Source organism: Chelmon rostratus, chromosome 6, assembly GCF_017976325.1.
Source record: "Chelmon rostratus isolate fCheRos1 chromosome 6, fCheRos1.pri, whole genome shotgun sequence".
Classification (NCBI taxonomy): domain Eukaryota; kingdom Metazoa; phylum Chordata; class Actinopteri; order Chaetodontiformes; family Chaetodontidae; genus Chelmon; species Chelmon rostratus.
Genome location: NC_055663.1, coordinates 22,333,899 through 22,405,987, shown reverse-complemented (window position 1 = coordinate 22,405,987; position 72,089 = coordinate 22,333,899). Strand labels below are relative to the sequence as shown.

The 72,089-nt window shown below is 42.3% G+C and overlaps 1 protein-coding gene across 1 annotated transcript; it reads right to left on the bottom strand.

Moving 5' to 3' along the window:
• Nucleotides 1-42,617: 42,617 nt before the first annotated feature.
• On the bottom strand, nt 42,618-70,726 carry wnt7bb (wingless-type MMTV integration site family, member 7Bb). The gene is made up of 4 exons (XM_041938317.1): nt 70,597-70,726; nt 65,796-66,022; nt 48,887-49,158; nt 42,618-44,302 (listed from the first exon to the last, which is right to left on the bottom strand). The coding sequence occupies exons 1-4, from the start codon at nt 70,677-70,679 to the stop codon at nt 43,823-43,825; spliced, it is 1,062 nt and encodes a 353-aa protein (XP_041794251.1). The 5' UTR covers nt 70,680-70,726; the 3' UTR covers nt 42,618-43,822.
• Between the last annotated feature and the right edge of the window lie 1,363 nt (nt 70,727-72,089).

Below are 72,089 nucleotides of genomic sequence, written 5' to 3'. Positions count from 1 at the left end.
GCCCTTTCAGCATCAGTCAAGTTTTTGTATCTCTGCACATTTTTCGTCTCCTAATGCCAGCTCAAATTGTAGTCCTTAAAGACGGTGATCTGCTCACAGCCGCACCTCACTGCCTTCAGCTTTAGTCCAAGCATGAGGTAAAATCAGCAAAAACGCTTATTTTGTAATTTCCAGTTAACCTTACACGGGCCGGTCAGAGTCAACCAAAGGGCCGTATGTGGTACAATGTCGTACAATGCCCAGGTCTGATCTAAATTAACTGACACCAGCGCTGAGCTGTGAGATGCCAGCGTAAAAGTGTCAGTGCAGGATTATGCGGAGCCTGAGGAGGAGGAACTCATCAGCGTTCACGCAAGGTCTGCATTCTTAGGTACCGCCAACTGGTGGCACACTTACGTGATGTTCTGTTAGCTAATATAGCTGAAAAGCTTAGTGTTAATACATTGTGCTGTGGCACAATCAGCAAGAGTAAAAAGTGTTTGGGTGCATTGGAGGCCACATTTCTTCCACATGATCAACACAACTTGAGAAGTTTTCTCTTTAAACTAGCAAAGCGATGTTGTCACGGAACTGTATTCATAAGCATGAAGTCAGTCTGATGTGTTACTTACACCTCAAGAAATCAGAGGAATCACATTATAGCTCAAGTTTTATGAAACAAAGCAGAGGCCTTAAATGATATAGACACTCCTCTAATTTTATGTCATGAGGAGTACCACTCAGCCTGTGAAAACAGATATGTAATGACTCTGGAAGAGACTGTTGATGTCAGCATGGGTTATCTTAGAGCATCCAGCACTTTCGGCTCTTGACCATACAAGGGACTAAAGTATATTTCGGCCCCTGCATCACTCAGTGCCTTTTGTAAGTGTGAAAGTGACCCAGAGACTCAGAGGTAGGTGCATGGTTTAGCCAGCGTTCTGTGGTGATGCAGCAAGGTGTACGATGTCTGCTGAGGAGGAAGGTGAATTCTCCGTAGTCATGGCCACGAGGAAATGAACCCACATAAACACTGTTTGTTTTTGAAACACACACACACACACACACACACACACACACACACACACACTTCAGGTAATGGCTAATCTCTTATCTGAAGAATCACAAGCATGTGTTCCAAGTTTAAAAAGAACGTGGGGATCCATGTGGAGTTGGGTGCCTATATGGAGTTGCATGCTTTGCGCGTCATAGAGGAAATTACAAGATTATGCCTTAGGCCTGGCCAGTAGTAATTACTGAAGAAGTGGCCTATAATCTGTGGTTGTTCTGTGATGTGTGTGAGTACTACTGTGATTGTGTGGAGGCCGGGACGGCATTGTTGCACATATTTTTGTACTCTTCTATAAAGGTAGTTTGTGGCCAGTCACATACGCGTGATATGCACTTCACACCTCACCTTTAAGATAAAAACTGTTTGGATGCATGATATGATTTCAGGTGCAATATGAAAAAAGAGAGCTACCCTCATAATGTTGCTGATTGTGAAATAAAGTTATGTGCTGATAAAGTATAACGCAGTAACTTTTAAAGACCTGATAATGTTTGTTTTGTTTTCAAAGACGGAACCTGATCATTGCAGGAATAACATACATTTTGACTGTCATCCATCGTCTAATGGAAGGGAAATGGCACATCAACTTTTGAACTACACAGACCAGCAATTAGAAATTTATACAAAAATAAAGTCAAGCTGCCCATAAGTAGCCTGAGGACAATAAAAGCCCCCTTTTTTAAAGTCTCACCTTTGATCTCACAAGATCACTGGCATATGTTTAATTAATCACCAGTTTTTCTTGGCTCTTTCTTTTTCTTGCTTTCGTCGCCTTTCCTCCTGGCACTCGTTACCACATCAGGATGAAAGTTTCTCTGAAATCATTAATGAATATAGAGTTATATTTACCAGCCAATCATAATCTTTGTGTCATTAAGGCTTGATAAAAGCCCCGGTTTGGAGGAGAGCACCTGCTCTACCTGCCATCAGCTCCTCATGTGCTGCGTGCAGCTGCTGCCTTGGCTGGCCCGTCGCTGGTTCAGTTCCAGGCCCCGAAGCCCTTCACCATCAACACTCACTCAGAGCTACCACATTAAGGTTGGTGACAAATGACCCCTGAGGTCTTAGCTCATCACAACACCACATCATAACACCTTGCAGCAGCTCGTGACAGCTCACGGTAGCTTAAAACATCTCGTTCCAGGCAGGGCTTTGATGCATGCCAGCCTTATTAACCGCAAATGGCGGCTGAGTGTTGGATGCATCTGCTGGTGGCGCAATTAGGGATTTCCCAGGCAGAGAGGTGAGGTCATTAGGTCAAAATAATTCTGAAATTACAGAGAGAGATGAATGGATATACTTTTTGAGGCTGACACCTGCAACCCCAAGCATCACCTTGTCCAAAATAAACAGCGTCAGAAGATGCTGCATACGTATTTCAGGTAACAGAAGCCCTTTGTGGCAAACACAGATCCAAGCCTGCCCAGCTGGGTTCAGGTCCTCTTTCACGCACCTCAGAAACGCATTAATAATCAGCAGCAGTCAGCAGCGTCTGATGTGGTAAGTTCATTGTTAATTTTCAATAAGCCGAGCAGGTTCCAGGAACCAGAAACAGAAACAAACTTTCAACTCCTCTTAATGTGGAGCTTCAATTGAACTACATTTCCATCAATATTCGCCTTTGGTCTGTCAAGACATTATTGGTTCACTTTCGGTGCTTTCCACTGCACTCTGACATTTATTGGTGTGTACCTTCCTCAATGACATGCCAGTGGACACCAAACACACTTCTGCGCGAGTAGGTTCCAGACACTATTGTGTTCGAAGGTACTCTCAATATCAAACGGCTCTCATTCTGTCATTCTGTTACCGTTATGTTGTGCAGTTCACCTTTAAAAAAACATAGTAACAAGAATATATTGAAAATATGTAATAACAATTAATATTTACTAATTATTCACGAATATATACAGATTGAACATAGGTTAAATATTTCCCACAGTTTATTGTGTCAACACACGGAGGTAATCTTGCACAGCAATTATAACAGGCATAAAACACATCACCTCATGTGTTGATTATTTTAAGCTCATTTTATGCTCAATGACAACTGAAAAATCAAACTTGAAGCATTCCTGACATGGAAACGCCTTTAGATTTGTCACTTGCTCAGAACAAATCATGATGTGAAAATCTTCAAATGGCCATAAAGCAAAGACTCTTAAACCTCACTTGCGGTTTCATCTCAAATCCCATGTGCTGGAGGACAAAAATAATTACAAGTACTAAGTTACTCTGATCAGGACTTGTTGGTTACTTTCCTCAAGGCTTAAAACTAGAGACTGTTCATTGGTGCCTGTAGCTCCTAAAATTAACTCAGTAAGGCTGTCGCTTTTTCAAAGTTTGAACAAATTCAGACCAGCACATAATTAATTTGAATGCTCAGCATGTACCCTAATCCTAAACTACATTGTGGAATTAATGTTCTGTTTATTTGTTATGCTACCTCTGCCTCGGTGATGCGACTAGGTACTGTTACTGTAAGGCATTTGCATTTTACAGGGACAGCAAACAGCCTTACCTCTATCCACGATTTGCATACATGACTTGGTCTCATGGTAATTTGTTCTGCACAGCTATTAAGTTTTCTTATTTTGTGTTAGCTACAAGAACGATAGCCTAGTTTTCCAATAGGGCCCACCCTTGCTGGAGTACACTCATACAGTGACCAAATCTTAACCCCTTAACGCAGATTGTCGCAAATTCGCATCAAACCTCTTAATCCACATCGCAGCCGAATCGCGCATGCATTCCTCTAATGCCAGTTTGTGCATATTCAACACACACCTAGGAGCCTTTTACAAGCACTGGTTTCTCGTCGGACCGGTCAAAGTGAAAGAACCCCTGTTCTAATTGTTGTTACAATGTAATGATTGTAAGCCAATTTTGTGGCTGTTTTGATGAAATAAATGAATTTTGAATACACAAAAAATATGTTTTTACTGCATTTAAGCATTGAAAAAAGTGGACATATACTGTTTGTTTGAACCCTATTCTAGTTGGTGAGCCTACCTAAATTTATATCTATTGTATGTGCTACAGGAAAATGAACAAACTCCTCTTAATTTAGGATCAATTTGATAGCAGAAACACAAAGAATTATTTTTTTCATATAATTCTAATTAAATTCAGGCATCAAGGGGTTAACTTGTTTCTGTGCTTGTGTGGTAATTTAAATTTTGAATGAACAGTAACAGCCTCTCACTCTCTTTGGGCCTGTGATCTGTAGACACTGTGGACACCTTTAAACAGCAACTCAAGACCCACTGGTTTACTTTTATTATTTATTTTTCTGCATATGATCTGTCTGAATTTTGTGGTTGTTTGCTTTTATTGTAAAGCACTTTGTGACATCTGCCTCACAGAGGCACATTATAAATAAACTTTACTTACTTACTGTTCATATAATGGAAGACAACTGGCGAGCATTAACTGGTGTTACTTTTACCTATAAATATTCCCAGTTTGTATGTATCTGCTTGCCTCCTCCAGCTTCATGGTCCCTGTTTGACTACTTATTGTTGCACGTGGAAACAGGATGGCTGCAGTGTTTGCACTATGGAATGGAGAGAAGAGGACTGGACAGATACAAGAGGAGAGAGGAGAGTTTCTTTATTTGAGAAACGCTCGTACTTTCAAAGACCTTCTCTGTCTGTCTGTAGCCTGTCCTGTGAGCCCCTTCCCTTGGTGCTGATTTATAGGCTTGTCTGTTGCTAGGACACAGACACGCACAGTGGTTCTTCATCACTATGAGTGGACGAGATACGCTTCCAGAACCTGGTCTCGACTCAGAGCCAAACACTAATGCAAGCACACAATGACCTGCAGTAACTAAATTGCCTGCCAGTCTAAGAAAACACACGGAGTAGCCAGTGTGCGTGCAGCATTACAAAGTCAGCACACATAAGATCAATAAACTCATCACATAACAATCAACAGCCAGTGGACAATTGTTGAGTGACCCTAATTCACATCTCCAGCAGTAGACCACTACTACTGCTCTCTTGCTATGCTACCTATCCGCTAAAACGCAGGCTAATTACCGCATAATGACTTAATGAGAGCTGCGGGTTTGACTCAGCAGGAAACAACTGTTCTGTTTTACATCCAGTAGCATGCTCCTGCAGCATGACTCACCCGTGCTCGCCCAGTCCTTGGCTCCATTCATTCAGGGAGACAGTGCACAGGCCTGCCTGGCTGTCTGACTGGCTGTCTGACTGACTGACACAGAGAGGGATGAAAGGGTGGGGGGGGTGTGGTTTAAGAGGAAAGGTGGAATTAAGGGTGACATAAAGTACAATTGTTGTTATTGAGATCTGAGGGGGAACGGGGGCTTTAGGCAGGAGGCAGGAAACTGTAAGGTTACTTTAATATGCGTTTTAAATCTTCCTGGAGGTATATTCACTTTCTTACACCAATATTCTCCTCAGGTTTTGAGAACTAAATGTGCACTTTGCACACTTTCACTTAATTTTTATGTGAATACTATGATAAGAGCAAACTCTGGCTCACAGTATTTGAAATATTTTGATTACATCATACAATATCTAGTGAAGTGTGACACAAAGCAAAGCAACTTCAAAGGTTTTTCTCACATTTCTTCTGCTTCACTTTTTCTCTCATTTTTTAATGTTACATTAAACAAACATTAAACACAATAAACGTAAAACTGCAGACAATTTGTGGTGCACCCACAAGATGTTTAATATTTTTTACTTAATGTTTATGAAGTTATTCTCAGAATCAGACAAAAAGAAAAAACTAATATTCCACAGTTACAGAATGGTGCTATTTTATGCTCTAAGGTCGAATTGTTTAAGTCAGCATTGTTTCATTGATATAATTACTTTGGTGATTTTTGAAAGTGTCTGGAATTAACGCTGTTCACTGCAAAAAAGGAAATATCCTACTGGTCCACCTCCTGGCAGAAAAAAGACCGGGTCAGGCAATGTTTAACCTCTGAGATTCTATAATCCTTCCTTAATGCTGGCTCACTCTTCCACTTAAATGGTCTGCAAGTCTGAAGCTAAGCTGACAAGATGGAGGTATTGACATGAATCCGGCAATAAAAGGCTGCCGGCTCCAGTTTGTAATTCCCTCTGAGGCCAGTTGGCTTATGCAAATAGTAGACCACCCGTTACCACTGAAGAAGGATTAGAAACCCACTGTAATGAGCCTGCAGTCATTTTGAATGACAGGTTTGGTAGAGTGGAAGTGTGAATAAAAATCATTTTCATTGTCAAGTACAACAACTGGTCCAGTACATCTTCCTAGTATTTATAAATATAAGACAACATGCTCCATGTTTGATATCCTGTTAATGTCATAGTCCTGTTTATTTTCTTTTTTATTTCCTTGTCTGAGTTGGTCCGATGCCCATTCAGAGCCATGACAGATTGTGAGTGGTTTTAAGGATCCAACATGTAAGGTTTAGGTGGTATGTTGGCAGAAATGGAATATAATAATCATAATATTATTTCAAATAGTGTAGAATCACATGAAAATAAGAATGGTTGTGTAATTACCTTAGAATGATTTGGTTCTCTTCTCTATTGAGGGAGAGGGTGCTCTTCAATTGAGTCCACCATGTTGCGCTGCCATGGCTCTACAGTAGCCCAGAACGGACAAACCAAACACTTGCTCTAGTTTGCGCCTTTTGCATTTCTATGTTCATATTACATTCTCTTTCACGCTTGAAAGGGGCAGGTGAGGCAAGGGGTATTCAATAGGTTGGAGTCTGCAACTTCACCACTAGATGCCACTAAATCCTACACACTGGTTCTTTAAAGAGCTGATAGGAATTAACTTTACATTTTAAAAGTTATGATCAACAGGTGAAAAAGGAGAGTAATGATTTGCAACTAAAATCACATATAGATTCATTTTACTATTTTTTAGCACAAAAAAAATCATCATATGCATCAACCATTCTACACTGTAGAAATGCAATTCTGTCACTAACAGAGTATAATTTCACCCTATGGTAAACTGACCTACAGCACTAACTCACTTGCTTGTAAGCTAGAAGAGGAAGCTATACTGTAATAATATAGATCCATCAACAGATTGTGGAAATGACGGATGAGAGCTTCAGTGTGTGTCGCAGGCAGGAGTGTTGTTGGAATGGACGGCAGTCAGGCGCATCCATTCTCACTGGATGAGAAGGAGGCACACCTGCAGTCGCGCCATATTTCTCTCTCATCACATGCACTGAGTGTCACTCACAAGGGCAAACACACTCTTCTTACACACTATGCTAGATGTGTGTGTATGTTCATGTATGCACATGTAGCCACAGGTTTAGCACAAACATGATTCTCCTCTGGCGTTCTGCTCTCGCGAGTTTGCCTCACAGGCGCAAACGTACAGTCAGAAATAATTTGCCATAATGAACATTTTTTAAGTTTAAAAGAGAGTTTGCCGCTGAAACTGTTTCCCACAGTCACTTATTTTGTTTTCTTGTGACAAGTTGGTCCCTGTTTTATTATTTTTACCTGTACCATTTTGCCACTGGCTACAAATTGTAAATCCAGAGTGGGGAACTTCTATTCAGTTCATAAATACATCAAAGCAGTTTTTCAGCCATGAAGAAATAACCCAAAACAGGAAAGTTTTTTTTCCGAGCGGTCCCTGAACGCAACTTCCACGTTACGGTTGATATCGCGTGAGTGGATCATAGTGACGTTTAGCAAAACGGAAGTTGATGCTGAGCGTTGCGCTTTCCAGGAGAAACAGACCAACAGTGTTTTTAGTCGAAGTAAAAGATAAGCCAGTGTGTTTAAGTTAGTTTCTGGTGACGCATTGACAGTGATGAAAAAGGCTAATTATCAGTGTCCTTACAGCCACAAACATGCTAACCTGGGTTAGCCACAAGGACACATGGTTCTGATCAAGCTAACACTCTTCTGCGGAGTTTGCATAGCCAGCAAGCAGCTTTCACAAGACCACATTCTGACAGAGACAGTGTTTGCAGGCAAGTTTTGTAGCGAGCAAGCTAATAGCTAAGCAGGAGAGCCTTGTTGCTGCTTGAGCTGCTAGCACCAGACAAAGTAAGATTGTTCCAAAGTGTCAGTTTGTCTGGAATAATTCATAGAGATGAAGCTAAACCACGACATAGAAACTCAGTGATAGCAAGCGTCTGTGTGATTTGGCCTCATTAAGTACCACTCAGAGCAGCTCTTATCAAATGTTACTCTTTCAAAGACTCAGTTCTGCTAAAGACTGACTGACCCAAACCTAGACAACCAGCTGGAAGCAGCAGCATCATCATCGTCATCACTACCATCCCACATCAGATGCCTCGCCAGAGAGAAGCAGTTCCAGCCATCACAAAGGTGAGTGTGATATATGTGTCAAATAATTTAATATTACCAAGCTTTGCCAAGGGTGGGCCTGGCGAGTGATAGGAAAAAGGTTCCCCACCCCTGTTGTAAATGATATATTAAACCCCTGTGCGTTGGATCACATTGTGACATCCGGCTCTCTGCCGGCTGTTAACAAATATAGAAAAACACATTTCTGAAAAAGCAAAGATGGTGTCACTCCATCCATTCAATCTGCATTAATAGACTGTTGAAGCATGCAACGCTTTAAAGAGTAATTTACATAAATATAGGCTCTCTGGATAGGTGTAATGCTGTATTGTCACCCTAAAGTAACTGCTTTTTGTTTGAGTTTTTTGTTTTTTAAGTGTGTTGTAACAGCTTATACACAGTACTATGCAGTCTAAAAATTGGCTGCATGACCAATTACAAAGATACACCCCTTTAGCTATCATCATTCATCACCTTACCTGATAGAGGTTGTTTATACGTCGAAAATTGCATATATGGCCCTGCACAGTTTCTGTGGAAAAAAAGAGCTCAGTTTGAGGTCTCAGACATGAAAGCATTGGACCACACAGTCCTCTCTGACCTGAGTCTACCTGCTTTGATTAATAACTCTGGAACATTAGGACACTGTGACAAATAGGCAGATCTAAAAGGTTTTGGACGTTTAAGTGTATACTTAGTGGCATGGTTAATGAGATATGTACTGTAGGTTCGGAGGTGGTTAAGTGTGTGTGTGCGTGTGTGCGTGTGTGTGTGTGTGTGTGTGTGAAATCAGTTTGGCTCCGCGGATATGTGGTAATCAATTAGGAGACATTAGGCTGCAAAGTGAACTGATGCCAACAGAGTATTTCATTCCAGCTCGTTCACTTAGAGCTAAATGTGTTGAACTCTGAGTTGGGCCAGACAGATGCGAGAGGTGTCTTTGTAATTTTGCTCTTTAATGTTTCGATTTGGCAGCCTCTATGAGGATGTTTTTATACTGGGTTCATTCACAGAGCATTGGGCTGTGCCTCCCTCCAAACAGGGGGGAAAAAGACTTGCACGCCATTTTATTTGTGTTTGCTTTTGCCTTGGCTTCTTGTGAGGCGCATTTTATGATGTTGGGTGAATTAATGTATTTGTCATGCCTGCGGTCGAGCCTGTGAGCTCAACATGCACTCTGTATTTTGTTTTGAACATATGATTAGCAAATAAGCAAATGTTATGCTCTTGGCAAACTAAAAAGCAATATTTTGCTTTCTGAGAGGGCAGATTTATTTCAAGAAAAAAATATGGTGAAGTTTGAATTTCAGGAAATACGAAGACAAAAGACAACCTAACCACCTGCTCTTAATTTTACTGGAATATGATCAAAACATGGTTAGCTAATCAGGGACAGATGATCTTAATGTGCAATCTGTATTTTGTTAAAAAGGGGAACTTTAAATGGACTTATGCACTTCTTAAGAGACCAGCGAAGCCTTTCAACTGTAACAACTAAACATGTTGTGAATTAGTGCCCGAATGCCAAATTGAACCACAAGCCGGTCCAGTGTTGACCTTTGAACTTGACTGTACCCACCGGCTTGATGTTGGCACTCCCTTTTCTTCTGTGCGGTGTGTTTTATGCGTGTGTGTACGTGTGTGTGCACTCTGGTGAGTGTTCATTCATCTTCCTGTGGTTTCTGTGAGGATATTGGAGGCCTTCATGCAGACATGCATGGGAAAGGTTTGCCGTGGCCTTGCGCATTTTGGCAACGCAGGGTTAGGCTGTTTTTATTTGGGTTTGCAAAGGACAGAGTTCATGGACATGAAGCCAGCATTTAATTGGTAAACACAATCATGTTTTCAAAAACACATTTTATGGCTGTCGCTGGGGCTGTAAGGAAAAAGAGATGGAAAGATGTATTTATTCGCACATTAGCTGTCACGGCATATTTTGCACTCGCAATAAATGTGCCAGCGGTTGTAAAGGAACTCATAAATGGTATTAACTATGTATAAACAATTTTGATTAGTTACTCATGCTTTAAATGAGCTTTTATTTGGATTTGTACTCTTTGATTGTTGCTTTAAATCAAGATGGTTTTGGAACCTCCAACTTAGTTCCACACACACACACACGTACACACAAGCACACACACACACACACACACACACACTCACATTGATATGTCTATGGAAATGTCCAAGCTTAAGAACACATACAACTTTGCTCCACTCCTGCCAGGTGTTTGAAGCTCCTTCACTGCTCTTGTAATGTTTAACTAGCTGTTGTGACTCGTTTAGATGCGAGGGTGGTCATGGGGGGAGGGGGCAAATTCATGATCTGAGATACACACACACACACACACGCTGACATAGCCACATGCATGCTGGATGATACTCACACTCATATAACATGCACACACACTCCTTACTCTAACAGCCCTGAGGGATTAGTAATGGTTTCTTGGCAATGAGCCTGGTTTCTAGCACCACTCATCGTTGGGACCCCATATCGAGGGGATTTTCACTTCACCTCACAGTGTTTTTCTTGCGCTGAGCTCGTATGTTTTCATCTTGACAGCACATGTTAAAAGAGGGGTGATCACTGTAATCACGGCAAAACATACGAAGGGTTCAAGAGGGGACCACATGTTTGTCTAGTTGTGGTTATAAATGGTGTGTTCTGTATTTCCGATGCGTGCGTCCATGCTGCTTTCACAACAAATCCACTAATGGTTTTATAGCCGCCAGTCGCCATGGCAGCGCTGGAAGCCAAAAGAAGTGCACCCTGGGAGGACAAAATGAGTGTGTTGAGTGTCTTCAGGATTAGGACCACAGGGCTATTTTTCATTTCACTTTTGGGCCACCGAACAAGGGAGTAATGGGGAGCATTGCCTCTCCCAGCATCTAATCTCCCTTCAGCACTTGAGGCCAAGCAGCACAGTGGGAGGATAGTGTGTGTGGGTCTGCGTGTGAGTGTGTATTTCTATGAGAGTGAGTAAGGACCAGATGATGCATGCTAACAAGTGCAGCCACGGAATATTAATCACAGAGTCCTTAGTCTCACCAGTGCTTTGGCTGAGGAGTGTATCAGCATTCATGACATGTCTACACTTGAACAGCAACACACAACCAGCTACTTTAACCCGTTTCATTAGTTCGTATGTTTTCAAGCTGAGAAATACAATCCCAAAAATATTCCAGTGGATCTATTTTCATGAAGGGAAATTCCAGTATTTCTCAACCTGGATCTTATTCTCATAATTTTGTCCATTATGACTATTGGTCATACTCTCCACCTCTTTTGTACAGATTTGGGAAACATGGACTCTGGTTAGAATTACATTGAATGGGGCAAGAAACATAAGCCCCCCAGCAATCCCTCTGCAGATCATAGTGGATCCAAATTTAGGTCAATTTGCCAGCTGATTTATCTACCATATTCATATTTACATATTTACATGGCTGGTAGCTAATATTAAAAAATGGTTCATGTCAATGAACAAAGAGGCTCACCATGTAGTTTTCATCCACTGCCATTGTACAAAAGGGAGACACCGGTTTTAGGTAACTGGTCTTAAAAATCAGTTTTCTACATTGGTTATAGGAATTTTTCATACTTTTGGATGTAAAGACGCCTGCATTTCTTGATGTGGTCTTGCCAGAGTCTCTGCATCAGCGGTTGTTGAAATGTTATAATGTCCAACAGTCAAAATGGGCAAAAAGAGAAAAACTGATAAATCTTCCATCATGGATATAACTCTTCTTACCTGTCATAAAGCCTAATAACATGAATGGCATGTTGTTTGCAGCTTCTGTACATAGTCTTTCCCATCTTATTAGGATTTCATCAACTTTCTCATTAACACTGTTGCATAAAACCACTAAAGAAACATCTATGATGGACAAGGCTGTTGTGTCACAGCCGATATGGATGTAACTGCTGACGTCTTCAGGTATACAGTACTGAACAAACTCCCCCCCAAGGGAGGAAGACTCATGAGGTTCAGCCACCAATTTCTAATGTGTTGTACCTCCAGCCAGGCAGACTGAGTGGTTACCTGGTAGAGAGAAGAACAGAGCACACAAACACATACAAATACACCTGCACGCATGCACACACACACACACGCGTGCGCGCGCGCGCACACACACACACACACACGTTCATACACAAACACTATCATGCTCATCATGTTTAATGGTTTCTATGGAAAGCTGCCAAATTCACTGAAGATCTTTCTTTTCTTCTCCTCCTCCTTATTCCCTCCATCCCTCCCACTTTGTAGTCTCTTTCCCCTCTCATACCATCTCTTCGTCCAACCCTCTTTCTCTCTTTCGAACAGCATATGCTCTTAAACAAACCCCCCCCCAACAATTTACCACTACCATCCTTATGAAAGAAACAACCCAACAGAGAGAAAAGAGAGACATGAGATGTCTGTGAAGTAACGATCTGTCATGATACACAGTGTGCCACACACAGAACAGGCCTGGAGACACACTACCATCATTTTCCCCATTGCTAAAAGCACTTTAAGAAGACCTCCATTTTATCCCTTGGAAAAAATGATTTAAACACAGAGGTCGTGACTAAGGTTATTGCAACAGGCTTGCACAGAAAGCAATGGGGGAGCTGGTCAGGAATGTGTGGGAGCATCCTCAAATTGATAAAAGTTTGTCTTAGGCCATTCTACCCACGCGTCGGATGGTTTGTACTTTACTGTGCTACATTCTCTTTTCTGCAAAGTGATGTTTTAAGATGCAGAAGATAACGTACAGAGATGTGGTGGGTGGGTGAGACTGATGTCATCGCGATGCCTTTAATGGGATGTTTCAACACACTGATAATGGCCTCCAGTGGTGCAAATAAGTGCATAAAGCATTAGTATATGCAGTATCATATCAGCATTTGCATGAGAATTAGTATCAGTGTGTACAGGTTTACTCCTGTAATGCCTTGGTCAGTGATGTAACACTGTATTGCAAATTAGATGTAGACCAGAAGCAATTTCACAAGATTTTATCTTGATTCATTATCTTTATCCGTGATTTGCTGGATCATGGAACAGGCCCATGATGCAGTAGTGAGAATAGCTGGTCAAATGTAATAGTGTGTTAATTGAATCAGCACAATTATTGTGGCAAGAAATCATCACCTTTTCCAAAAAGTAGTAGTGGTGGTGGGTGTGCAGCAAGTCCTAATTGTAAATGATGTTTGCCTTTTTATTAACTGTAACCACAATCTTTCCTTAACTTTAAGTGTTTTAGTAACCTAATCGTTACAATACCTTAACCTTACCTTTCCATAACCTTAAAAGTATCGTAGCTGCCAAGAGCAGATGTTGTAGAAAGCAAATATAAAACACTGGTATTAAACATAAGAATAAAAATGGCTGAAAACGTCAACTTTCTGCTGTGAAGTCACACATTTGGATCTCTGATTGGACCTTGAACAAATTAGCTTTGCTCTGAGGCTCAACCTCATCAGTCACCTCTGATTACATTAAAAAAATGTGTTTGCACTTCCCCTGGTCTACATTCATATTGCACATGAAAGCATGATGAGTGGATCACAACAATTCTTCTTCCATCTAGTCCTCTCCTTGATGCCTATTCAGTTTTCCCTGTTTGCAACAGCCAGGAAGCATTTCAGTCGACACTGATTTTTTGTTTTTGTTTTTTAGTCGCAACGGTCACTCGTTTGATGCATTGGACAAGATGTAGCTCATTGACGAAAGTAATGCTAGCAAAAGTTCAGTGCTACATTCGTGACTGAGAGCAGCAGTGCTTCAGATGACAGATGTTAGCTTGTTTGTCACTTAAAGATTTTTCCATCCTTGGTGTGCACTTGCAAACACCCGATCCCTAACAATCAACGCTTGTGTTTCATGATTTGCACTACAGTCAAGAATGTGAAGTCCTTGACATGCAGCAGGCTTTTTTTTCGTGGAGATCAATGAAGTGAATGGCTGTGGATGACGCAGGATAAACTGAATCAGATGTATGTGGTTTTGATCAGGAAGCTCAAGGAGAGCGACATGGAATACTTCCTCTCCCCATTGTAATACATGGATCTCGCCTTTCACAATACATTATGCCCAGACACAACGGAAAAACAGGCCATATAATAGATCCTTTGATAGCATTATTAAGAAAAAATGGCATTGTTGTTTCACTGCAACACATCTGTCTACTTCCCTTCTCCTCCAGATGTTTCTTGTTTTAGACTGCATGGAGTTTCTACATCAGTCAACATTTTTGACCATAAAAATGACTTTTTGATCTTGAGACTTTGGTCTCACATCATGCGATGCCTGATAATGAATTTCATATTACACCATACCAGTTGTCCAGATTGAGGCTTGTATTGTAAATACCTTTCACTTGAATAAGTATCACAATTTGTCAATCAGCAGCAGTGTTAACTTTGACACCCATATTTGGATTTTGCCTGGACTTTTGCCACAGTGTGACTTCTGGTCCTTTTTTAGTTGGTGTTTGGTGGTATAATTCAGTCATTATGTTAATAACACATTCTCATATTCTTAAAACCTTAGAGGACAATAGGCTCTTCCAGTTCTACCTTTTAGCCATCATATCGAACAGCATACACTAAATTCAATCAGGCAGGATCAGATGCTCAAGAATGAATCAGATGCTTAGATTGATTAATTACTCATCACCTAAAGAACCAACCAGGAATAACATTGTTGAATACGCAATCATTTTATGACATTATGAACATAAAAAATATTTTACAGTGAATGTTCAAAGATGCTGCAGAGCCAATGGAAAAACATCCTAGATAATCACTATTTACTTTCTGTCATAATATGACCACACAAACCTCTGGTGTTCTACCTCTGAGCATCTTTCAAAAGTATGAGTTTTCAACAGCAAATTAATATCACAAATGTCTCTAATCACTTTCTAAGTATTCGTTCAGCACAGTCCTAGTCCATCATAGCTCCTTGTATGCCTGGTACTTCCCATCTGCACATGAATTACTGACAAATTTTGACCTTGGGAAATGTGACGATGTAGTCACTGAAACTATTTTCAGTTCGCTTTGTTGCAGTCAAATTTGGTCATGTTTTTTTTTTGTTGTTGTTGTTTTTGTTGTTTATGATGGCCATTTTTGTTCCAGCTGAGGCAGAGTGTTTCTGTGCTGCGGTTCTAAGCACTCAGGAGGCAAACAGCAGGCTCGGTAAAAGCTGGGGAATGTGTCCTTGGCCAGGTCATGGGTTTCCCCGCCCTCATCAACCTGTCTGGAGAGGACACTTCTTCACCTCCGCCCCCCTGCTTCACAGAGCCCCGGGGCTCCCAACAACACATAGGATTAATCCATATAATAAAGCGGGTGGCTGAATGGGTTTTGTAGAGAGCAGAAAGGAGGTAATGCTCTGTGTTTTCTAAATGGGGGAGCAGAGGGCCTTTCAGAGGGAAAACATGCTGATTACTGTATTGTAAAATGGCTTTTGATTCTCTCTGCCTGCTTTAATCCCCGGGACACAACAGTGGCCCTGTCTCCCAGCAATGGCAATTGAGCCTCTAAGGAGACTTGTATTACCAGCGAGCGGGGTTTAATTGTGAACTCGATCAGTTATTAAAGAAGCCAGGGCCGGCTGAATTGGAGACTGGTGGGCCAGTCCTCCACCGCTTTTGACCGTTGTGCCTCTTTCTTCCTAGACTGTGGTTCGCAGTTTGTTGTTTGCAATGCATAGGCCTGGGATGAATACAGACTATCCACTATAGAGTTCTTTCTTTTCCCTCCTCCCTCAAAGTTTTTCCTCCTCTTCTCCTACTGGCTTCCAGGGAACGTAATTAAAGTGGGGAATTTTATGGGAGGATGGAGCAGTGGTGGGGAGTGGAGGGGGAGTAGGCCAGCGAGGCTATTATCCGTCCCGTAGGGTTGAATGGCTGGCCCCCCTCAGCGAACACAAAAGGAGTGGTCACAGCCGAACTGGAGAGTGGCCCCAACTGAAGAATGGTGGCCATCAGCAGTGGCTGGTCCCTGCTGGCTTTATGTCTAAGGATGTTCACACTGCAAAAGCTTTTGGTCTCAATAATGACATATCTCTTTATCCTCAGAAACATATGAAAAGACTTATTAGAAAGGTCAGTTGAGTTTTTGCTGATGGGATCACCAGATTTGATTATCACTATTCTAGGACAGTTGACAAATGTCTGATAATCAGTTAATCATTTAAGTCAATTATCAAGCTTTTATCTGTTTTATATCTTGAACAGTTGATGGGACAAAACAGGCATATTGTTGTCATTTTTCACTATTTTTCACATCGCTATAGACTTAAACAGTTATTCTTAAGTGGGGGTCAGGACTCTCCAAAGTTGATTCATGGAATATGAAAGTAGAAAATAAACATTTAGGTTGCACAAAAAAAATGTGATTTTTGCATTTTTTATCTTTTAAACTATTGTATGATAATTTCAGCTGTTCATGCCCATAAAAATCCTTAAAATTAAACAATATATGAAAAAACAAACCTATACTCATGACCACACACTAAGACCATTGTATGTGAAAAGGGGTCATACACATATACAGTTTTAATTCATTTTAAAGGGTCACAGGCCAAAAAGTTTGGAAACCAAAATTATAAGAAAAGACATTAATCCATTATAAAAGGAGAGTTGCAGTACAATTGTAATAGAAGCTTCAGCCATAGCAGAATTGTAAATGATGTTAAGAGTAAAACTTTCAGCAAGTTGTGATCAAAATAGTGGGAAAAACAACGCCAGAAAAACAACAACACCGGTCATATGTTTGAATGCCTAAAATGAACTGTTTACTGTACTCTTTGTGGTCATGTGAAATATGACTGTTGTCTGAAAAGGCTGAAGTATTGTGATGTGACATTCTTAAAAAACTGCAAAGCATCTTGTGGAGGTGGTCAGGGTGGATGGTTGGGTCACCATAGCCTATGACTTTGACATGGGAAACTCTTGTTTGCTTCCTGTTTCCTACCAACAGTCAGTGTTGTTTTTTTAAAACTATGACCATTATTATCCCCTAACCATAATCAAGTGTCACGGGTGTGTAGTGTAACTTTAAAGAAAAATCCAGTTATTTCTACTGGAGAGTTGTGCTGACCCAAAACGGCATGCTGAGAGAAATTGAGGTTGAAAACAAATTCATTTATTTAAACTAAAACACAAAAACAGATTTAAAGCACAGGTTAAAAGTTTAAGTCTCTTAGAAGAAATAATGAAGGAAATAATGTCTTAGTGTTAAAAGAGTCCAGTGTCCAATCCAGCTAAAAGCAGTCCTGTTTTAGCCTTGACTGCTGCAAGCGGGTGGTCTCCAGTCCCATGGCGTCTCCAACTGGTGAATGCAGAGCTTGGAAATAAATCAACAGACTTGCCTGTCTCAGTCTTCTACTGCATGAAGAGTTCATATAATGTAAGGTGGAATGGTCCAGCTATATTAACTAATGGGAATGAGCCAAATAATTTGTTAACTAAGTACGCTGCAACCTAAACAAATCCAATATCCATGAGAAGTCTTTTTCCTATTCAGTATATAGCTTGTTGTGTCTTTGGAGTTATTGTTCGACAGTTCAAAAGCAAATACAAAAGTGGTTCTAACTGATGGAGGTGAGAAGTGCACATTAAAACCCTTCTTTTCCACTAAGCATCTCCCTCTTTCCTGCTGCAGCCTGAAGGTGCAGTGTGCTACATGTACTGAACTCCTTATGCTTCCCTCTGCCTCACTCGTGGCTCCTGTGAGATGGGATGGCATCTTCCCTTCGTTCTTAGGTTATGTTCCATGCTTCATTGCGCCGTTATGACATTTGTGAGCTCTGCTGCTCTCCTGGCCAGCACACTGCACACCTGCCATGCACCTGGCAGGAGACACATGGAAAACGCACCAACAGAGCCCAGGGGACAATCACAGCGCACTGAAACCAAGTATCTTTCCAAATCGATATGAAACTCAGTTATACCCAAAACAACTCCACCACCAGGACCAGCCATCATATACATCTTCTCACACCATCACCCTGTGACACTCCCCCTACTCAAAGTGTCCAGACCCCTAGAATTACCTACTACCTACTCATTCCCTATACCTTAGAGGCTTACCCCTGTTTGCCCTTAGGGAAAATCTTAATTCAGGAACCTGGGCTTCTCCAGAAGTGTCTCCAGAATTGAAGCAGAGTGCAGAACTCCAAATCGGCACCCCTCATTGGCTTTACTGGCCCCACATTCTGGGGTCTGAGCTCCTCTTGGGGGTAGACAGGGCCCTAGACAAGGAGAATAAATTATTGTTATAGAGGACACATGCTGGGCCATATTTGCCATCAGGTCTGAGTTTGTACACCAAGTGGTCAGACTGGGCTACCACGACGTGGGGCTGGTTTTCCCACCTATCGCTCAATTTTCCTAGGACTTGGTCTGAATGGAGAATCTCTGGACAACTGAAGACCAATATGACATGAGTCCAAAATGCAGGACCTGCAACTGAGGCTGTTCCGTCTGGGGTACGGATTCTCCATGCATAATTAGTAAACAGATCAGTTATCACGTGAATGTTCTGGTATCTGTCTGTTGTGGAACAGAACGTCAGAAAATCATGGCTACAATATACACTGGCACTTTGTGAGTCAGGGCGACTAGCATTAGTTTCAGCATTTTGCAGTACACAGCAAGGGCAATTTTGTATGTGAACCCTGACAACCTCCATCCTTCATTCTGTCCCTGGATGTCCTGCCTGTTTCATGGTACACTTCTAGTATGGCCTGGGCTTTGGATTCAGAGACTACTACCTGCTTCTAAGTCTTAAAAGTCAATGAATCTTCAAGCTCCAGTTGTCTCCACTGGTTTAAAATTCTCTTTATTGTTGCTTGTGTCTCTGAGTGGTATCAGGTAACCCACTTTGCTCCAAGTATACCAGAATTTGGCAGAGCACAAGGCTTTCCCCTTCCACCAGTCTCAGACAGTCATGGTCCCATCTACAGCTGGCGAACCAGTTCCTATCAATCCTGCTTATTTCATAGCCAGAAGTCTCTTTCTTGATGAACCATCTGTAATAGCCTACAAACCCTAAAAAGGATCTCACTTGCTTGACTGTGGTTTGAGTGTCCCAGCTTTGAGCTGCTATTACTTTCTCTGAGTCAGGTGGAACTCCTTTGCTGCTGCCTTTGTGTCCCAGGAACTTCACTTTGTTCTGGAACTGCCTTCACTTTTCAAGGCAAAGCAAAGCTGAGACTGTAATGACCAAAGACCTCTAACACCTTCTCAGTGGAGTTTCAGATGGGTTGAAAAGTCTTCAGAAAACACAATTTCATCATCTAGGTATAATAGTAAACTCAGCTTGTCAAAGGCTGGTTCCAGAGTCGTCATAACAGGGAAGGGAGAAAGCATCTTTTTGTGTGATGTTTGAAAAATTACCAAGCTCAACACTCTTTCTGGACTATCAACCTACAGCAACAACCCCTTCCTCCAGCAGACCTTGCAGTAAGCTGTGGATCTCCTCAGAAAGGCTAGGGGGTACAGGCCTATGCCTCTCTTTCATAGGTTCTGCACAACCTGTCTTAAGCCCCCCTCCATTTAATGTGCTCTAGGGAGACAACACAGACTTTAGCCACTTTCTGGAACCAGTTAAAGACCATGAGGAAGGGGTTGGTGTTCCTCACGCTAATAGAGAGTCTGCTGCAAATGGTCCTTGTGAAAGCAGCTTGGATGCATTAGCTTTCAGTAAAACATTATCCCACTCATTCCAAGAGGTGAGTTTCTTGAATTGGGAGAATTTAGCCTCCATCTATTAAAAAGTTTCTCCCAACAGTCCTAAATCACATTCAGGCCAAGAGTTATCTTTTTGTCACCAATAAAATCATCCTTAACTACTATTACTACACTGTGGGCTGAAACCTACACCACCCAGACCTGAAGATCAGCTGTATAAGGAATGCGTAGCTCATGCTTAGCTGCTCTGAGCCTAAGCCAGGACAACACTCCACCCAGTTCCTTACTCTGAAAGATTTCATTACATCATGAAGACTCGCACTAAAGAGGGTGACCTGGGATGCAGTTCAAAGTAAACATTGTACATCTATATCATCTACTTTTACAGTCACTTGGCGACAGGTTCCAGTGATTTTTATGTTGAAATGGGAGCTACTAGGGTTAGTTATGGCCCAACAAACTAAAAATCATGAGTGGCTGATCTGGAGGGGCAGCTATGGCTAAAATGTCCAGCTTCAGTACAAGAATTACAAATTGGGAGAGTCCCTTTGTATATTTGGTAGGACCACCTACAGCTGTAGCTCTGTCTTCTATTACCTGTTTCTGCTGCAGTTGTTTGAATGTGCCCTTGGACGTGGGATTTGTGTGTCATGCTGCCATTGCCTCTCAGCTCTGATTAAAATTGTCTTTGTCACATCAGTCATCTGTTCCTTTATCTGATAATTTCATTGCTGACCTCTTCTTTCCAATCCATTACACTGGGTTGACAGCAGGGTGTCTGCTTATCCACTGCCAAGCTGGTAGAAGGTGCCCATTGTTTGTCTTGTTCCTTCTGCAGCACTCACATTTTGACCTCACTGAAGGACAGTGTACAGGTCATCCTCACTTGGGGCTGAAGGTCTTAGTGGATGGGGCCCTCGCTCAGTCACGTGATCAACTGGTCCCACAGCCAGACATCACTCTCACAGCCAGGAAAAGAGTTTTAACAAACACAGAGAAAAGGACTGAAGACATTGCTGTGGTTCTTGCTTACAGTTAATAGGAGGTTGGGGACATTACTGTTATCACCATACAGTACAAGCAGTGCATCAAGTATTTTCTTGTGGGTATGCCTGCTTTCCCTCACCAAAATCAAAATCTCTCTCTTGGCTTCCCCCCTAACAAGCCTAACACAAAATCTGCCTTCTGGGAATTCACTGAGTGGCTGAAGCTCAACATAGTCTCTATCTGAAGTTTCCATTCTCCCAACTTGGCTTCTGAACCCCAGCCGCTAAATTTTTGCATCCATGGGCCCACCATAACAAATGGCATCATCATTACTGATGGCCCTGTGGCCTGTGGGTGCAGTGTGCTGTGTGTGCTGAGCTCCGTCTCCTTCCCTCTGCCTCGCTTGTGGCTCCTGTGAGATGTCGGCTGCTCTCTCAGTTTTTACACTCTCCTTATTCATGACCAGGCAGTAGGCTGGCGTTTTCCCTTTATTCTTAGGTTGCCTTCTACACTGCTCCCTCACGGCGTCCTTGAGCTCTGCTTCTCTCCTGGCCAACCTCATACATGCCCTGCACCTGTTAATTAGCTGTCAGGAGATAGATGGGAAACACCAATCACAACATACTTAACTCAAGTGTTTTTCCAGGTCAATGTAAAACCCCCAGTGTCTCCACCAGGACAAGCCATCATATACACCCCCTCTCACACACACACATCACCCTGTTCTACGAGTATGCCTAAATGTAACCAAAGTTTTAGTGGTGGCAGGTCAGAAATCAGTGATGTGAACCGATTTCGGCACTCATATGCATTATTGTGGAAGGCACAGACAAATTACCTATTTTGTCATTTAGTGTGGAGGACTTGTTGAAAATAGCACAAAGGGAATATATCATGCTCACCCTTTATGTACTAAAGGGTAGTAATGCCACCACAAATGTACAGGAACAGAGCGAGTGGGTGTAACACCTCTCATGCATGTCAGTAAACCTAACAAGCCATCAGCTTTTTCAACACAGATATGTTTAGACACCCCCTACAACAGAGCAGTGAAAGTGGGCCACAATTCAACCTTCTACCACATTTCAGACCCGTCCAGTAGTCCATTTTACCTCAGCATTCCTTGCCATCCATCCGCCTATTTTCCATCACCAGACAATGGTGAATTGAGGACACCCTAGGCTGGCCAGCCTCTGTGGGGCCTGTGAGCTGTGTGCCAGTATGGGTAAATAGAGGCTCTTTAATATCCGCCAGGGGGCCGAAGGGTGGGAGTGGGGTCAGGGTAGGGAGCTCACTGAACTGGCAGCCATGCAGACCATTGTTGCTGTTTGTTAACAGGTGTGTGTGTTTAAATGGGAGTCTTTCAGTGGAGCTGCTACACGAGCCCATGGGGCCCAAGCACCTCTCACCCCCTCACAGTGTTCTCATCAATGACAGCTTTTCAGCAGCCTGGGGAGGAGGAGGAGGAGGTAAAGAGGACGATGAGGCTGCCTGAGAGATTAGAAGTGAGAGGACAGACTGCACTACAGTACACTGTATGAGCAGGTACATTGCAGTCAGGGAGACTAAATTTCAAGTTCTATAGGAGAAATGGAAATAAACATATGAATACAGCACAATTGTACAAATCTAGTTGCATGCAAACACTCATTGAAGCAATGGTGCAACATTTTGGGAAATACAGTTATATGCTTTCTTTTAGGTAGTAAGATGAGAAGATCAAGGTCAGCCTTGCACTTGGGTTGTAAGTACCGAGCTGGAGTCATGTGGCTTAGGCTAGCTTAGCATAAAAACTGGTGACGGGGAAGCAGCTAGCCTGGCATTGTCCAAGGTTAAAACATAAACCTACCATCACCAGTAAAGTTCAATAATTAACATATTATGTTCATGTTTTTGTTTCCTATAAATAAACAAAAATGAAAAACAATTTGTGGTTTTAGGTAGACTTACAAGTCTTGTTGGGACATTGAGGCCAGGTAACTTTATCGTAAATTTCCCAGTGTGAAGCAGGCAGCCTCAGAGTACTAGTTATTAAAATGACAGATTGATTCCCCTATGGTTGTTGAGTGTTGGATGGTGTTAGGAATACTCTGGAAAGTGCCACCCTTACTCCCTCTCATTTCAAACTGCAAAGATTTTCTACTAATCACCAAGTAAACCAAATAATTTACAGTAATTTCAACTGAAGCAGCATTTCCAAGTAACTTAATATTGTTTTTAGTGCGTAGCAAGCATGCACCATAAAGCACCAGTGCACCCACTTTTCATCTCCCATTTGAACTGAACGGGAATAGAACAGGGGCCAGCTGGGCCTGTAGTTAGTGGGCTGCATGCTTACTCATAGCACTGGAGCTGCATCCAGGTAACTACTATTTGTATTTTTTACATGCTACGCCCTCTAATGTAAGGAGGTGAACCACCAGATGTGATTGCTGTTAGGGATGTGATGTACTCCAGGCTGAGTGAGCCTTGAATTTAACGCCAGATCCAAATAGGACCAAATACACTCAGGAATAGTGTTAAATGTAACTCTCATAATGCTTTAACATTGCAAAACGTAGTATGTGGCTTTATGCAGGGGCTAAGCACATCCTGCCTCCAGCTGCATATCTATTGTGTAACATGAGATTAGTTATGTTTTCATGAAATTGTTACACAAGGTTAAGGTTTAGGTTTTTATCTATGGCAATAGAGTCAGAGGTGACATGCAACCTTATTATACAACTCTTATTATTGATATTTGGGTTTCATGATTACCCAAGCCAGTGTGAGTGGAGGCATGTAACAGTGAGGGGCACCATGACATGAATGTTCTTATTTGAGCAGAAGAAGCAGAGTCAGGTACAAGAACATCAAGGTCAATTTAAAAAATATATACATTTTCACCAGTGTTTATCAATACTTCTATTGTCTAATGTGCCATTTCTTTTTTATTTTTTTTTCTGGCATTTTATGCATACATTTAAAATGCACATAAAAATTGGTTGTTGGAAGTGCATCTCACTCTCACAAAGAAATGGTAGAACTATTCCTCTAAACTCTAAGATGCCTGTTCACAAAGTATTTCGTCTTTACATCCTTACGTTACTTTCCTGTTGACACTTCCTAAAACTGTTTTGCAGTCAGCCAGCCATCACATTTTCCTTCCCATGTCACCCCTGCCTGTGACACACCGAGGCCCATGAAAAAAAGGTCAAGTCTTACGCATTTTCACCACGCGCGTATCAGGAAAAATCGTTACCCTGCGGCTGTGGAGGTTTAAAAACAGAGGGCAATGAGTCTCCCCCGCTATATTGGGCTGCGTGTTGAGGATTACTGTACTGAGAGAGGGAGCGAAGGAAAGGGAGAGGGAAAGCTGTGTGAACGATAACCTCGCCACACTGCGCTACTTCCATGGAACCCTGCCCTGTTAATAGTTTCCACCATGGGCGAGTGAGGAGGAGACCGAGAGAAAAGGGGGGGAAGGAGGGGGAGAGGAGGGTGAGGGGAGCCGTGGAAGATGCTTCCTGTGTGGCTGGATGGGTGCTGGCCACACCACGAAGAAGGAAGCAGCCTTGGGCACTGTGGAAGAAGTGATGAAAGATGCACTTTCCTCCTCATGCAAATAAAAGCTAGTTTATTGTCTTGTCAACATGCTGTTTCTTTAAGTTTCTTTAAGTTTCTTAAAGAAAGCATGTTGCATAAACATGTAAATGAAACTTTTTTTTGCAAAGGGAAGAAAGAAATTTTCTTTCTTCTTTGATTGGATCAAGCTGGGTGTACATTGGCTTGGTTTGGCTTGGCCTGGCCTGGTCTGACCTTACCTGACCAGACCTAATTGGTTTCCAGGCTCTGTTTCTCACCACATGTCAAGAAACGATTAGTCTTTCAGCATAGCCTAGCAAGAATCCAATTCTGACTTAAAGTAGACTTCATTTGAGTAAATAAGTCCACAAATACATGTTAGATTCTCAGATGTCTCAACAGATTAGAAATAGAAGACAGATTATATTGTTGAGTCTCAATATTAAGCTTTTGTTTCCAGTTATGAGTTTTGTGTTTGACTAAATTGTTCTTTGTGTGTGTTCTCTCATGTTTGAATGTTATGACTTTAACATCTGCTTGCTTTCTTTGTTTCTCTTAAAATTTATTTGATGTATATGATTGGCCTGTTTTTGCTTTGACTATACTGTATATGCAGTAAACTGCACAAGTGCATTAGATTAAGTCAGAATAAATTGATTTTAAGATTATGCTTGAAGCTCAACACATCTGCCTGTGACACAATACATGTTAAACAAAGAACCTAAATACAAAAGTACTGCAGTGTATATAATCCAAAGTGGAGTGATCCACCCTCTTTCCTCATCTCTCCCACCGCACACTAGTGAATCATGGAGCCAGGCGCTCTTGTCCTCAGGTGGTGAGATATGATTTTGGAGCCCACGAGACAAAAACAAACTTCTGAGGCCTACACCGCCCAAGCCACCACAGGCCTTGGCACTGTCAGGCCTCAGTGGTAGAACAGTAGTACGTAGTAAAAGGCAGCTGTGCATTACAGATTATACGTGTTGGGATGGCCCTGCTGATACGGCGGGTTGAGAAAGTCGTCCGCTCGTTCCCTCTGGGAGCTCCTGACCCCAGGCAAAAATGAAGCGTAGCGGTGTTTTCCTCTATAGGGGAGAGCAGCCGTGACATGTTAAGCGCTTCAACCAAAATAGAGAAGAGTATATTTAGGGTGAGTCAACATCTCCAGAAAACAGTCCCCCATGCTTGAGTTAGCAAGCCACAAGGGTCTTTAACATCTGTATTGTAAACTATGTAGAAGAGGTCTAATTCTGGAAAATCCTAGAGGAAACAAAGATGGGGAAATGTGCATTACACAGTACTGTACACAGTGCTGTGCTTTATAGAGATGAGTGATTGCAGGCATTCAAAGTGTCTAACAATTTTACATATGTGTGACATACTCAACTCTATATGGCATATTTTATAAAAAGCAGCACTTTGACTGGCATCGCTCTTCATTAAGTACAGGTAAGCCTCCTCCCATTTGGTGAGATAATGGCACAAACTTTTAGACTTTTTGGCAGTTACTCTATCTCTCACGTCCATCTGTTTTCTTCTTCGTGTTTTATTGGCGGATGCTTTTAGAGTGAATGACTTCTGGTTAAGAAAGCTTGTAAGTGAACCTTGTTTAGAATATGTAATCACACATTGAAATGTCATTGTCATGTGTCATATTGCCCTGCAAAGTAGGCTGTTATAAAGGCTGGAGGTCATCATTAAATGCAAGTGTCAGTGTATGAAGCTGAACATTAATCTGTATCAGTGTCAGTCACTTTTAATTCCACACAGCATGTTCATTCAACTTCCAACTGTAGGAAATCTCAAGATTCCATTTATCAGGGAAGACAAGTTGCATTATTATAGAATTAGTCACACATCATTTGTCAGTGAGCAGATCATTTGAAACAATAATCTTATGACAGAGATTGGTTGAATGGATAGCCACATAGAGTGGGGACAGAGTGACCTTAAACTGATCCCCATGACTGCTCTGCATCTGGATCGCGAGCCTTCATCTGGGGAAAACGTGTGTAACTATTGTGATGCTGAAAAACACGTCTTTGAACTTCCTTTTGCTCCGAAGTGCATGCTGAAAACAAGAGGGCTTCCAAAAAAGACGTGCATTAGAGGAGTAGCGGGAACGCAGATTGACAGCCTTTGGTTTGGTGTGTGTTTTTCTAGAGCATCTGTCTTCCTGCTCCGTCTCGGAGAGACAAGCCGGAGGAAGCGTTTTGCTCCTCTCCAAGGCCTTGAGGAGAGGAAATCATCCGCACATTGCGTGAGACCCGACCGTTGTTCGCTGGTGTCTGTGACAGCACTCATCAGCACGGCATTAATTAAGGATAAATACAAAGCATAAACAATAAACACGTGACCACAAAAGCCACAACTACCTCCCAAACCAATTCAGAGCTTCGCCAAAGAAAGTAAATACAATAATCCTTTCAAGATTTGTTTCCCCCCATCCAGCCAGAGAGCCCCCCTATATGAGGACTTAAGTGAAATGCATTATTCAACAGATAGGAGCGTAAGGATGTCATTCATTGGAATCAAGCAGACCAGTATTAGATCGTATTTCACATGGCAGCTTGGCAGGATCTGACTGCAGATGTGCAACTTGGCATATCATGTCATTTCTAAAATAACCTGTTTTTGAGAGCTGTGGGTCTGGGTCCATGTCTGAGTTTTGCTGGAGCACCCGTTGGAACTGATTTGTACGTGTTTATGGAGAACTGTGTTTAAATGGTTCTGCCTGTGTGTGTGTGTGGTTGAATGGGAGTAAGTGAGTGCGTGCAGAGGGGGGATGGTTGAGGGGACAGCTGTAACGGAATCACTTCATAAGTGAAATACCACTCCCTGTACAATAGCCAGCCACAAACCAGAGCTGTGGTGCAAATGTTTTTCCAACATGGCATGGATCTATCCCTGCATACTGAGATTAAAAAATGCATTTTTCACTTCCTTCAGACGAGAAACCAAAGAAGGTTATGACTGGTACACTCACGGTTTGGGGTCTCAGATGCACTTCATGCAAACATTTTTTGAACAATGTTGGCTGTTTTTGTGAACTTTAAAATCTTGGGATCTGTGTTTCCAGTGAACGAGTATCATTTGCATTGCTAGAGCTTGAGCTGATGATCACATATGTCTTCCCTGCTGTTTCGCCGTTTCATTTTGGAGACAAGTTTAGCAAGACAGGCTTCAGAATGCCTGTGTCCATGAAGACGGTCTATTGAGGAGCAGATAAAGGGTGCTAAAATGCATTCGTTCTACATAGTTTCACATGCTGAGAGCTATTTTGCATCCTCCTGAAGAGTTAAGATTCAATAGCCTCTGACCCTGAATTTGTAGAATGGCCTCATTGAGGAGGCCGAGGGGATGAACTACATTCCAGAGGCCTGCTGGGAGAAAACAAGATGGCCGTGTGTGACATGTGGCTTTGTTGGCGGGCGAGGGATGTCTCTCATGGCCATCAGGGTGTCAGAACTAGTTACCTCTAATCGCGCCTGATAGGCGGAGAGGGCCTGGGCACAACCGCAGGGCCTCGTGATTCAAATCACAACCGCTTACAAAAACGCACCATGACCACACATTGACAGATTAACATTCCGCATGTTTAACTCATATCTCTGGAGCTGTGCACAAGCGGTGGCAAACTCCCTCCCAGATTCCAGATCACATTGTTCGACCTTTTTTCCCTCGCGCCCTCCATGATGTGAACCTGAGGGAACAGCGGCGTTGGAATGTCCGTGATGGAATTCCTCTGAATGGCCATTTGACCTGACTCACCACTTAGTGTCAGCACAAGGAACACACTCAATCATTAGCAACTGGACCATGGTGACCGGTGACTAGAATGCCTGTTGTGACCCAGGCCTCATGACTGGCACGGCCACTTACGTACATAGGCAGGAAAATCCTAAGGCCCTGATTCCGCCATTAGCCATGACCTTCCTATTTACAATGATGGAAAGGAAGCTTGGGAGGTATTTTGTTTGAGTTGTCAGCTGCAACTGAATTCATGAGTTATCACCATGGTAATGATCTTTTGGAGTTTGGTGTGAGGACTAAGTAGTGTTTGTTACGGGAGAAACAGCTGTATAATTTGCAAGTCTGGTGTAACCGTCCAACAAAAACATTTGTTTATTGCACATTATTGCACACAGTACAGTTCTTTGTTTATCACAAATGCACTAAAAGTGAACCAGAAGTCTCTGACTGAATTAATGTAACTGATAGCAGAAATTAACCTGACGGAGGACAATGCTGAAAATTGTCTGAAAAAGGGCAGGCACTGTGATTGGATGAACCATCTGTTTATCACCTTCTAACATGGGCTAACTTCAATCAATCAGATCAATGAACCATATGATGCAGTATCTCTTGAGCGAAAATATCTTTTCCATGGAGAAAAGCCATTGGTGCTGTGCTTTGCTCTTTTTTCTACGCTTCTGATATAACTGATGCTATACTAACATCTTTGCTAAACTCTTTAGGAGCTGCCATTGTTGTATTCAAAGGAAAACAACGGCTGTAGCTGACAGTAATTTGTCATAGGATGCTGATTGGTCCAAACCACTGTGGTTGGGCCACAAGCACGTAACTTGAAGCCTGGCAAGTTGAATTCTCAGATCGCGTGATCTTGTGTAATCTTGTGATCTCGCAAATTCAGCTCACTCACAAGGTAAAGCAAAAATAGTAGTAACTACTAGAAATAATTGATACTGGTCCGTGGGATTGGATTGTTGCATTCTGCGTGTAACCCGTCTACAAATCAATGGGTACCTGGTCCTTTTGCTCTCTGTTTCCAGTCCCTGGCCAGTTTGAGTTTATGTCAACTTAAATAGATATCAATACTGACCACTTTTCACTATGGAAAAAACATCCATACCATTTTTTTTTAGTCTAGTCATGTTTTCACCAAAAATATGGCTAAATACACAACTCCCAAACCTTTTCTTCTATAATGTTACAGCTCATTCCCCACTGTGATTAAAAACATTTGTTAGTCACAAAATATTAAGATTACTGATCATACTGGAGGCCATACCAGAACCCTCATTCACAAAACACAGCTCGACACAAAATCAACAACAAAGCAATGAAAATATGAAAAATGCGGGAAAAACTGCTGAACAGCTTTGATAACTGAAATCCTTGTAACAAATTCCATGTGTTTATGCGGCGACTAATTATAGCGACCACTTAAAGCATTCCATAACCCACGAGCAGTGTCAAAATATAAAATGCACGGCAACTTGACAATCTTCTAATGAATAGTTAAGCTGTTAAATTTGTAATACTGGTTTAGCCAGTACAGAAGGCCTGTGTTGACTTATAAATTCAGTTCTCTGTCTCACACATGATTGTTGCGACTTTTGACATTATTATGAGAAATCTAAAACAAATTAGAGTTGAATTAATGTAAAAACAAACCTTATTTATACTGTGCGCTGAAACTATATCGCAGTCTGGTTAGAATGTAAGCAGGCAGACCTTGCATCAAACAAATGACAATGGAAGCAGCATCTGGTGGAGCATAGCACACGTGGCTGCCAACACTGTGAGGCCTCCCTTCACCACTTTGACCACACGTGGCTCCCCGACTGTATAGTTCTGTTGGCACAGAAGCATAGCAGTATGCCATATCGCTTTTTCACGTGATATATCCACCACTGTCCTCTTGTGCAATCCACAAGGTCTTTATGTGGATTGGGAGTGATAGTGGGTTAGTTCTAGACATAAGACTCTTTCCATGAGGGTCGCGGTGGTGCACCTGTTTATCCAAAGCCCAGAAAATGTCAGACCAACTGTGGTAGATGATGCCTTGTCTTTTCGAGTCAGAGCGAGTGTCAGTGAGTGTCGGAGACATCTCATTGCTTCGCCAAAATTGCAGAGCAGAGTTTTGCTCTCCACACGAAAACATGCCCCGTTGGTTTCATTTGATATCTGATCACAGATTATGTTCCCCAGTCATAATTAGAAAATATCTCTTTCAAACGTTTTGTGCCAGCAACATTATATTATGGTTAAAGGAAACCATTCCTGCAATGTCGAAACGGCAGCGCTGAAAAAAATACGTCACTTTTGAAAAATGTGCTCAAGTGTTCACTCGCATTGGAAGCTTGTGTTTTTTTCTATGAGCACCCAATTAGTTTAACCAGCACTTGTCAACAGCCAAACCATCAAATAACTTACATGCAACATATTTGAAACCAAATGTGAGCGAGCTACCACAACAACCCTAACAAAACCAAACTCTTCACAGGCAGGGGGCCGTAAATGAGTCCAAATAATGACACAACGCCACCCAGAAACAGCTGTTGGGGAATGATGGGAAAGGAAAGTGGACTGACAGGGAAGTGGGGACGCATGTGGGGTCCTTTTCAGGGCTGGGGAGGAGGAACCTGTGAAAGGGCCTGCCACAGGGGAGAAAGGAGCCTCTCATGGCCCATTGTGCATGAATGCTCCAACCTCTAGACCTGTCTCTCCATCTCCAGCCATCAGCCTCCCTCCTGACCCGTTCTCATTACCCAGGCTCGCCTGCTCTCACCCAGTAGGAATGTTTGTGTTTGTTTGTGTACCTCTTTCACTTACTTTCGTCTCTGTTGTGACTCATTTGACACTTCGCAGACATGAGACCTGCAAACCTTTCCATTTAACCACACGCTGCTTTATATTGAGAAAGGAGGAAAACTTCTTCATATCCAAACACGCACACACACAAATTGAAAGGACGGGTCTTATTTTCATGGTTTTGCCCATTGGTAATAATAGCATTGTACTAACCAAGGTAAAAACTGAAATGAAACTGCATTTTTTTTGTCCTCAACCGCATACATTTCTGCCCTATACATCACATGTCCTGACACATTTAATCATTAAAATTGTCAACATTTGCTTCTGGGGTCTGTACCCCCCTAGTTGTACCTAGTTTTCTCTATTCACTCGCATCCCTGAATGTCAGATTACAGGCAAAGCAGGTAATTATCTTCTCAGAAGCAGCACATTAAACTGCATGTAAACATACCTGCACATGTCGCTTTGATCTGGGTAGATGCTGGCGTGGTCCTTAAACTTCAATACCTCTAACAACACTCTGTTGTCTCTGACATGTTTGTTTACGATGTCTCTCATTCACTACGGTGTAACACCAGCACTCTGGCGATCTGCCAACCGCTGTCAATCAAACAGCCAGCGTTTCCTGAGGCAGAAAGGAGTAATTGCGATATTTTTGTCACTGTGTTTCGCGATCTCAGCAGTTACATTCCAGGCTGCAGTGTTATCATAGCTGACAGAAATGATGGCCAAAACGATCATGATAACAACCAAGTTGTCATAGACCGTAGTTGTCCTTTAAGGTTTTTCAGTGTGTGGCTGCTATGGTCAACGCAGCTTTGTAAGCCATTTTTCGCACTGGCTATTATAAGCTTCACTTATCATTTGTAAAGTAGAGCTGCATGTCAATCTTGTGTTCCTTTGCCATTTTATCCGCAGCTTAAATTAAAATGCAAAATACTTTGGTTTGAGGTCGCACAATATACATATGGCAGTATTTCAATATAACATGAAAAACATGGAATGAAGTGCACTGGTTCTTTCGCTGCATATAGCCACCCCCTACCTATAGTATGAATCTCCCACATCTCCCATGCCATGTCTTGACATTGTGGCTATCCAGCTCTTTCACCACAGGGCCTCCAAAGTACCAAGTGTTGAGCTTGCAGATTGTTTTACTTATGCATCCAGCCTCTAATCTGCAAGATTTATACCCCATCCCACCCCTGTAATTAACAGACTTCCTAATAACTCACATCATACATTTATAACATTTATTATCCCTACATATCAGCATATAACTGGACCTATTGAGATGTCAGCTTCAAACTGAAAACATGAGGAGGTTGCCATAGTGACAGTCATCACTCATATTCCTCTCAAACCAACCCTGCTTCAAGCTGTCTTCGCTATTTATCCTTCTGCCAGATCTAAAGATCTCTCTGAAGGAACTTCAAGTAGTATATTTAAGGAAAGAGAAAAGAAGGGATATGACCCAAGAACAGGATGACTGTGGGTCGCAAATCACAGTTTGTTTAGCTGTGAAGTTACTGTCATAGTGGCCAATGCTGATGCGACCAAGCACACCCAGGAAGTCCAGGTCATCCACACCATTGAGTTTCATCCATGCTGTCATGGCCCCCGACAACCACAGCACGTCAACCAGTAGTCTGAGGCAGGCTTTGGGGTCAACTCTCTGCCTGTGGCTCAGCGCAGCAGCACAAGTGTCTGGTCAGACCCGCTGGTCAGGCACCACGCCCTGCCAACAACCACCGTCTGACAGCTGCTGTTGCCTCACCAACCTGTGCTCATGGGAAAAGTCCACCGAAAGCCAAGCAGACAGTTGGGACATGACAGGACAGGAGTGTCTGCGTGCCCCACCACTTTGACTCCACGTGGAGAAGGCAGTATTCTTAAATGGCCTGAGTGATGAGAGGTGTAACTGCAGGTCGCAGGCCAACAAACTGGCAGGAGTTAAAAATGGATTTTACTGCTGCTCCTAGACAGACCTAATAGCACTTCCCAATGAGGTCTAATGCGTTTATGTATTTGTGGATTACATTTTATTGCAATTCAGCTCAATAAAACAGAGAAATGTAAGGGTAGAAGTTTTCTTTGGAAGGATGATATACAGGTCCATATGTAGAAACCATGATACTCAGAATTAGAAACATATTAATTTTTCCCCTGCCTTCTGCCCAAGCCCGCTAATTGATAGAACATATCCGAATACTGGTAAGTTGATCCTAAAATGAACATACTGGGCAACTATTCTTTCAAACCACATTTCAGTTCATATGTCGTGAATAGCTAATGAAAATCATCACTGAGCAAATTCAAAGTAAAGTTATTTTTCAATTCTTTCAAAACATAAAACTACAAAGACTTTGTTTTGCTAATGTGAGAACCTGAATTTGATTATTTGTGTTTACAGAACTCAAAGCGACAGATCTGATTAACACCATATAATGAACCATTTCTCTCTTATGAGATTTACAACACATATGGCACTTCATAGCCGCTTATAATCTCCCACCCGCAGAAGTTAATTGGTTAAAAAAGCAAGTTATTCACAGAATGGCTTGAAAATGTAATTCAGATGACCTATAAATAATTCTAAACACCAAGTTCTGGTTTTAAGCAAAACCTGTACCCTGTTTCTTAGAAGCAACATTGAATTGAATTACTTTGTGGTAGCACACAGCTTTCTGCATGTTGTTTTGGTGCCAGTGTGGTTCCTGCTCAACAAGTTGACACTTGCACTGCAAATAAAATTATTACTCACTTTGCTGACAGAAACTGACTAATGGGCCATGCTTCAAATGTATCTTTCCAATGCACTGATTATGCATTGCTCAAGCATTATTAGGTATTTAGGTGTGTATAACAATTGTAAAAGCTTTTTTAAAATGTGAAAGTTAATTCCAAATGATTGGAAGTAATTCAAACAATCTGAGAAATGCCGTTTAAAAGCCCTTTGCAGGACAAAAATGACAAGTATCCTCTTTGTTAAATGTATAAATAGCTATTGCAGTATACTTACTCACTTTACTGTTGCATTCTTCTTGTTAGATGAGATGATCAGTGTGCATATTAGCCAATAGGAAGTAGCTGGTTAGCTTATCTTAGCACAAACACTGGACACAGTGGGAAACAGCTAGCCTGGCTATTTCAAAAGGTAACAATATCTGCCTATCAGCACCTTTAAAGTTCACTAATTATTTCTCATTTGTTTAATCAGTAAAATTAAGTCCAAGAAATTGTTCCTGTACAAATAAAATTCAAGTGTAAAACAACTTCTCATTTTTTACATTTTTTTGTATTTTACAGATTAAACAAAAGGGATATCATGTGTTAGTGAGCTTTTGAGTGCGAGATGTTGATCAGACCGAACTTGGCTAGCAGTTTCCCATTGTTTCCAGTCTTTATGCTAAGCTAAGTGGCTGCAGGCTGTAACCCTATTTATATGGACATATATGTCAGCAGTATCAATCTTTTCACCTAACTGTCAACAAGAAAGCACTTTCTTTTGAGAAAGTGTTTTCCAAAATGTGAGTTGACTGAATAACGAGACATTTGTAAAAAAAAAAAAAAAAAGCACCCAAACCTGCAGGTTTTCTCATCTACTAGAGGCTGGATCTCCTCTCTAGACCTTCTTCCTGGTTACTCTGGTAGGGTATTAAGGGAAGGAGAAGAGCTTGGAAGAGGACTGTCAGTGCCAGAGCTTTGCCTTAAACAAAGACATGTGTTACCAAATGGATGTCAGCCTGCCCGCTCCCCAGCACTGTGTAACTCAATCTCCCCACATTCTCATCCACTGAGGGGGTTCTTAGGAAGAAAGGGTTAAGTATGTTGATCAAAGGCTCAATGATGGACCAAAGGACTTCTCTAGATCATCAGTGTGACCTCGGTGCATCCATCAGCCATTAGAACGTCAGGACTGCGGCGAGGCAAGGCCCAGTTGGTGTGGAGGCAGTAGAGGGGGGGGGGGGGGGCGGCAGGGGCGCTGAAGGTCTGTTGGAGCTGGGGTGCTGACGGGCCTGTGTGGTAGATGGGGAGCTGGTGGGGGAAACGGGACCCACAGAGACAAGAAAAAGAGGGGAAAAACTGGGAGGAGGGTTGGCGGATTAAAGCCCCAACCAGCCTTTAACTTCTCCCAAACCACATGGAGCTGGTGTCCAATGCCCTACATATTCAAAGGCATGTACACTAGCCCACTTCCAGCCAGTGACACAGATGGAGACAGAAATATACAAGCGCCGGGCAACCAGTTTCTCTGATGTTGCTTTCCATGCGGTGCGCTCTGCTGACAGACTGAGTTAGCCATCAACTCTCTGAGCAGGAGATGGACAAGTTCACTTGTGTTAAGCAAACTTTGTCACCAAGCTGCTCATCATTACCTGCCACAAACTCTTAAAATCTGACGTGGCCGTAAAAGCCATTAAAAGTGGCCCAGTGTTTCTTGCTGCTACATGTGGAGTTGGAACTGTTTGTGTGTTGTTCCGGTGACCTTCCATCCCCATGGAAAAGCAAAGGATTCAGCAGAACTTTCCATGTGTGTGACCCACATCATGGAACCTCTTCACCTCCACCACTGTGCTTTCCACAAGCTAGACAGAGAAGAATGATACACTGGAATTGAATCTCACTGGCACTGGCTGTGTTCCTAGACTATTCTCTGGACCCGACTCTAAAGTGTTGCTCTTAAGTGGAGAAAAAGAGTAATCGACTTGTTGCATTCCTGCAACTTGTTGATTTACAGTAGCAAACCAACTCTGCTCAAACAAGAGACCTCTTAGTAAAGTAACATGAAGTTGCTTGGGGTGAGAAAATTATTTCAAGACCAATTTTTTTTTTTTTTTACTTGTTGTCCACATTTGCGTGCTGTGTAAGTTAACCAAAACATTGAAAATGCCAATATTTTCCAAATGGCAGCTGTGGAGTGTCGAGTTCTGTGGTCTCAGCTGTGTAGCATATTGATGTTTTATCAGAACAGATCATTTAGAGTACAGCACTTGGAGCTTTCTGAGTTTCCATGGTTTGGACAGACTTAATTCTTCGCATTTTTAGTAACTTCAGTTTATTTTCTGCAGCATTAAAATGAAATGCTAAATTCAATTTGCTAAAAAGATGAATCATGGTTTAGAAAAATGAATTGCTGAGCAATTAGCAGTAAAACTTCTTGCTGTGGCCCTGGAAATGCTGTACTTCAGAAGATGTTAAAAGCAACAGGCCATGGAAAATATATTTTTTCATGTGATCATGAAAATTGTTCTTTGCTGCATCCAGAACGTTTGTCTTCTGCTTTGTCTCACAGAGGGTGAAGGGTGAAGTGTTAAGAACAGGGCCCTTATTAAGGGTCTTGTAGTTTTTCCCTAGGTAGAGTCTGCTTTTAGAACCCCGACCTCACTTCGTGAAAACAAAACGTGAGGAGAAAAATAACCTCAAGGAGAAGCCGTGGCCTAGCCAACCACTGGACACTGAGCAGCACAAAAGCGCGTGTGGGCTGTCCTCGAACTCCCTCCACCAAATGTCTCCACGTAGAAACCCACTTCCCATAGAGATGTGTCTGTCTCACACACGTACAGGCGGACGCACGCACACACACACACACACAGAAGAACAAACAAAAAGAGGCGGCATCCAGACAGAAACATGAGGTGAGGTGAGCAGGCAAATTTTCTTTAAATCTACAGAATGAGCTCTGCGCACACATGAACACAGACACAAATACAGCAGTGCCTGGGGTTAGACCCATCCCATCATCTCAGACTGCTGATGCTGTCCTTACTGTAGCTGTGAGGCCTGAGGGCGTCACCGCATAAGTATTAACCTCGCTCATATTTTACAAGCACCGCTTACTGCCCCAGTCCAACATAAACAGGTGTGTATGCCAAATTGGGCGTCATTGCTCCCCAGGCTAATGTCTTGTCTGCTTATATATATAGTCAGAACTTTCACTTTGCTATCTGTGAATCTTAAGTTATTTACAGTGTCTGTAACAGACATTTTTGAACCTGTTCAGTCAGAGCCGTGTGCAGGAGAGAAGTTGCTTTTGAGCTTATGCAGTTGTTAGTTTGGTGATTCACATCGAAACTCTTCATTTAAAACTTTGCTGCATCTTGCCTCTTTTCTTTCTTTCCGTTTAATCATCATGTGCAGCCCTCGCTGTTAACTTTGACAGTTCATTTCAGTTGAGTTTCATGTGCTCTGCGTGTTATTTTGATTTGACGCTGAAGATATTCTGAAAAAGGGCCTCTCAGTTCTGCAGAAAACCCCAAGCACGCACCAGAAACAGAGACACACGCTGGCACATTATTGGGACAATACAGTCGCAGATGCATGGAGGCAGTCAGGTAGCGTTCAGAGTCCTCAGTCTGGGGTCTTGACGATCCCCACTTTGCCTTGTGGTCTATGATGTCACACAGGGCTTTGCCTTTGAATGGCCATGTGTTCTTCACCACTAATATCAAACAGATGATGAGAAACCTCCAAATGATGGTCTTTCACTAAGACAAGCAGTCAAAACAAAGTTAGAGGAACACAGAAAAACACCGAGCGATCGCATGAAAAAAAAAAAGACTATACGTTCTTAATTGCTGCAGGCTGTGTTGCGGGCAGCGTTAAGCTGTATTGTGTGCTCCTCTGCTTTGTTGAGAATTTCAACATTTTGAACCTGCATTATCGTCGCACAAAGACTGACTGCATTTCCATGTCTGTGAGGGCTGCTAGAGATGTTTGCAGGAGAGAGGTACTTCCATGTTAGTGTTACCTTAACCAAAGCCTTCACATCCTGGAATAACAAAATAACAAACAAGACTTAAAGGATTGCCCCAGAACAATCCATCATCCATTGAACTGTTAAATAGCCCTTTCCCCAAATGAGGAGAAGTCTGTAATTGAAGTGCGATGTCTGGAAGACAACAATCCTTTTCTTCTCACTTGGTATCTGGCTAATCTCAGGCATCAGCTCTGAAGACCTCTGACTCCTCCGTTTTTAATTTCATCCCTTCATTTGGGTAATTTATTTTTTTGCCACCCTTGCCTCTCTTCCCCCACTCTTGCAGATGTGTCTTATCTCTGGGAGGCCAAGCTTCTGATCTGAACGTTCCTGTCTCACTTTGCCAAAGTTACAAATTACAAGAGGAGGCAGAATGCTGGAGCTAATTCAAAGGAATTTGGGAGGGCTTTTGTCTTTCCCAAAACAGGGAAGAAAATTAGAAAAAAAATGACTTGGCATAAAGCAATGTTGTGAGTACCAAAAAAACCCAGCTAAAAGATGTTTTATATGCCGTTGGCTAAGATCCATTCAATTACCTTGACAGCCATTATAAATTATCTTTACAGCAAATAGTAAAAGCTTTTGTCAGCCAAGTAAGTAAATCACCTTGGGGGATCGACCTGTTCTGAGCTACTTTATTGGTTCAAATCATTTTAAGTTTTCAGGACACAAGGAAATCAATGACCACCACGTGTATACACAAACTCCTCCGTTTTTCTGTCTGTCCTGTTCTCTTCAGTCTGTGTGAATGAAAACTGGCAGTCTCGTGACTCTCTCACATCCCCTTTGGAGTCATTTGAAGCTACCCTGGTTTCCCAAAGCTCTGCAGACCCTGATATGTCTTGCCAGTGAACTCTGAATAGCGGGACCATATGTTGAATTTGCATAAAGTTAATGCATGGCCTTGGCAGTCTTATGCTGCATCCTTTCCAGTGATGTTAGTGGTCATGTTACCTCACTGTCTTTTCTCCCAACTGGTCCCTGAATTGGAAAAGTGGGTGCGTCTCTCCCAGTGTGAATTAGCCCAGAAGCATTAGCTTGCAGAATATATCCCAATGAACTAATGATCCTGACACCCAAACAATGGCTGCTTTAGAAGAAGGCACACACAGCAGACTTTGTTTTTCTATCTCATATTTTTAATGACAAAATGTTTGTCAGAAACAAATGGATTTATTTTTCTCAATCCAGGCCATAGTATGGGGAGCTTATGCGGTTCCGGTCCCCAGGGCTTCAGACAACTAACAAAACACATCTTACTTCTGCTCTGCTGCCTGCCTACAATGCTTTTCACATACAGGAGGACGAGTGGGAGCGTCCAGCAAATGAATGAAATAGCATGGCTCTCTTTCACAGGGCCACTTCATAGAAAGAGCTGGATGGACCCACTGACAGTCATCATGTCCAAAATGGCAGTTTTATGAATGATAAAAATGATTTTAGGTATTGCATTTTAAGCTCTCTCACTGCTGCAGAAAATGCAGACATCTATCAGCTTCTACACCTTTTCATTTTCTGTGATGAGCAACATTAGCAATGAAAATCAAAGAGAAATTTGGAAGTACCACAGAATACATCACTTTACACGCTAGAAAGAGTGAAAATGATGAATTAACTATCATATAATTATTGCTAAACTGAAAACCGCTCTGCCCTATCCTCTACCATGCTTTGCAATTAGTGCCTAACTTGGTTCGACAGCTGCTCCTACTTATATAGTGTCCCCACTCTTTCTCCAAACCACTCTCAATTAGCTCCTCTCCTAAATAACCACTCTTTTCACTTGCAGTTTCCGGCTACACATGCACCTCCTTGTTTCATCAAGCCATCCCATCCATCTCAAAAACACCCTCACAAAAGAGGTACACTCTTGTTTGTGTGTCTAAAAAACAAGAGGCACACTGAGCCACTTCCTATTCACATCAGGTCATTTGCATGACGGTCCTCTTCCCATTTAGTGACTCCGAACGGCTCTGCCAACACAGAAAGCATGAGCAGAGGCTCGAGTGTTGAGCCCGTTGTTCTGTCGTCCCGCGTCTTAAATCCTCATTAAGTTTATCCTGAGTGTCGTGGATTGTACCACACCGTGCTCTGAGAATACACTGCTAATATCATCTGCCGTTCCAACCACAACAGATAATAAACATGCAAAGTGATGAGTTGAAGAGTTACTGCGGGTGTCACAGGTGGCTGTGACCACCCAAGTAAGACAGCCCCAATTACCCTGAAGAAACATCGTGGGTGCTTTTCATTCTCAAACAAAACCGATTCCAACTTGATGAATAATCACATTTTGCATGGTTACTGGGGATTTATTTTGTGTGTGTGTGTGTGGGGGGGGGGCATTGCTTTTTCATTTTTTAGTGGAAAAAACTGTTTTCCATAATCCTTGTAACTTCTTGCTTTTTTTCCCTCCTCTTTGTGTGTTTCTGATCACATTTCTGCTTGACACAGACATGGAGAAGACGTTCCTTTCCATGCTGGGAGACATAATTGACTTCTGTTCCATGCGTGCCACAATCAAGACAGAAGACCACAGCATATTACGATAATGTGCTGTGTACAAAATAACGTCAAAGTCAGCACACTGCTTGATTTATTTATTTTTGATTTTTAATGATTTATGCTTCCTAATGCATTTGCCAGTTACTATATTAAGCGTGGTTGGAATGTTTGAATAACAGACTTCTACATAAAGTTTGGCTTCAAACCTGGACACACACAATGACCAGATTTAATGTGTGTGTTTTTCTTCAAAGGGGGAGAATTTATGAAAATAATAGCTTTGGATATTTGTTGGAACAGTCAATATGGGCAACTGAACACTGAACGGGAACATTCTTGTACCAACATGCATTGAGCAATAAAGAGAAGAATGTGGATTCCTTACTCAGGGTTCAAGGATAGGCTTTCTTGTATGTTTCATAATACAATTCATCATTAAATTAAAGACACATCAGCTTTTTATGCGTGGAAATGTATTTGCATCCTTGTCAAAGGAAACATGATTTTTTAAAATGCCTCCAGTTAATCTATTTCAGACGAAAATATAAATGTCAGAATGAGGCTATATGCTAGATATGTTATATTAATAAGTTACTTTAAATGAGTAAATATGCAAATCTATTTACATGACAAGTAGCACCTCTACTGAAATAAAATAAGTTAAACACTGATGCACATACAACATATTAAACTGCACTAACTTGCATGATTAATCATGCAAAGTGCAAGACTAAGCTACATCAGTCTCTATGTAATGTATGGTTATTATTAATGTGCAAAAGTTATAATACATTCTAAACCTAAACCAAAAGATAAACTGGCCTGTATAGTCTGTAAACCTCACATGCCCTTGAAAAATATGATAGGCTATTACAGATTAAAGCTGAATAGGCAGCAACAACATGAATATGCCAACAAAAAGTGGTTATAACATTAAGTGCAGCAAAGCACTGCAGAGTCTCAGTCCAAAGCCAAGTGTTAGTGCACGGTTCATTTAGCCTCTTTCTCATTGTATGAATTAAAGGAATAATTTGACATTTGGGGAAATCTGCTTATTCACTTTCCTGCCGACAGTTCGATGAGAAGCTACCCCTCTCATGTCTCTGCATCAAGTTTGGAGCTGGAGCCAGCAGGCAGTTAGCTTAGCAGCGTGAAACGGCTAGCTCGACTCTCTCCAAAGTTCAAAAATACACCAAGAAACACGAGCTTGCTAGTGAACACAGCGTATCTTGTTTGTCAAATTCATGCACAGACACGTATAAGGGATCATTTCTGTGTTTTGGGGGAGTTAAATGCCGTAACAGTTTCTTTGAGAACAACATCAGGGAGCACTGACTTTCTGGGATCTCCTCACCAGCAACCAGCGAATGTGCTGCACAGGGGCACTGTTGTTCGTCAAGAAACAGCTACGCCACCAACTCATTTTTAGAGTTCTGGCCGTCGTTCCGATCAATTATGATAACATTGTTCTTACCAAGTTAATAAAACTGATCTGGGAATGTTGAGATGCAGCTTAAGAGGAGGTTAGATGCAGTTATTTGGAAGAGAAAACAAAGGCGGATGGTGAAATTATGTCCCAAACTGTTCATCACAGACCATCCATCACAGCTGACACACTGGCTCAACTTTGACCAGTTGTACTTGCTTATGCTCTCACTTTAAGCTACATTTTACTGTTGTCTTTCCCAGCGTGGTTTAGTTAAGACATTGATTTGTTTTACAACCTTTCTCAACTTTTTAATTACCTGGATTCTTGTGTTTTTCCCTGTCAGAATTCATTTTATCACTGCGTTCCCAGATCTCAACAATCACTCTGGTGAGTGCAATGTTATAATAACTGACAGAAATCCTGTTCAAAACTTCTAAAATGACATCAGAGTTGTTAAACTGGAATTCCTTTAACATTTGGGCTGAGCACACCTCGTATTAGCTTGGAGCAAAATTCCCTTCGCACCAAATGAGAACAAACAAGTATAAATCACATAACACCATAACAATAATCTCTTCTATAGGTTTTGTTACCTGTGTTATTATAGCCGTAGGTGTGTAGTTGTAACTAATCGTCACACCACTGAGCAGCTTTATAAATATGTCCAAATAGATAAGTAGTATCTCTCTAAAAACTAAAGGCAGACTGCAGGTTCAACTTCAGCTGATATTTTAGCAATGAAGTGCCAAACTGAGTCAAATGGGAGTTTATTTAGTTCTCATGAGTCGTATCTGAATAGAAAATATCAGTGCAGCACTCGACAACACATCCAGCAATGTATCAGTTTCATGTTTAATGAGTTGAGGAAGGATCTCTGCAGTTAAATGGTCTTTCTTGCTACTGTCTATTAACTGAAATTGCAAAAGCATCCAAATAGATGTTACTGCTTCGGGGAAAATGACTGCAAACAAACTATGCTACAGTAAAATAGAACCAAGGTGTCTGAATGTGAAACACACTGTAATGATGTTATTTGTCGTCAACACACCAGTAGCAATGAAACCTTTTTTTCTTTTTAAGAAAAGGAGGCGTTTTAGGGATTGGGGGGGTCATTTTCTAATAGACACACATCTTCAGTCAGAGTTTCTAAAAAGTAATTTTCTTTACACTTAGTACAAAAAAGACATCTCTACCCGTTAGTGCTTCGTTTTAAGATACTATAACATAAATAAACAATTTATTTTCAGTGTTCAGAACAGACAGTTCCAGTGTGACTGGAAAACTAACATACTCCACCATATTCCAGTTGGCAGCAGAGGGTTTAACAGAGTTCTCCACTCAGATTTTGGCGCACCCCAACGCACCATACTTACAAAATGTTCTTCATTTCTACAAAAACCTCCAACATAAGCCCCAGCCAATTTGGGGGGGTCATTCATGTCAAGATTCACTTTTGCTCCCCTTTGAAAATACGACAAAACCCTTAAAAGTTTTCAATCAAAGACTTGACAAATCTCTCCCAGTCACAACCTCATCAGCTGCTGTCATTTTGATCAACTCCCAGGTTACTGTGATTCCTCTCCATGCACGAGTCTCTTGTGAATTTAACAATTACAAATCCCAGAGTGCAAAGCACAGTTCCCAACGTGGGCCTCATTCATTACCTGTAGTCCCAACTTCACTGTGGATACATCAGTACATGAGCACAATCTCTATGTGACAGTAAAGTTCTGGGGTATTACCTACTGATATTTAGCATTTACTTTCTGAAAAGAAATTAGATAGATTCTGCTGTGCAAAACGATGCCATGAAGAGCTGATAGTGTAAATTCCATTCCTTTATTTCAAAATCTTTCGCTGCTCCGCGTCACACTTTCATCTCGCTCGCTTGAGTCTTCCTCATTCAGCTAGTCCTTGGCGCCTCACTTCCTGGCACTGAGTTCCTCACGTCCTTATTTGCAGGTAAACACCTCCGTCCTCTCACTGCACGTGTTGCACTTGACGAAGCAGCACCATTGGAACTTACAATTGCACTGCCAAACTTTGGTGTACTGGTGTGTATTGTAGCCCCGGCCGCAGCACATAAGGTCGCAGCCGTCTGTATGTGGCGAGGTGCGGTTGCACAGGCGTCCCTGGGTGCCTACGCTCCCCGTGGCTGCGTCCTCCTCGCAGTAGTTGGGCGACCTCTCGATGTAGACGAGGTCTGTCTCCATGGGCTTGCGGTAGCCCTGAGTCTGCTTCACCTTGAGGTGGGTGGGCTGGCGGAGTCGGCTAGCCCGGACTACCTCCACGTGCACGGCTTCGTTGTACTTGTCCTTGAGTACGTAGCCAATCTCGCGGAACTTGGGAAGCGTTGTCCAACAGGTCTTGGTGGTGCAGGAGCCTGAGACGCCGTGGCACTTGCACTCTAGCTTCATCCTTTCTTCTAGTACCTGAAGAGTAATAGAGAAAACAAAACAGTTGTAGAACTGCTCCAAATATAGACATAAAATTAGACTCCCAGCATGAAATTAATAAAAGGACAGAGAACAAATCCCCAAAACCCCTTTCTCGGTAGTATGCAGCCATGGAGATAGTTTACGTTTCCAGGTTTTTACACGCCCATACGATGGGGGTAAACTTAATTTTGTGAAAGTGACGTCACGTCTTTACAGAAACTCTTCATAATCTATAAAACATGACACCAACAACGACTATCTGCCTGTCTATATGCCGCTATAGAGATAGGAGAAAAAAAATGTCTTTTGTAATTTGGTTGAGCCAGAGCTATTTCAGTTTATTGACATGCACACAGCTATACGACAGGGATCTCTGAATGGCTACGAACACAGTTTATATCTTATCACTGCAAATGCAAAACCAACATAACAGTACTTGTCAAAATGACACAGCAACTGTACTCGCACCATGCACCAAGCCACTGACATTTTCCTAAATGAATTACATGTTAACATCACTCCATGTAGCTATATTGCTGTAGGAACTGTTGACGGCTGGCTGTTTTTTATTTCATAAAGATACATTACGTTGACGGTTAAATTGTTTGAGCGAAGATGACACTAAACATTGGGTTTATTCTGGAAACAACCAAAGTTTTACCCAGATGCTGGCTGAATGCTAGATTGCCGTGCCACTATGTAAGTGGAAACAAATGCGAAACATGTCAGATCAACCAGACACCAAGAAGTTTATTGAATATTTGTGTAAAAACTGTGATGGCAATGGGGCTTTTCTTATCAGCATTGGTAAGTGCTGACTGTGGGGTTGTTTTTATTGTAAATTCAGTGCATTTATGCCACAGGTACTTCTGTACAGAGTGACTGATCTCTGTGAAGAAGACAAATCCAAGCTGAATTTTCAGTCATGGATGACATGCAGTTGCATGTCCTGAAAATTGCACTTACTGGTAATATTCCATCCTGTAATTTTGTCTACCTTCCCTAAACCACATCAGTGACAGAGAAAAAAAATGCAGCTATCAGTCATCTGGGATAATTTGAATCCAGATTATTGTGTCATGAAATGTGTTGCACATGCAGTCTAAAGCGAAGACAAACTCAATTAATTGTTTACAGCTGAACATGAAACTTGAGGCTTATTTGACTGCTTAAACAATACTGTGATAAACAGAAGAAAGCAATGTTGCCACATGCCTGAAAGTGCATCACGGTCATTTTAAATACAATAATGTAGAATCTTTATGTTATGCCCGTAGTCTTGGACTGAATTTCTCTTTGAGGTTATCTCCAACATATGGTGCACAGGGCAGAATGTTTTCTCTTTGCTGCCTAATCCTGGGGCATATGGGAAATATTGTGTGCTGTCGTCAGTATTTAAGTGTCAATCCTTTGCCCCATGGGACTAAGAAACTAAAAAAACCTCAGAATAAAAACTGTGCCCTCTTTATTTTCGTCTGAATTGTTCTCAAAGGCAAAGGAACAGAGGAAGGAGGAGGTGTTTGGAGGAGTTTGAATGGGTCATATTAACACGTCTGTAACAGTCCTGACATGACTCCCTTTAACCAAATTAGGAACCCTTGACTTGCTTGAACAAAGCATGTGTCATTGTTGTATAAGAAGTGAGTTTGGTTGGCAGGGCATTTTTCCAGCACAGCTTTTTCCTGGCCCCTCGCCTCGCCAGCAGCACAAGTCATCGTTTCTATCAGACACTTACGAAACGTACACAAGAGTTGTTCAATATCTCTGTCTGTCTTGTCCGCGGAGTCATGTGGTCACAGTTTCCCGATTTGAGGACATTTGATTGAAAAAACATGAGCTCCCCCGACTTCATAAAATCCGGGGGTCAGCTAACAATGTGGCCTCAGATGTTGACTCAGAATGAGGATTTCCAAAAATGTATAGCACAAAAACCACAAGGAATGCCTGGCATAAGGAGTCTGACAGATGCATGGAAACATTTACTTAAACTGTGTCCGTCAAAGGCTCTGATCTGTTACTAATTAGTCCAATATGACCAGATTCCCATCTAAAGATCACCCGTCAAACACATAGCCCCGAGGCAAGATGAAAGAGATCTGTTGATTCACTGGGTGTTCTTTTACACTCAGTTCAGTCACGAAATCTGTTGTAATTATAGTTTTCTGTTCAAGTGATGCTTCTTATCTCTCATTAGAAAACAAAATCACAGCTGGATCCCATTGGAGGCACCACTTCCTCCCTCATCAGAATCAGGATCATTTCTATCAGCTCATTTGTCTTGAATATACTGGTGCCGACACTCTTTATTTATATATATATATGTATATATATATACGTGTATATATATGTGTATATATATGTATATACATATATATACATATATGTATATATATATATACATATATATGTGTATATATAAATACGTATATATGTATATATATATGTACGTATATACATATATATGTACGTATATATGTATATATGTACATATATATATATACATGCATACATACAAAGCTCCACTGCACTAATGGAACATGATACAGCCTGCAGTAGACAGGGAAAACAAACAAGATCTATAAAACACAAACTATTTCTTCACAATTCTGAAATCCCAGCAGGAAGGGGAAGATGATAATCTGTATAAAAGTCTGCATAAAAACAGGAGTGTTCTCATTAAATAACAGGCCCCATTTACACTTGTCATTTCTTTAAGTCTCACAATAACATGCACTCTAGCAGTTAAGTTCTAACAATTAACAGTTAGCAATAATGGCAAGATAGCTAAGAACGATCCATAAACTAACACTAAATTGTGGATGAATCCATTAATTAATTAATGGACTATAAGTGACACTACAGTTTTATCACCAGAGTTGTTTGGAACAATCAGATTTCAATCCGCCTTGAAAGCTTCTTGGATTTCACACTAGTTTATTGATATCCGATAGCTATCCACCCAAGACTTATGAAGTGACTGTGTGCAAATGGAGTCAAACAAATGGGTGTAAACCCAGTGAATGCTCAGGCCTCTCTATCCTCAATAACCTCTTCCAGTCTGAGAAAAATTTTGGCTTCCTACTGTCTCAGCAAAGAGGAAATCTGACTGTTGCTCGTCCTCCTGCAGTCCGATTTTCCGAGCCCCAGAGTGAGACCAGCAACAGTGCCAACTCCAACTCCTGACAGTCCAACATGCCAGCACCCTGGCATGCAGCACAGACCCTATCAGTCTGCTGTGTTAACACCGGCATTGTCGGCCTGCTTTCACACCCTGAATAGACGCAGTCAAATGGCAGTGACATGTTTTGGTATTGTGCAGAGAACTGCAATAATATCCTGTTCCTGACTTTACACTTCATAATTCCATGAAAGGAACTGGAAAGGGGGGATGGCAGTCCTCCATCTGGCAACCATTGGCCAGGCGCCATTTTCCCAGTGGACACGATAAAGCCCAAGTTATTAATTAGATCCATTTGTCAACATAACATCATTTCTTCTCTTTTATTTACCTCTCACACTCGTTCTCTCTTTTTCTGTCCTCTGTGACTGTTCTGGGATGACTAATAGCAAACAAACATGTCCATAATGAAGTTTGCCAACACACTCTCTTGGAAATAAAAGACGCCCTCTTAGAAAGGAAAGAAATGTCAATAATTGGCTGAAGCAAAACAAGCTGCTGAAAGGAAAACTGGGTTATCAATCAATCAGCAACTTGGTCAATCACAGTCCTTTGTCACATGACTGGGATTTTTAGCTCTTTATCTGGGACTGTTTGCTTTTCTGCAAAGGAACACATTAACACACGCATCTGTGCATCCATGCTTGAACACATGCATGTTTGGCAAGGACAGAGTCATGTTATGTTTTGTGTCTTTAGAATAAGATCATTTCATGTCAGCTATTTTCAAGGACTCACTTAAAGGATAGCTGCACTTTATTACAACTTGAGTCTGATTTCTATCATTTTGGCCATCGTTTCTATTACTTAGGATAACATTGTACTCACGAAAGTAATTGCAGAGATCTGGGAGTCGAGAAACATGAGCAGTAAAACTATCTGCCAAGTTGTAAACAAACTTAAACAGTTTAGCCAGATTACCAAAGCCACTATGTTTAGAGATGGAAACAAAGTGAGTGCACCCAAAATGTTAGCAATAATCTTTCATTGCACAGGAAAATACATGGCGACTGTGATAGGTCAAAGTTAAACCAGAGTCACTCTGTGAACTGCGCTGGATGTTTATAACCAACAGCTTCCAAATAAGTTTGGCAATGCATTTTGCCCCATCTGACTTCTTTTTAGCAATATCACCACAGTCCTATATCTCAGCAGTTAACTTGGTGAGGACAATGTTATTATTACTGACAGGAATGATGGCAAGGAAATATTGTTGCAATAAATCAGAATTATGCTTTAAAATCAGGTCATTATTTCTTGAAAGATTAAATTAGTTGCATAACTTCATAATATTGTCCATTTGTTCAAAAAGATTTTGAGGTTTTGCTGTTGCTCTCTCTGGATTTCTTCTGGAAAAACACTTGTGGCAAAGCATCTGAGATTACGAAAGCCGTCTTTACCTTTCTCCCTGCCTCATTGTTATGTAAGTTCATCAGGCGGCGCGGGGTCTTTTTAATCTCGCGGGCATCCACGAAGCGGCGAGAGAACTCGATTCCGTACTTGATGTCAGCTGAGCAGCCTCCCCACTTCCAGCCTTCCTCCTGATTGTAATACCCCTGCTTCTCGCGGTCGCAGCCGCACTGGCTCAGGTTGCCCTGGCTGCATGCCGCTGTGATAGCGTGGGCCACCCCTGCCGCTGTGATGGCGTAGGTGAACGCTGCTTCCCGACTGCCTGAAGGAGGGAAAAGAGGTCTTTGTTAAGAAATACTGGAATGAGATGAGATACTAGCACTTTGTAGATGATCTCAGACAACTGACACTTTGAAATTGTTGTTTTTCTTTCACTTTAGCTTTGAAAAAAAAAATTACAACGCAGCATATGTGTAGCACCGGTCCCAAGCATTAAAGACACATGTAGACATATGTCAAAAGACAGATTGGACAGCAGTTACCCATCCTGCCTCTGTTTTGTGAACCTTTAACCCAAATATCTAACTTGAAAAAGCTCCCAAAGTCTCCATAGCAAACTTTAAACGCACCAGTCCAGTTATATTAGGAGACGCAGCAGAGATGTTGACCTTGATAAACAGCACAGACATTCCAAGTCTGCTACGTCGTCTTGATAAGCCACCAATTTTTCCTTCCCTCTCCTAAACAGCTTCCCTCCTGCACCTTGGTAGAAATGTGGTCACATTTCCGACCGCGAAGTCCTTGGGCCTGGCCTGCCAGAGTGCAGTGTTGGAATTCCAGTGTGGGGAGAGCTGGTCTAGGTGCTGTCCAAAGTGCTGAATTCCTCTACAGGAGCACCTTGTACTGCTGCCCACACTGCAAACAGCTGGGGTCTGCAGGTCTGGCTGCCTCACTTACACTGCTCACTAACACTCTGGGGAGCAAGAGCCAGAAGGTACTAAGACCGTACATAATAAGACTGGCAGCTAAACGCAGACAGGGAATATTTTTACCTGTGCTGTGTGTCATACTGAAGCACTGCAGTGCGAAAATCTTCTAAATCTAATTTACGTACAACGTGCTTTTATTTGTCACATGTGACCCGTCAAACTTAAGGATTACATTACATGATTCACTCTGAGCTGAGTAAACTCTTTCACTGCTTGGGCTTGTGCCATTGGATAAAATGCAAAATGCACCGTCATAGAGTAAAAATAAGACAGTTTCAGGGTTCTGAAAAAGTGGATATTTTACACTTAGTATTAAATGATCAATAAAGAACATTTGAGTAATTTAGTGTTCTGGAAACTTTTTTTTTTAAAGGCTACTTTGATTGTTTATTAACATATTGATACATTTTTCAATTAACTTACTAATTGTTTAGTTTATAAAATGTCAGAAATAGTTTAGTCCCAAACATATTCAATACAGAATGGTATAAAAGGAAGAAAACCTGGCCTAAATGATTAATTGATTGATCAAAATTGCTGTTGATTGATTTTTTTTTTGTCTCTTGACAAATTGTTTCAACACTAAAACAAGTCAAGTTTATATGATAGAATCATGTTATCATTGAAGATGAAAAGCAGCCAATGGCCTATGGTGCATATTTAGCCAAAAGGTCGATGACAACAGCCATGCCATACTGTTTCTTTATCCTTCCAAATATCTCAGAATCCTCTGCTACTCTCCTAATGGCTACAGAGAGCTGGCTTAAAAGGCCTCCTCTGGTCTAAAACAGACTGTGGGCTATTACAACCCCGGTCTCCCTTCAACTGGCAGTAATCTGGAAGGGGCAGAGCTGCAGAAACAAGGCTAACCGCAGAGCAGGGGGGAATGTTTTGTAAGTCTTTTGATGTATGTTGTGTAATGTACTCAGTTGCAATTATTTGAATCTCTCTAGGTAAAATGCATTTTTTTTCTGCACTTCAGAGAGCCAAAAGCTCCTTGATGGTTGATCATTTCCTCAGTGACTTTAAGAGAAACAGCCAAGAAACTTCACAGATCAGTTTGGCAACAAACTTCAATGTATTACTTAACATCTGAACAGTAACTCCAGTGTGGGCCTGGTGAAGATTTGAGTGTGAAGAGAAACAATATATCAAATCCTCTGAGGCTTGTTGATTTGTAAGTTAAGTCTCGTACCATCTAGTAAGAAGAACTGTAATCATTTTTGTTGCATTATGAATTATTAGTGAATATTAACCAGTTAAATGGTAGAGCACTGTGTTGGGCTGCAATTTGCCTCAAAAATGTCAGATGTGACAGATTTGCAATGTTTTCAATGTAATTACAGTTTTGAATCTGCTGAAACACCAAGTGAAGTTTGGGACTTTATAAATATTCAGTACCCACAATAAATAAACTGTCAGATATTGCAGACATACCTACAGTCTCGTCCACCAAAAACAGAAATAATATTCTAAAATGAGCAAATGGAGGATATGTTTACATCTGCAGCAGCAAAGTACAACAATAAAGTGGAAATTATGAGGAAACAAAACACGCCTCAGAGACATGAAAGAAGAAAATACACAATGGACTGTGTCATTTTGCCTGAGCAAATAAACTTTTAACAATTTTAAAAGTTACTAGACGTAAAATCTTTGCTTATTTTACCTTATTTAATGGGCCCAGACAGTGCGGTCAGATAGAGCCAAGGCTGCTAGCGTTAGCTGGAGTCTAGCCGAGGCATGATTGCTTTGCATAAAGCAGAATAGTAAAATGTGCTTGTGCTGGGGTTTATATTTGTCTATTGCCTAATTTTATGGAGCTTTTTCAGCATTTAAAAAGTAATTTGCTTTAAGTACTTAAATACTTATACTTACTACTTATAAATAAACTGCTCATATGCAGTTATTTGCAGCTGTTTTTTTATTTCATTTCCTCTTCTCTCTACAGAGGATTGTTGCACCTCTTATTCTTGTCTCATGGCGCATTTTCTTCTGAACTCTCGAAGACGTTTTCACCCAAAGCCACTGTTAATTTCCTATCTTGGCAAGTGGTGCTGCCGCGCTAATACCATGGCCACAGGTTTGCCCGGTGGGGACTGACTCACAACCACTTGCTTCCTTGGTTAGCAGCGGAGCTGTGCCCCACCAGCTTGTGGTAATATTCAGCTGCCCCCACCTCACACACATGCACAGATGCATGCGCGCAACCGCAATGTATGTGCATTGACACGCACGCATACATATGCACGCAAATGTAACCGGCCACATCATAAAAATACACAACACACTCACACTACCCTCCACCCTCACACACATGCACTGTTAAAAACACATTTGCACATAGACGCACAAACAGAGCGTCACTGTAATGTTTAAAACAGGATAAAGGCAGTTTCCAGAGAAAGGGTGGTTCCCTGTGCCGTAGATGCATGCCCATTTCTGGGCCCATTGAGTTGTGCTGCTCATGGGGAAAATGATGATGATGGGGCTTGTTCTGGTTGTCACCCCCTGGTGGGTCTGGCTCTGCCAAGACTCTGCCTGGCCATAATGAAAGCCAATTACACAAGCCATGGAACTGTGGCGATCAAGACCCTCTTTTTTCTTTTTGCAATGAACCAAAGAAGACATCACAAATCAGATTCTTAGCACTTAAAATATGTTGCTGAGGATAAATATCTATGTGCATGGAGCATTCAATCTCAGTCTTGCCTATTCATTCCAAATTAAATCATATTTTATGTGACGATTCTTTCAATGATTAAAGAAAAAACAAACAGAAAAATCTAAAGTTATTCACTCCATGGATTTGCTTAAACTGTAGAAACACATCTTTTCAGGTTAAAGTAAGTAAGTAAGTAAAATGCACAATGAATTGATTTGAATAGATTTTGGTGGGCCGAAGTGACAGAAATAAAAAAAACCTACAGGTTTTGAGTGCACTGAACAAAACAACATTTTAACAACAGTTCTCTGTTGTCTTGTGTCGGATGTTATGCATTTTACTCCCTCAGGAAAGGAAGGCCCTGCTTTGTTCAACAGCCATGCGGTTGATGAAATGCGGAGGAGAAAAAGCACCCATAACAGCAGCAGAAAGCCCTACAGAGGCTGGCCCCAGAGTCCTGACAGCCCTCCAGGAGGAACCACCCTGGGATAGCCTCGCTAGCTGCCAGTGGAAAATTGGAGTGACCAGAAAAACCTCAATGAACTTGGAAACATCCAGGAGAGAAGAATGGGGGAATATTAAACCAGATGTCTAATGGAGTTTAGTGGCAAGTGTCTGCTACACTATCCAAGAAAGTAAGGAAGAAGAGGATCGGCCTTGCCCCACTCACAACAGGTACAGTTTATAAAGACGCATAAAATATCTTGATATATCCCTGTGTCAGGGACTAAAACCAGAGATGTAGCAAGGCTACTGACTCAGTATGCCTTGGCCTTCACATTAACTCACCACACCACTTTGGACACCGGCCCCTGCTGCACTGCCCGTCGTGTCTTTTGACCATCTGCCGAAAGTGGGACACAAAAAGAAATCTCTGGATGTAGTGGCTCGCCGCTAAGACGGCAATCTGTGTTTAGAGCCGGAGGCAGGCACACCGCTAGACAAATTTCACATGACACAGCACAGGAGATTTACAACCGACGACACTATACAGGCAGCGCTGGTGTAGCATAGACTAGCTGATGTTGTAACACTGCCGCCGACCTCAACAGGCCTCGCTTTCTTCACCGCTCACAGGCCATGGTTAGACTATGTTGCTGACAAGGAAGGAAAGGGAGAAGATATACTGACGGAACTTGGACAAGGGGATGTGGAGGCCACTGCTGTATCCCAAAAACAACCCAAGGTCAGTTTTGTTGTGTTCCTATCCCATCACAGAGCACAGAGTAGCTACTTTATATGTCGTGCCTTGTTAGCTTTTTAAATCTTGTCTGCTGGGTGTTAATGTTTAGTTGCTGTCACTGAAAAAGCTACTGACAACCAGAGGTTCCTTGTTTGTGTCAGCATTGTTGGACCGAAAACTTGATTTTGATTCTGACAGTTGAGTTTCCAGAAGCAAGTCGAGGGTCTTGCAGGCTGAGCTGCAGTGAAGCATGCCGACATAGAGCTGTAAGATACGACTTAATTACTGCAAAGGTGAGAAAGAACGGATATAGTGAGAAGATAGGAGAGGAAATTCAGCGGATGAAAAGGGGCTGGAGAGAAGGAGTTTGGGCTGGAATACTGGTGGGGGTCCTGCCAAGCCAGAGGAAAACACACACATGCACACACACACAGACCGGCAGAGCCCAGCAGTGCAGCTGAATGGCCTCTCTCTACACAAGACAAGCCTGTTGGTGGAGCAGTGAAGGGGAAAGCTTTTTAAAGGCCCCCTCATCCCGGACATGCACTCACACCCCGGGGACAGAGGAGGATTGGATTGCATAAGAAATTACATCTCAACAACACAACGACACACTGGAGTTTTGGAGCTTCATATCCATTAAGCACTAGGACATCCTGTCACGGACAAATGGCACTACAGTGAACAAAGGGGAAAGTGTCACCTGCTGGTGGCCAGGAGTCTTTACACTTGTGGTGATGTTGACTAACAGGACAGGAAAGTTTTGGGTTTTTTTTTTTCCGTCTAGAGGACATGGCACTCACCAGCCACTTTGCCTCAATTACTACACTAATGTTGTTAAGGTGGAAAAGGGAGATAACTAAAGTAGTTTTTCTGGAGCCGCATGCAGATTTAGTGACTTTAAATTAAATCCTGTTGAAGGTTTTTCTAATTATTCCCCCTACCCTCTGAGCCTCGCCGCTCTTCAACTCTCCAAATAAGTGTCCTTGAGCCAACCCAAGAAAGTCCCCACTCTTCATTGAAAAAAGCAAAACTTTGTACCGAAAGATAAACTCAAAATATGAAACACACCACCAAAAACGTCTGCAGAAGAGTGAGTCGAATAGAAATCTGATATACTTTTAGGCTTTTTGTAAACACAGTTTGAGTTCATGCACATTCCATCAAAAACAATATTTTGTTTTCCACCTTGTACATATACATTATAAAGTTATGACACCAAAAATGCTGAAAACAAGCTCTGACCAACTGCGAGCCGGCGCTGGAACTATGACTCCAGGGCCCCATGGAAGGGGAAGAAAGTTGGAGGAAAACCCCTAGCTTTGTATACCAATCACTGAACTGACTAATGCGCTCTCTACTACTGTTTTCCGTTCCGCTTTATGTACCGTTGCTATGAACATATGCTCCCAGCAAATTATAGACAAAGTTGTGGTCCGTGAGGTTTGCAGCTTGAGGAATTAGCACAGCCATGTTCCTGTACAATAAAATAATATTGTTTTACCAGAACTAGGCTCCACATTCTCAGTGTACTCACATCATGGAGCTGAGGAAGTGACACGCTTTGGCTCAGATGCTCACTGTAGGGTCCCGACTTTGATTCATATAACAAGCAGGGCTTTGAGAAGTAAAGCTAAAACAATTATGAGGGTATTTAACGTTGCCGGTATTAAATGCTGAGAATCTACGTAAGCTGCCTCCCAGGCATAGAAGATTGGGCTGGCAGAAAGCATCTCAAAAGCATCCTTTTTCTTCCCTGATCTCCCTGAGGTGGAGATAAAGCTTTTTGACTGAATACCAAGACTTGCTAAAACAGGCACAAATCCTTCTTCCCACCCTTTCATCCTAATAATGAGACCGAATCGGGACCTCACCTGCTCAGATCTGGAACTGTAGGCCTGTAGGTGCTGTACATGGTAATCATCAAGTTCATTTGAGGACAGTGTTGAGGATTTTCCTCAATTTCGATCCCATTTGACTTTGTTTCATCTTCAGTGGAAACATATTTACGGAGATACATCGTATCATTGAAGATATCATTATCGTCATCACTGTAATCAGCTAGTCAAATATGCCACTGATGACATGTTTCCTTTCTAATTCCAAAGAAACCTCCAGACCCAACATTTCCATATTCGTTGATATTCATCAAGCCTTCAAAGAAAGCCCCAGGTCTACTGACTCTTCCTCCTACCAATGCCTCTTTGCCTCAAACCCACTAACTCTCCCACTCTCTGCGCTCTCACCTAAGTGGGCCAGTAGCGGTGTGATTGTTGGCACATGTAAATGTCCAGTGGCGGCCCTGCGTGTAGAGAATACAGTGATCGGCCTGGGATTGTGTGGAACAAAGCGCACTGTGAGATTACAGTTGATCCTCTCGCATCCTGTTTCCTCCTGCGTCTAGCGGCACTGGCAGACACAGACAGACGCAGATCCCACCGATAACACATCACCGCGGGGTTGGGAGGGGCAAATGACACACACACACACAGGGGCCCGAGGGCCAGGGCCCAGAACGACCCCGGGCCGCGTCAGCAGACAGACGGTGGGTGGGCAGGAGAGAGAGCGAGAGAGAGAGGGGTGAGGGAAAGGAGAGGGACCCCAGCTCCCGACACACCCACACAGTCTGAGACAGAGACAGAGCTGATGAATGAACAAGCAAAGGGGCCTGGCGATGATAGCGCTGTTTGGTCGCGTAGGACGAGAGGCCCCACCCTGGATCCAGACGCATGTTGTGGGCAGGGGATGTGAGGCGAAACATTGGGAGAGAACGAGTAAGAGATGACCTTTACTGAGCCGTGATGACCACAGCCCACACACTGTAGAACAACAAAACATCAGACTCTCCTATCTGATAAAGTTAGGGGAAAGATCCTACACACTGGGACACACATACTGCATATACGACTGCTCTGTTTCCTCTGAACTCACATAGAGGAGGGCAGAGAGGATTACGGCTACCCACATGATGATGGGCTGAAAAATAGGCCTTTTATCCACCACCGTTCCGCCATAACACAATGCACGCATCATTTCCACGCCGTTATCCGCATGGCATAAAGTCCTTGGCCGGCCGGGAGAGAATCTGCAGATTTGCTGGTAGCTCAGCACCACAAAGCATCTCAGACATTTTCTATTTTTCTGATAGCCGCCTCGATGCAGCATCCTTTTATGACAATGACTGAACAGAATCGGGTTAACGATTACATATCTGAGTTGATCACTTGCCTGTAGGGTGCACAACCAACAAGAAACTAATCCCACAAAGGGAAAAACCTTGGCGGCAGTGAGATGATTGATGAGATTTCGGGAGAGTTCACCGGTGTCAAAGTATTGTGTGCTCTTGAAAAACCCCTAGTTTTGAAGAATGAGCTTTGAGTCTTTAATAAGATAGTCCTGGGTAAGCTTATATGTCAAACAGGGTAACGCAGTATCTTCAAGCAAGTTTAGCTGAAGCTCCACTCCCTATGATAGCCTTTAGAATGTGAGAAGTAAAGTTCATAGATTGACTGTTTTTGAGAATTTGAATAATCATTGGGTGGACAACGTAGGTGGCTTCAGTTACACTGCACAACTTATTTGCTTTCAAGGAAAGAATGTTTATCCTGAAGCTGATATTTAACTTGAATGTCTGTTTTTAAGATTGCATCACCGCAGGACTTAAAAGGAGTTTGTTGAAAAAGTTCAGCTGGTCGAAATTAATATTTCAACTCGCATTTCCTTTTACTTTGTCAAAATGATGAAACAAAGCACGAACGGAACCACATGGTCATTCGAATAGATTTTCTCGTCCGTTCATTATTAGCCTTAGGTTGGACTGTGATGTTGTACTTGTATTCTGCGGGGATATTATTTCACCACAAATGACCATCAACTGATTCCGAGAAGGGGAAGGAGCTCCGCCAATGCATTTATAATCTGCAAGTATTTTGTTGTCCTCAAACCGGGAGCTGGTAGTGCAGCGTATTAGAGGAGAAATGCTAGCTATGTGGGGGGGAAGCAAATGAATGGCTATTTTAAGCTCTCAACAACAAATCAAATGTGAGGATCATGATCATTGACTACTACTGCTACTGTAATTCTTTTTAACTCCACCTGATTGAATGTATTAAAGGATTGTGACTCATAGATTTTTGCCTGTGGAAGCTGCAGTGTGCTTCTGTTATAACATCAGTACAAGTGATCTGAAACGCCAAAGAGGGTTGTTCGGGAAAATTTGATTGACAGCAGAATGATTCTTAAATAAGAGCCTTCTTTTTGAGTCAAGAATGATATTAACTTTAACAATGGAAGGAAAATATGCACTGATTTTCTGTTGTTGTTCAGAATAGCTTAAATACATAAAAACCAAAATCCAGGGCATCTATTGTCTCTGGCACAATGCACCCAAACCTAAAAAGACTCCAGAACCTTCAATCTTCAACAAATTCAGCTTTTTTAAAAGGGTATGGAATGTGAAACGCTAAGCCAAAATCCAAGATCTTCTATCAACCACATCCTCATTGCACTTATCCTCCTCCACTGTTTAAACTGGGAATACAAAAAAAAAGGGCCTCATACTGAGTTATGTCTGGCTCTATCTGTTTGTAGTGACCTTTCCCCTCCTCTGAGAGGGAGCTCTGCTAGACGGAGTCCTGCATCTCCACCTCCCGATCAAGTACATGCCTGTCCGAGAGTTCTTTCCACACAAGTGGGCTTCAATGAACCTGCTGACTTAAACATCCTTTATGTGACTAGACGCTGATTTGGCCCCTGCAGTCCCGGCAGGTGGACGGCCTGCTGCCATCACCACACACTCACGCTGGGAGGTGATACTGTAAAGGGGGACGGGAAACTACAGACAGGAACACATTGTCTATTCTCCAGCCTCCCTTCAGCCTAAGCTGCCACATTTGATCATATTTGCATTTGTTTTTGCTAACTGCTCAGACAGACGTCTCTTATCCTGAGAGTTTCTTGTCATTCAACGCAGTTTGGGGCAGCAGCTCAGTGCCTATCTGAGGTAAATGAGAGAGAAACAGAGCAAACTGAAGGGAAAGCGAAAGGGAGAGAGGCTTGATTTAGGTCACAGAGCAAAACAGACTTTTGCAGACTTGCATCTTTTCTGAAATCCTTTTTATGCCAAAGCAACCTGAATAAAACAATGTCTTGCCTGCAATTCTACCTCAGCATGTCGATCTGGTCTGTTAAAAACAGATAATTCTGGCCGTTGTTGGCACTGCTGAAAAAACACACACAGCAAAAGCCCCACCTGCTCAAGTGCTGCATCTATTCTTGTGCAATAAGCCAGAGGCAGCATGATTGAACTTTTGTAATATTTCACTGCCGGCACAACAAGAAACCTCTTTGAGATGAAAAGCATGAATCAGGACGGTGACAAACTGGCTGGAAAGTCAAACAGAGAGTAACCAGAGCAGGCCATTTTATGACAAGGGGGCCAGTGTTGGCCTTTGATGCTGAGAGTAGCCGTTGAAAGGTGTCCATTTTCAAGCTCTAATCGCCGACATCAAGTGCACTGCAATTGGAACAGAGCTGTAAGGTGTTCATGTAGGTCTTTTAAGTGAAGGGCATCTCTATTACAGGTGGTTAACCAAAGGAATGTCTGATGGTACACAAGATCAGGCTTTTTTTAGTCAAGTCAAAACATATCATCGAAGAAGGGGGAAAAAATACACACGTCCAGTAATAGTGGAAACAATTACCAAAATCTGAATCACCGCGGTTGCGAAATAGAATAAATGGAGCAGGAGAATAAAGCGTGTTCATTTGATACTGTATGTGTGTTGAAGTTGAGGCATGGGGCAAAGATCACTCTCTGGATCTACAACACGTCAACTTATTATGTGAGATGTGTAACAGGAACCACATGGGGCTTTCGATGCACTTCACGCGTGGGTGAACACGCTTAAACATGCATAATAAAACAGCATCAACAAATCACAGCCATGGGATCGGTCTTGACAGAAATATTTAAAATAGAGTGATTCATCCAGAAGCCAGGCCAAGTATTGTGATTGGAGGATTGACCACGTTTGCCATTCTTATCCTGAAACCCCCTCCTTTTCCTCCTGACTCGCTGATGGATTTGTCTCTAATTTTATTATTACTTCTTAATAGACTGCAACAAGCCACTCAATAACACCCATTTCTGTTAGCACAGGATAATTCATTCCACATTTCTACTGACTGAAGGTACCAACTCATGCCAGCACCAGAGCAGGGCACATGGGGAGGACTGCTAAATCTGCTTCTGCAAAACAGAGAAACTGCTGAGGGATAGAGCTGCAACAAGCGCGGGGATGCTTTCGTTTTTCCATCAATCCATCTACCCTAAAGTCTTGTGTTCTGCAGAGTGTCAGGCAACGGGGAAGATGCCAGCTGAAGCCATCGTCTGAACTGAATACACTTTCCTGTTAACAGAAGAAGAGCTAAATAAATATCAAATGACCAGCCTTTGTAACCGAATCACCTCTGCTGAATGAAGATATCTCAGGCTCTGTAATGCTCAATAACCCGACTATTAATGTGTGCTCTCTTGGAAAGCAAATGTAATACCATGGAGCAGCTCCAGAACAGAAAGACTGCCTCCAAGAGCAAGCAACACAGAGAGAATGCATTAGACTTGCGGTCGGCTGATCTTTACTTCTTGAAAAAATGCCGACATCTCCTCCTTCCAGTCCAAAACTAAGACTGGATCAGAGAGCGGGGGGAAAGGTTTAGTGTTCATAATTTGGGGGATTTGAATGAAAAACTTAAATGGGAGCAGAACGGGAATAGCTTTTCCCCTGTACTTGATTATGATGATGTGGGAATTTGCAGATTCGGAGAGGGGATTGGAACATTTCGTTGAAGGGGTGTATTCCATGATTTCATATGCCATGCTAAAGAATTCCATAATGCATACAGACATGGTCCGAAAACACGGTTATATCTTCGCCGATGAGCAACGAACACTGGAAACTTGCGAGCTGATGGCAGTTTGACAATAAGGTGTTGAGAGAAAACGCTAAATCGCCCACTTTTCCACAGTGTCTGACTGGCAGCGGAGCTCTGCAGTAGCTGTGGTGTCTGTGGTCTCCCGCGATGACCTAGTGGGACACTGCTAAACTGAACGAGCACTGTCGGACTCCAACCGACAGCCTTCCCACCTACAGCAGCGGAGAGCTTGTTCCCGCTGCATCAGGATGCAGCAGCCAATCACACACCTGTGTCCAGCAGTACATCTTCTCCCAAAGTTTAGGGAGAACAGATGCAATGTTTAACTTTAGCCATCATGCATCTATATGCTAATAAGTTAATTAACTTTGAATATGCTGAGAGGAAAAGGCTTGAACGTCAATTAATAGGAAAGTAGTGAAACTGTGAACGACTGAGAACACTTTCAAGGCTAAATCTGTCATCATTCAAGGAACTGCACTTATATAATCTGTATGTTACTGCAGGATGAGCTCATCCAACCTTATAAATGTGCAGTAGCTACCCCATACCTCATCCATGAAAAGGTCAGCTCAGTTCTACCCAGTCTTCTCCCTATAAGTAGTTTCCTGTGTGCATGTAAGTATACTGAGAGAACAGTAAAGCTGCAGAGCAACTTGTGAGACGTATGAAGAGTTCAGATCAAATCCATGTTTAAAGTGAACAAACCAGCACCACTTTGTTTGATATTCTCTTGAGTGCCCAAAAACAAGATTTAGGAAAATAAATCAAAATGGAGATATGATTTTTCCAAATTAACCCTTCATATATGAGAGATGGTGATGGTGGGTGGCACAGCTGACACAAGGCTGGTTTTAATAGATTACAGTTAGTCTGTAAGACAGAAGCGCAACATATCTCTCCACCTGCATGTCTTTTTTTAAGTGCTAAGCACAGACCCAGAGAGAGACCTGAACACATCACTAGGCAGACACGAACTCATTGCAGCCACCCAATCAGGTCACCAGCTGAGGTCACAGTGACCTTGACTTTTGACCTTAGACCACCCAAATTTTATAATTTCATCTTTGAGTCCAAGTGAACCACACGTTGTGTCGAGAAATGCCATCAAAGCGTTACTGAGATATCACGTTCACGAGAATGGGATGGACGGAAAGACAGACGACCCGGAACCACGGCGCCTTCAGTCAAATAACAAAACACTAATTTCATAGTTTGGATAATAATTGGTTACGACAAGTTAGAAAGTCAATATTACTAGACAGCGAGTCCAACATCAGCACTTAACACTGGTTTCAGTCATCAACTGAACCAGGTTGTCTAAACCAGCTATGTGAAAGGGAAAAGTCAGAGATTTTTAATTATTAACCAGACTGGAAATGGAACTTTTCAATGCTTTCACTTTTTCCTTGTCCAATAAAGTGGATTGGATCATGAATATGATTATACAAGAGATTTGTTTAACCATCTGACTTCCCATGTGCTCCCAACATACATCAAATATTGTAATTATCTATAATATTAATGGCCAAAACATCCAAAATCAAAACCTTTGTGCTATTAGAAAAATGTTTGCAGTGGTGTTAGTGATTAAGAGCTTTGTGATTACATCTGGGTGTCAGAGTCTGTGGCTTCCTTTCAAATATGCTGGCAATCCATTTTCCCTATTTTAAATGTGCAATATCAAACAACATATCTCACAGTTCACTCAGGTAACATCAACACACCTGTGAGAGCTGAAGAGAGGCTCAAAATTTGGCCGTTTCAAGTGTCCTGAATGAGACAATGCCCGGTGGTGAGAGGATTTCTCAATTCAGTTCAGCTCGATTTAATACAACGTTACTTTCTGTGCAACTAATGTTCCAGCCAGCGAGGAATTTATTGTTCATCTCTGGACTTTTGGCTCGCTTTTTACCCCAGTTTATCAATAACACATTTATTACACAACAATATTTGTGTGTGGATGGGTGTGTGTTCTTGTTTCGATCTGTCACTTGCCAGAGATAGAAAGAACTCTTTCGTTTTTAAAGTTACTGAGGTTTTTAGGACTACGGAGTCTGATTTTGCACTCGTGTTAGCCTCTCTGAAACCATGAATCCGAATCCTGATCACAAAACCAGTGCACAAGCCTCTGTTTAGACAGTTTACTGACCCTACAGACAAAGAGCGTCTGTTTGTGCCTCAGTGCAGCTATGGGTTCCGCATAATATGCCAACACTGTCAAAAGGCACAAACGATGCAACATTTTCTCCCTTTTACCCCCGTGGCATGGAGAAATTAATCTATTCACTTGAAGGGGAGAGGAAGAACTCGGCACTCCTGCATCCTTGTCGCAGGGGACTCATTTTAATGCAGGACATTGAAGAAATTCAAGATTCAATTATTTCTCATTAGAGCAGAGCTATTGAGTGAGATTATGGAGCCATAGTTGTCAAAAACTGTATTTTAGATAGTTCAAGTTTTTGCTGCTGGATGTGTTCTTTGAATTTATCAGATAAACATAGCATTTCATATCTTTTTAGTATATATTGCAGGCATGTGTGTTTCAAAAATAGCAAGAGAGAATCACGCAGAACAAAAATAATTGAAAGAGCAGGAAAGAAAAAGGCCAAATTCGCTATTCGGTAACCTTATTCGGTTATTTTCTTTATTCATCAGAAACCTAAATCAAAAATATCTTCGTAAATCTGCCATGGGAACCCTGAGCACATCAAGTTCCACACTGGTCTGAAAGGAGACGTCATCGTTGGAATACTTTATTCAGAGGGCCACCAAGATCCATCATTATTGGACAATCATGGCAACCCAGTAGTCATCGCTCTCTGACCAGAACTGGACACCAACAGTCATGCGCTCATGAAGCGTTTATTTGTTCAGATCCACTATGGAAACCAAACAAGAGCAAAGGCGAGCATGAATTTCAGATGACGGCATTATGGGATGTAGATGTTGCGTCGCCAACGAAAAGTGGAGCCCGCATTAGGGTCGAATGGCGTCAGCCCGATTGAGTGCATACATGTAACTCTGCATGTACATCACAATCGTGACTGAATGTGTGAATCAGAATAAATGTAGATTTTTAGACTGATGCTTTAGGTAAACAGTATAATACATAAAAACACAAACATCAGTCCTACAGAGCAGACACGCAGATGCTTCTGATGAACAAGTGCCTAATATCATTCCTAAATCTCTACGCCCTACAAAAGCAGGGGAGGAGGAGAAGAGGGGATGTTGAGTGTTGAGGAAAACAACATGAGCTCCATTACAAAAGAAAGCGCCACATTCACAACAAAGAAAAAATGCTTTTGGCGAGGGAGCTGGAGCTAATTCAGCTACTCCTTAAGAGGGGTGATTGTTAACAGAGCCACTGGATTAAATGCACAGCCGAACCGCAACGTAATGGCAACAAAGCATCTTCTAAATGAAAGGAAATATATAAAAGTCCCTGTAAAACAAAAGCGATGCAAAAGCGGCTCGCTGAATGCCAAGTCCCTCAAACAAAAGCATCGTAAATGTAAATGTTTGTCTGCTTAGCGTCTTTTTCAGCATGTATGTGCACACTCTCGTGAGCCAGCCAGGCATGGACACAACCAATTTTGCCCGATTAACAACAGATGTGTCCATCTACTTTGGTTCGACAAACGTTCTCTGCAATAACACCATTAGTTGTCTCCTCATTTGTGATATCATTTTTCAACCATACGTTTTCCCCATTAGGGCTCCAGTGCCTTTCGGTAGCTTTTCCATAACTTTGGCATAGCCAGCAATGGACGGCATGCTGCTAACCAACAGGCTCATTGCAGGACCTACATCAACAGAAACCAGAGCATGCTGGAGAAATACAACATTGTCAATTGAAAAGAGGACAACTAAGATGGGTTGGAATCAGCAGTACATGAAGTCCTCTTGAGCAATGCCAACGCGAATGGCTATACAATAGAGAGTCAAAGAGACTGTGTGTTGCTGGTTTGAGTTTTGACTGTGTGATGTGTGCAGCTTGGGTTTGGCTTGTGAAGAGCCATATTTCATGGGGCTCAGAGGGTCGGGGGTTGGTACCACATTTTTGATACTCTTCTTGTACTGTTACTTAAAGCTGAGACAATAGGATGGCTCGAAACACTCATTATGTAACTTCTCTTCACCCTTCGATTGAAAGTCACAGGCAGCTAAAAAAGCGTCCCGTATACACACAACATCCAAGTTGTAATCCCTTTTTTGTTGTGTGTTTTCATCTGCTGTGAACAACACACACACACACTTGAAGATCTGTCACTGATAACATTCATACTCTCATGCAGTGACCTTATCCCTTACACAACACTCCAAACCTTACAAACCTTAACCTCATGAAACTTGATATTCCCCTTAAATTATCCCTTTAGCAGCTTCAAAGTTACACAAACATGATTCCATACTGTACAGCAAATTCTCATATGGCACAAATACTGCTGTCGGTTTGCTCCAATGCGTCATAGAAGCAGTATTTCACTCATACTGACGACATACTCAGATCTGCCACATTTATTGCTGCAATCAAATGTAAAATCTCGTCCATCACTTTAAATGCATGTACCTTTAATTCAGCATGGTATTTGGGGGATTTCTGGAAGATCTTGGACTCAAAAAGTCTGAATTTGCTGCATGTTGGTTGGTTTTTGGTGTTTGAGTTGAAAGTATAATATCAATCAAGATGGGTCCTGTATCATTACCTACTTTTGTGGTCCTTCCTTGTGTTAAAATCTGATTTTAAGATTTATTTTATGTTCTTTGGTTGTTTAATTACAGGTTAACCTGACCATGTCCAAGAGTTTGAACAAAGCTCTAATACATAACATGCATTTGTCGTGTTCTCACCACCAGACTGTCCTGCAGGGTGGAGGACGTAAACCCTAAATCAAAGTATTAACTCAGTCCTAACCTTACATTAACGCCAGTTCATAAACCTAAATTCAGTCCTAGTTCTAACCAGTGAAGATTTGACACCATCTGCTTGTTGCTACTTGCTCATTAAACAAGTGATTACTGGCAGAAATTACATCACTTTGCAAAACATTTCCTCGATCCAACTGCTAAAGCTGAAAAAAGTTCTCAGAAGGACAGCCACATAGGAGCGCACATACACAAATACACACATACCAACGCACACTGTGCCCTTTCCCTTTTGTGATAGAACCCAGACTGACCTACTCGCAGCTCCTGGCCGAAGACTGTCCTCTCCCCCAGCGCCGAACAGTTCCAGCGTCCATATCGGAACTGGTATTGACACTCATTGATGCCCATCTGGGCACCTTCGCCCACAACAATGATGGCGTCCGGGCGGCTCTGGCAGATGGCCCGCTGGCGAGGCGCCAGCCCGGGAATCTTGTTGCAGATGATGTTGGCACCCAGAGCCACCACCGAGGACAGGGCCCTGCCAAAGTAAGAGGAACACACGCGCACATGCATTTGCACAGACACATGCGCACAAAAGAACACACATGCATGCATGCACGGTTGCACACACACACACACACACACACACACACACACACACAGACTCAGTTAGAACTTCCAGAGGATGGTCAGACTGACTCACTTATGTGAGACTCTCCAGGACAGGATTCAATTCGACCAGTGATTGATGCAAGTTCCGTAATGAAGTGAAAGCTGTGCTGCATGAAAGTATTGCTATTTAATGGATTAGAGGTAAATCAAAAACCTGAAAACTTAATCCAACACAAAATATTAAAAATCATACAGGGAAACAGCCCAGAGAGAGAAAACAAGATGCTTATTTGACTGCTGAAAACGCCATTCCACACTGGTTTGGATGGTGGGAGTTTGAGTAAGGAGCTGCGGTTTTTGTGTTAATTGTTAGGTAACACAGCGGCGCGAATAGCTGCACTTGACTCTTACGTAAACACACAGTACACCCTTGCTCAGCATCTTGTGATGTAGATGCAGGATTGACTTTTTAACCAAATGTCACATAAAATATTACTCCTTATAACTGTATAATTATGTGTTTGAAAGTTATTCAGGGTGTAAAGTGCTGCCAATAACTTTCATGAGAGACTACTTTTACTTAAGCCACATCCTAAGACTGGTTTGAATGGGAAACATGTACGGTTTTCAACACTGGCCGCCTTAATTTGTGATGTATAAATGTGCTGTGCAGAAAATGACACACCTCCTTCTCAGTTCTCAGCTAGGGAGACTCCATCTGATCACCCGATGTGATAATATCAAAACACATGTTAAAGATGGTTTTTGCAGCCACTGAGAAAGCCAAAACAGATTACAGCTACACAAAGCGCCGACTTTCTCCACGTCTCTGTTTACAGCCCTCGAAACCATGTAGATACATACTTTTCAAACATGTCAGGGACAGGGAGCCATAAATGAGCGCGGAGGCAAACGCGGGCTTTGAAGTATGACGTCGACCTCCAGAGGCTTCACCGCAATCGGGCCAATCTAACGCAGGCAAGTTGTGTGTCAGCGAAATGCGACAGCGGCGTAAAAGGAGCGACGGGGAGAGACAATGAGAGAGAAACAACGATTTCTGTGGATTCTAGTGCGCAGTGAACATGGTAGGAGACCCCTGACTAAGAGCAAAGACATGACCGTTGATTAGAAATCGCTCTTGGACAATCACGCTCCCTTTCCACTGGTTGCTTAAGTTCCTCCACAAAGGCAGAAAAACATAAATCTCAATTTCAAACACATAAGTTCAAATAATTCCTAACTGCTGCGAGACAAGTATCTGTTACCAGGCTGAGGACTGCATACATTCTCTTGGTCTGCTCGGTGCAGTCAGGGGAACGAACTACAGCATATAAAAGGGAAAGTGTCTTGTGTATACCGTTGATTTAGCAAACCCCGCTCTAAAAAATACCACAAACGCCAGTGGAACCAAGAAGGTTTTTTCCATTGCATACATGTTAAGATGTGTACTTCTAAAAAAGAGATGTCAATGAAAGTGACAGCATAATTCATTACTATACTGTCAGACTGAAGACTGTAACTTCCAAAATATACAATGATTTAAAATGAAAACTTGAAGGAAACAAAGAATGCGTCAGGTGCATGCAGTGTCTGCAGGAAACATTCGGGCCTGCTGCTGCTGCTGCCGCTGCTGCTTTCAGACCCTCTTTGCTCTCCCTGCTGTTAAACAGGCGTGAACTCCTCTGACCCTCTGTGACCCTCTGCTGTATATGTTGTTCTTCATGGCAACAGTGACATGCAGTCTGTACAAACCAAAAGGTCGCGCTCATTAAGACAAGTAATCTGCAACTGGAGAAATTCACTGCCTTTCATAATGAACGTTATGGCTGAACAGAACTGGTTTGTTTGCGTAAATCCAAAGGCAGTTAAACACATTTGAGTCACGTTAGATCTCTGATATTTCAGAACGCTGCTTTAAAGCTAACACAACAACAGCACACTGATGTTTTTAAGTCTGACAAACAGAACTCCTAATAACTTCCCCTCTTGGCTCTTTCTCATGCCATTCACCTGCTAATTCACAGAATCACAGTCTAGCACTGGCAACCCAAACCATCAGACAACACCAAACAGAGAATTCCAGAGCTAAGCTTTTAAATCCCCGAAATCATCAAAGTGCACAAATGCGATTCTGTTTGCTTAGCGTGTACTCTGTGTGTACGCCAGCAGCTTGGGGGCAGCTCACCCACGGTTACAGACCTGCCATCAGATAGACCTCCAACAGGAACTCTAACAGCTCCTGAAAATGTCACAGAATCTGCCTGTTTAGATGCTGCAGCTGCTATCAATAAATGGCAAGCGTGTGGTGCAAAACACGGAGTATGATTGCACGTATCAGGTGCTGCAGCAGGGAGCTAATGCATGAACTGACGCAAAGCGAGCAAATTGATCAGTGATGAACCTGTGACAGATGAAGGGTGTTTTTGTTGATTGCTAAGCAACAGGTGGCATGACTTTTCCCATGGTTGAGCCTCAGATACTGTAGAGTCCATTCTAAAAACTCTAAGCAAACATCTGACATTTGGAGGCCACATTAGTGTCATGTTTTCATCCAGTCTTTTATATTGTTGGATGGATTGAACATCAGTAAACTGGTTGTGCCCGCTGGCTTTGACAGCTACTGTGTGCAGGTCACAGCTTCACTTAGAGGTGGCACAAATCTTCATCCATAATCACTTGAAATTATTTTTGATAATGCATGTGGTACTGTCTGTGTTATATTAATCACAAAACGCGACTGAAACAAAAACACATCACACTAACCATCCAACTTAACACATCAGAGAAACAGACGACACTGACAGTTAAAAACATAGCTGATCAAAATCAAATCAGGGGTCACAGATTTAATCACAGGATAGTTTGGCCTTAATAGAAACTACATGGCATACACGGTGCTCACAGCCACCTACTCCATCACATGGAACACTTTGAACCTAACTGACACACTTTTAAGCTCCCGGGCATGCATCTTCTACCGAGGAATGCACTCACAAAAAAGCCTGAGACACAAGTCAAGTGAATGAACGTTCTTCTTTTTCCAAGAGCGGGAACTTCTTTTAGCGCTGACTGATCCCCCCTGCCCCTCCTGCTGCTACTTTGCAAATATAAGAGCTTAAGATGAACAGCGCACTGGAGGTGTTTAATTCATTAATTCCGCTGTGATATTAACAAAACAGAGCGAAAACGGTCGGATTATTGCCACTGGAGCATTAAGTGGGAAATTCCTCGATGCTGCAGTGTGAGGTGTGCAATGGCCCAAAAGCTCTGCATGGTCAGATCATTTTGCTGACGGCTCATTTGCCACCCACAGCTCTACAGATTTTACAGCTTCACACGCCAGAGTCGTGCAGCTTCGAGGCATTGCTTTATTTTGAATCCATATTTATACGCTGCCCTCCAGACGTATTTCCCGGTTAATGCTCAACAGAAAACACACTTAAATAATCCAAACAAACAACGGTATGCAGTTTTAATGTGCAAGCCTTCACTATACTTAGCAGTGTAGCCCACTTTTAACAGAAAACCAAAAACCACATCTATTTCAGCATCAGGTTTGGGGTCTCCGGGCAGCAGAGGAAGGAGCGAGGCGGCATGGGTGAGTAATTATTTTGGAAGCTTTAAGAAAGCCAGTGTTCTCCTGCAAGAGTAATTTCTCGTTTAACTCGAAGCCGCAGCGCACTACAGCGTCAATCACGTGCGCGCTGCAGGCAGATCTCCTCAGATGTGGGTTCAAATGATAACATCGCAATACTGAGAATTAAGCAGAGATGAGGTAATGCAAAGATAATATTTCACACGCTCTGACAGGTTAACGGTGCTCGCATGCGGCAAAACGGCCCATATTGTGTTAAATTCTCCTCACGGGAAGGGGCAAAAAAAAAGCAGAATCTCAGCATCCAATTGTCTTGAACATCTCTGCCACTCTGTGGCCAAAGCGAATCCGTGTAGCAGTTACCAAAATGTTTTGTTTTTCCGATCTTGCAAAAAAAAAATATGTGCAACACGACAGCCAGACACAAACCGTCGGCGCTTACTCGCAAGACGTGCTCGTCCGCCAGCAGACGGCACATTAGCGGGTTCAGGTTTTCACCTAATTAGTTTATTCCCACGTGGATCGTTTTCCCGGCGATGTTTCCACCGATGAGTACTCTCTACGCGACTTTGCGCTTGTATAACATTAGGACGCGTGTGAAAAATATCCTAGAATTAAAGCACATTTACTGCGTAAAGTTGAACTTTTGCTACGCCTGCTCCCTGCGCCGATGACACAATATAAGCGACTTCAAATGAATCTCCAATCTGTGGACGCGGACGGCTAAAGGCATTCACCTCAGAACCGGCGTTTAATGGTTAGGAAAGGGGAAATATAGCCCGTTGTCCGGCGGGGAAGCTGCACGGGAGCGAAACCAAACCCGTGCGTCTTCGTGTTGCTGAAGGATGAGCGCGCGCGCACTCCCTGAAGTTAATTAAGGACCCCGTTAATTGGCTCAAACTTACAGGTAGCTGCCACTCGTCAGGATCAGGAAGATCTGTGGATAATAGACTGACAGCAGTACACTGCGCGACGAGAAGATGATCATGATGACATTGAGCAAATGGCCACGTTCGGATTGAGTGAGACGACGCGGACAGGATGAAAAAAAAAACTCCCTTAATTCCCGGTTTTAAGTCCCGTTCGCACAGAATGAAAAAGGTGCTGTGCGTCTCCTTGTCTTTGGTGCGGTGGCTCTACGCAGCTCCAAGCTCCCAGGGCCGTGTGTGCGCTGAGATTGGCTCTGTCATCTCTCAGCGGCGGAGGCTGTTGCACAGTACTGTGGGTTCCCGAGCCGGAATGATGATGGTTTTAGGGATTTTGCATGGCAGAAAAGTGCCTCTCTCCACTCTCATGAGAGTCGTGCCTGCCATTGGGCAGGGATAGACACTGCTATCCGCCCACTTTGCCACAACGGGACAATAGGGTGACACTGATCCGATCTCCGTTGGACGTGCAGGAGGTTTCATTCATCATTGCACCCCCCCCACTCCACCCCGCACCCCCTCCACCACCCCACCCCACCAGCCAGCCAAAAATAAACAAACATAGACGCTGCTTGAGCCTCGCACCATCATCGCAGCTCCATGTGCAAAAAAATCTGCACATTTCTTTGGCAGGATGTGTCGTTCTGAATCAACAAGTTGGTGTCATGTTAAGGCACAACAGCCTCCGTAACAGGACAGATATGATTCTCCTAATATTTCTACATGGCTGTCTGTGTGAGAGTGAGCATAGAGCCATTATCCTGCAGAAGACATATGGAAGATTTTTTTTCTATATGAACTTCCTATAAAATTATTATTTGGATCTATACATGCATGTTGTGTCCAGTGGTAACAAGTTTTCCTATAATTCCTCCTGAGAGACATAACCCATCTTTGTGGTAGTCAAAAATGAGTTTCAATGAGCTTATTATTTCCTGTGGTAGCACTCTAATATTCCTATATGCGTCTATAATATTTCTGCTCCGTCTGCCTGTCTGCTGTGCTCTGATGGTATTTGTGGCCCTGCTGGAAAATGGTATAATAATCTCCTCAGATTGTAGGATTGCTAAAGGTGAAGGTATACAAAAAAAATAGCACTGCTGTTGGATCCGAGCAGAGAAATAAAATACTTCGGGAGATTTTGTCGCAGAGCTTAGTGGGTGGAGGGCTTTTATCGCCTCAGCATCGCGGCTCTCACTCAACACCTGCAGGCTCCAGTCATTGTAAATGAAGAGGGTACCATGAAAGATTTAGCGAGAGTCAAAGGATGGAAGGAATGAGCTAACTCCTCGGGCTCAGTAAACACGGAGATGGGTGACTTTCCCCCCATGGTGGAGCTACTGTCATGTGATATGAGCATCTGTCAGCTACACGCTTCACTCCACATGAGGTTCTCACAGGGAGGCCTGACACTTTTTTTTTCCCTCTTTGGCTCAGCGTGGCTCCGAAAACACTGAGAGCACTACAACGAG

Bases quoted from the DNA above. Each gene is read 5' to 3' on its own strand.
- wnt7bb (XM_041938317.1), bottom strand. From the start codon at position 70,679: ATGATCATCTTCTCGTCGCGCAGTGTACTGCTGTCAGTCTATTATCCA. The intron at 49,159-65,795 runs GTCAGTCTGGGT...TCCCTCCTTCAG, and splicing joins CGGCCAGGAGCTGCGAGTAG to GCAGTCGGGAAGCAGCGTTC. The intron at 44,303-48,886 runs GTAAAGACGGCT...ATTACTCTTCAG, and splicing joins ACAATGAGGCAGGGAGAAAG to GTACTAGAAGAAAGGATGAA.